The 72,089-nt window shown below is 38.7% G+C and overlaps 2 protein-coding genes and 1 long non-coding RNA gene across 7 annotated transcripts; 2 read left to right on the top strand and 1 right to left on the bottom strand.

Moving 5' to 3' along the window:
- Positions 1-16,358: 16,358 nt before the first annotated feature.
- On the bottom strand, positions 16,359-24,276 carry LOC127532583 (uncharacterized). 2 transcript variants are annotated; one of them, XR_007940089.1, is made up of 4 exons: positions 24,180-24,276; positions 21,344-21,416; positions 19,186-19,336; positions 18,704-18,896 (listed from the first exon to the last, which is right to left on the bottom strand). It is a non-coding gene; the product is annotated as an uncharacterized LOC127532583 (long non-coding RNA). The 2 variants fall into 2 exon arrangements; XR_007940090.1 differs by lacking the exons at positions 18,704-18,896; positions 19,186-19,336 and adding an exon at positions 16,359-16,586.
- Positions 16,865-52,946, top strand: lratb.1 (lecithin retinol acyltransferase b, tandem duplicate 1). Of its 4 annotated transcripts, none has more exons than XM_051944479.1 (16): positions 16,865-16,888; positions 24,326-24,425; positions 24,623-24,666; positions 25,708-25,785; positions 26,938-27,134; positions 30,837-30,901; positions 30,985-31,091; positions 31,165-31,267; positions 32,924-33,023; positions 34,002-34,041; positions 34,156-34,207; positions 35,291-35,399; positions 37,626-37,709; positions 38,483-38,600; positions 46,208-46,298; positions 47,920-52,946. In XM_051944479.1, exons 1-16 carry the CDS (start codon positions 16,872-16,874, stop codon positions 47,992-47,994), a joined length of 1,380 nt encoding a protein of 459 aa, XP_051800439.1. In that variant the 5' UTR covers positions 16,865-16,871; the 3' UTR covers positions 47,995-52,946. The 4 variants fall into 4 exon arrangements, with proteins under 4 accessions (XP_051800439.1, XP_051800438.1, XP_051800436.1 ...); XM_051944478.1 differs by lacking the exon at positions 16,865-16,888 and adding an exon at positions 18,183-18,206; XM_051944476.1 differs by lacking the exon at positions 16,865-16,888 and adding an exon at positions 22,026-22,049.
- A 10,959-nt stretch (positions 52,947-63,905) lies between these two features.
- Positions 63,906-71,244, top strand: LOC110967518 (lecithin retinol acyltransferase-like). The gene is made up of 2 exons (XM_022217163.2): positions 63,906-64,715; positions 70,891-71,244. Exons 1-2 carry the CDS (start codon positions 64,158-64,160, stop codon positions 71,041-71,043), a joined length of 711 nt encoding a protein of 236 aa, XP_022072855.2. The 5' UTR covers positions 63,906-64,157; the 3' UTR covers positions 71,044-71,244.
- Positions 71,245-72,089: the final 845 nt, after the last annotated feature.

Here is a 72,089-nt window from a genome sequence, read left to right as displayed (position 1 = left end):
GTTGCAACATTTTCTCACATTTGGGTTCCTGTTAGATCCTGAGATGTCCACAGGCCAGATGAGATACGTAAACCCTCTAGAGAGTTCTGGGTTGACTTCTAAATGAGAAAAAGATGTTGAACCACTTCAGCCGGTCCTTCCTGGGAGGTCCTGAGGACTTCCTGGGCCTGATGACCCTCTGGAGGGTCTCAGGACCCTCCAGAGAGTCCTGGTTCTTGTCACAGATGAAAACCTCCAATGAAGGCACCATGGAAGCATCCTAAATAGATATCTGAGCTTGCAACGGCTCTCCGGATGACCAAGCTCAACTCCACTCCTTTCTCATTCTTTTGGGTCATCAGCCAAAAATCATGACCATAAGTAAGGTCAATCGATTTCTGAAATAAATTCTGCAAAATCTAGATATCTGGACCCCTCACCCTTTCCCTACGATTGATTCCAACCACCCTACAGACCCTTTCTGTTAGACATTGAGGTGAGGTTTACATCGACTGATAATGCACCTTAAGTTTCCTGAGACAATTCAACCATTTGAGGATTTACTATTTCAAACTTTCCTATTGACAAGTTAATTTCAAACATACAAAAAAACCTACTTCTGTCATCATAGCTTTGTTTGTTCCACAGCAATCCCTCGACTCTTCATTGGGATTCAGTCTTCTGCCTACAACATGTTAGTTTTTCTGCTCTTTGCAAAAACAGCAGAGGCAGAACCAGACAGCTCGGAACCGTCATCCAGATCCCTAAATCCATCAATGCACATGCGACTTCCAACTCACTCGACAAAAATTTTTCTAAGCCAAAACACACCAGCAGTCCAACAGACCTCACCAGCAATGCTGCCGTTATGATGGCGATCATGTGGAAAGCCCTCTGCTTGGATTGGTCGATCCGCTCCTTGTTCCCGCCCACCTCCCCCGGACCCGGACGAGTCAGAACACGGAGAACTGACAGACAGCAGAACAACACGATAAATATGCAGACGCCCATGGAGGAGAAAAATGGGATGACTGGAAAATAAGGTAAGTAGACATATATGATTTTCACCCAGCTGAAGCTCAGCAGCCAAACAAACACAGTGCTGATGTTCCTGATTCGGACGCCGCTTGTTTTTCGCAGCTTCATGTATGTGATGGGGTGAACGACGGCCAGGTAGCGTTCCACACAGGTCAGGACGTGGAACATGCTCTGTCCGGGATTAACAATGCAGCTCATAAACATCGCCACCATCATCAGTACATCAGAATTGGTGTAGATGCTTACAGAGTACAAGAATGAGCCAAGAACACAAAAAATCTCTAAAATCATCATTTGGTAGGTGAAGAAGTCACAGTGACTCATTGTTGTTGCTGCATTTAGAGAACGCTGACGCCTCCATCGCTGGAAGATCATGTAAAGGACAAGGATGTAGAGCGGGAAGAGGAGGACGTTGGTGATGGTGTACGTGGTGCAGATGACTTTTCTGGCAATCGTGTGCCGGCATATGAAGTGGAAGGGGGTGATGGAGGAGTTGGAGGAAGAGTTGGTGGACATGGCCTGTGAAAAAAATTAAAAAGAAGAGTCAAATACTTGATACGAGAAAGAAGATCTTCCTCCTGAAGCGGAACCTTAAAGTGTCACTGAAGTTTGCCGCTGAGTTCTGTGGTCAGATGGAACAAAAACTGAGCAGGAATATGTTTGGAAGAGAAAAGATGAGTCCTTTAACCCCAAGAAAACCAGACCTACCATCAAGCATGGTGGTGACAGTATCATGCTGTGGAACCAAGCAACCTTTAACCAAATATAGACACTGCTGTATGGATATTTTTGGGTTTTCAGACAAGTTTTCAGTCATTTTGAACACATTTTAATGCATTTTAAACAGATTTTAAGTCATTTAGACATATTTTGAGGCAAGTTTTCAGTAATTTTGGAGAGTTTTTCAGCTATTTTTTAACGTATTTTGGGCATAATTTCTCCTGGGTTAAAAGCATACATACTGCAAGTTTAATTATCAGTTCTGTGGTCAGATGGCACAAAAACTGAGCAGAAATATGTTTGGAGGACAGAAAATGAGGCCTTTAATCCCAAGAACACCAATCCTACCACCAATCATGGTGGTGTCAGTATCAAACTCTGGGTGCTTTACACAAAGTGAATGGAATAATGAAGAAAGAGGATTTACAGGAAAACCTAAGCCCATCAGCAGAGGATTGATCTTGGACACAGCTGGATGTTTCAAAAAGACAATGAGCTCAAACCCACATCAGACGTGGTAAAGAAATGGTTCCATCAGGCTAGAATGAAGGTTCTAGACTGGTCTCCCCAAAGTCCTGACTTAAACCATCAAGAACCTGTGGACTGATGAAGAAACAAGTCTGAGTCAGAAAGACAACAAATTCAATGAAACGGCACCGATTCTGTCAAAGATCAACCAGAGGATTGAAACCAGAAGAATCAAACACATGATAAAATGGACAAATTTAACCAAGTGTTGGCATTTCTGTTCGTCTATTTATGACTCGGCAGATTTTGCCATATTTCCAGAAACCTTTTTATGAATCTGCGAAAGAATCAGAATGCAGGTTTGTATTATGTCACAAAGATTCATGTGTTTCAATGATTCCATCACTGAAAATTCAGAGTTCTAGGAGTCATTAGAAACTAAAGACTAAATGGGAAACATGGACTTTACAAGTGGATGCAACTGAATTTATATCGCTCTTTAATGACTTAATGTCCAACTAAAGTTTTTGCCATGTTTTACCTTATTTATGGGCTTTAACTTTAAAGTCTTATGACGGGCACTATCAAGCCATTCTTCTGTATACATGCCCAAGCCCCATAAAACACATATTGTCATCACTTTTTGTCCAAATTTTCTTGTTGTCGAGCAAATTTATCCTCTCAAACATGTGATTACTAGAGAACAACAGTAACAATCCACACAGATACAAGAGACCCTCGGCAGCACTCAGTGTTTGGACCTTAGAGATCCCGAGTTTAAACTACACTTTATCTTTGAAAACAAAATCTGCCTTTCTTGTGATTCTTGTTTGTGTTTTTACTTCCTCCCCCGTCTGTTTTTTCCTCCTTTTTTGATTGCTGTAATAAGCTTCAGCTGTTATAAATTGAACTGAAATAAGTGAGACCTTTAAAGAAGAGCTCCGTAAAACAGAAAACTAGCTGAGGACAAGAGTATAAATATGCTCTTGGATCAGGCTAATTTTAAAAATGAATTCAAACCCAGCACAAGTTTTGCTATTTCTTAAAGTACAAAGACTAAATTATTATCAAACTCCCTGAAAGTTTGGAGTGTCTAAAGTCTCCTAAATGTCTAAAGTGGGCTAAAGACTAAAAGCCTGAATCTAACCAGTAATGATCAAAGGTGAGTTACTTGAACTGGTACTAGCAGAGAAACTGTTTGTTCTGGTAGAAACAGATTGTGTGAGAAGCCCTGCAGGTTAAATAGTTCATATATCCAGTATCATACAACCACTGCATTCAGTTAAACGGTTATTGATGATTTGTGATTACTCGATGAAGCTGTGATATTAGAAATAAATGTAAATGTACCTTCAAATAGTCGAACGTAATCGTCAGTCATTTCCTTTATTTCCTCCCAGTTGGTTGAAGTTCTGTCCCTTCTTCTTCACAGACTGCTGTACATCAGTTCCCATCACATTTAATTGGAACGGGTGTGTCTGAAATATCAGAATTACACAATAAATGCAAATGGGAGCTCTTTGCATGTAACTAAATCACAGCTGAGCAGATATTTAAATCGGACCCGTGCCGTCAAGGCCAAAAATGATCCTATTTCCATTTATTATTTCTGGGAGTAAAGTGATCTGGGGATAGAATATCGTCCCGTCACGATGTAATTCAGTAATAACGAGGCAGATGCAGGGTTTCGACTGGTCAAGTGTCAAGAAAACGCCAAAACAACTTTAACATTGCAGCACATTTAGAAATATGATTCACTCTCTTATTTTTTCTTTCTTTTTTTTTTTTTTACTTTTTAACCATCCATCCACCTGTTTCTCCTTTTTACCCAGGTCTTCATTCCAGACGTCCCCTTTCCAGTTCTTTCCAGATATAGGATCCTGAGGCATTCACGGATGAGATGAGATATGTAGTCCTTTCTGGGTCTCCTCTCATGTGAAAACCCCCAATGTAGACACCAAGGAGGCATCTTAATCAGATGTTAAACCGCCTAAGCTGGTTCTTTCTGCAACGTCCTGACATGTTCCCAGGCCAGATGAGAATTATTGTTCCCTCCGGAGAGAATTCTGGGTCTCCTGCCAGGTGAAAACCTCCAGTGAAATCACCTCAGAGGCACCCCAATCAGATGTTGAACCACCTGGGCTGGTTCTTAATGGAACGTCCTGACATGTTCCCAGGCCAGATGAGAATTATTGTTCCCTCCGGAGAGAATTCTGGGTCTCCTGCCAGGTGAAAACCTCCAGTGAAATCACCTCAGAGGCACCCCAATCAGATGTTGAACCACCTGGGCTGGTTCTTAATGGAACATCCTGATATGTTCCCAGGCCAGATGAGGTATGTAGACCCTTCCGAGATAATTCTAGGTCTCCTTTCGTGTGAAAAAGTTCAGAAAAATGCACCCAAGATGCATTTTAATCAGATGTTGAAGCACCACAGCAGGTTCTTCCTGGGTGATCCTGAGATGTTCCCAGGCCAAATAAGATATGAAATCCCTTCCAAGAGAATTCTGGGTCTCCTCTGATGTGAAAAAATCTCAGAAGAAAGCACTAAGGACGCATTCTAATCAGATGTTGAAGCACCACAGCTGGTTCTTAATGGAACATCTTGGGATGTTTCCAGGTCAGATGAGATATGTAATCCCTTCAGAGAGAATTCTGGGTCTCCTCTCATGTGAAAACCCCAATGTAGGCGCTAAGGAGGCATTCTAATCAGATATCGAAGCACCTTAGCTGGTTCTTCCCGGGAGATCCTGAGACGGTCCCAGGTCAGATGAGATATGAAAAATTTAACTTGATTTTCAGATTTATATTTAATAGAGTGCATGTTGTCATAATAATATTCTAAATCCCAACAGAGGTAAGTTAAATTTTATTGAAATTTATGGAGTTCTCAGTGAATATTAAAAATACAGTGTTACCCACAGAAATTCACGGTTAATATATTTTAAACAAAGAAATTATGGTTGATGTTGATTACAGTGGCAACAATATTTATTGGGAAGTGTAATTACAATATTAAACCTCACATTCTACTTCAGATTATCTATTTTACAGTAATTAGAAAGAGTTACAATGTAAAATACAGGAAGCTATTATCGCCTGCCAGTATTTCTTTTGAGAACAGTGTTTGAGCAGGTCAGAATCGTTTTACTTGTTGATATTTTTTGGTGTCTTGTTGAATCTTTCCTAAAGTAACCGGAGGTTAACCCTTAGGTTCATCCTTCGTCCTGCCGGTTAACTTTCCCCTCCTCATCAGGAACATGAACGGCTGGACGAAGCTGCCAAACACCGAGAAGGACAGCGAGGCGGGAAGCAGGTGACACAGGTAGACGTGTCGGGGGAGTCGACCCCGCAGCGGCAACGTCAGCACCGTCGGCAGGTAGTTCAGCACCATCATCACCTGCATGGAAACCATATTTAACCACATTTTACCTTCAAAAAATTCAACTTCAAGTCCTGAAAACAAGTGAGATCCACCTGTATGACCAGGACGGTGATGAAGGCCTTCCTCTTGGCTGGATCAGGTGTTCCTCTGCTGCCGTCACCTGGACCAGGCCGACGCAGAACCTGAGGAAGAACACAGTAAGTCTGGATCCAACATGTATTACATATATGAACTATATCTCACATGTAAAACCACATAAAATATGTCCATGTTTTCTGTGCAGTGAAGCCACTTTCTACATCTATCAATGCACCCATTACATCAATAATGAGAACAATCAATACACCAATACCATCAATAATCAGGAGTTTATCAATATACTGACACCATCAATAATTAGGAATTTCTCAATACACCAATATAATGATATATATCACATGTATGTGTATTGATAATTATGATTACTGGTCGTATTAGTGTACCGATAGAGCCCTCATTATTGATGGCATTAGTGGATCAATAGTTCTGATTACTGATTGTATTGGTGTATCAATACTTCTGATTATTGATTGTATTGGTATGTTAATTCTGATTACTGATTGTGTTGGTGTATCAATGATATATGTTATCATTGTTTTAACATGCAACATAGAACTTTGCATGATCTTCTTCTACATGTAATAAAATTACATTTAAGTACACGACTTAATCAGCACCATTTAACACAAGCAAGCTTCTCCTGAACAAACCTGTTGTTTCCAGATAATTTCAAGTTAAAATGTAAAATCTGCATTTGGAAAATGTACATCATGTTTGTGATATCTTTGGTGTTTCTGTGGTGAAATGTAAGAAATCATATCTCTGTTTGTTACATTTACATTTATCAATCATGTGCTTAAATGTAATTTTGTCACAAACAATATTTTAACATGAAAAGTTACATGTGAAATTTCACATGACAGCTTGTATTTTTACACATGAAACATAAAAAATTGCAAACTTACAAGTGTAAGATTATCACAAATATGAAAGTATCTGAAAATGACAATTAATGTGAATTTTTTTTGCAGTACCTGCAGTACATATGTTAAATTAAAGTCAATATAATGTATGCTAATGTGTTTAATTGTAAACAGAACAAATGTAATTTGACATTTTTCACATGTGGGTTTCTCTCCTAATGCAGATTTGACATTTTAACTTGAAATTATCTGGGAACAGGTGACATTTATGGTGTTTAAACACATTAACATACATTAAATTCACTTGAATTACAAACTAATGATTTTTAGATGATAAAATTAAAACATACATGAATAGAAATCACATGTGAAATGCTCAACACTTCACATATTGTTTGTCTTTTACAGATAGTTCACTTCTGAAATGTTTGTGATAATCTTCTTACATTTGTAATGCGGTTTTCATGTAACATGGCATGTTAAAATATGATTCTACAAATGATAAAATTAACTTGAGAAACATGATTTGAAGTAGATTTATCAACGTCATTGTTAACGTGTAAAAACGTCCAACATGCACGTTTTCTTTGTCGTCTCCGTCTAAAACAGGAAGCAGAAACCGACCTGCAGGATGCGAACGCAGCAGAAACCCTGCAGCAGCAGCAGCAGCAGGAACAGAACCGGGAAGGCAAGCACCAGCTTACAGACGTTACAGATGCAGAAAAACAAAGTCAGAGCCCAAACCAGAGGCAGAGCACAGAGCCGAGGCCTCATGGAGTTGAACCTGAGAGGAGGACAGGTCACAGGTGAGACTCTGAGCTTCATCTGAGCAGCTAGAGTGTTGGTGTTTTAGATCAGACCTCAGGTAGGTGACAGGATGGACCACTCCCAGGTACCTCTCCACGCAAACACCAGCCTGAAACAACGGCCGACCTGAGGAGGGAGGCGAGGAGAAGTTCATTCTGTCAGGAGAAAGCTACATTTTACAGTTGGGTTGAATGCGTGTTTACCTGCACTGAGCAAACCGTAGAAGAAGAGGTTGAAGTGGAAAAGAAATGTGCTGTTGATGAAGTAATAATTGAGTGGACGAAGGAAGCTTAGAGAGCTGTACACACACTCCAGCAGAGCCAGATTCAGAGTGAACACCTGCAACCACAAACACAATAATACATACACAACAATAATAGTAATAATAATTTGCATCATTTTTATCGTTTTATAGTAATTTATGACATGCTGCCATTATATTTCAGGACAAATGGATTCAGTCAGACACTAAATTAGATCATTTTCAGAGTAAATTCATTGAAATTAATGAACTGATTCAAAGTGCACTGTTGACATAGCAACTAAACAAAAACACAAATTAAAATACAATTAATATTTCAACTTCAGTTACTGTAAAATAATGGAATTAATGCAAATACATTTTCTGGCTTTAATTTTACATGAAAATCTGAATTTTTTTTATGCTTCGACAGAGTAAGAAGTTATACAACTGTTTAGACATGTTACCAATCCTCATAGATATTATATCTCATTAAACATTTTTAAACAGTCTGCAGTTCTACAAAGTGTCTCTTATTTAACTTACAAATGTGTAAAAATATACCTATTAACTAGTAGTTCACAAACATGTCACCGTTGACAATAAATCTGGAAGAGCTGTGAGGAAATCAACAACCAACCTGCAAATACCTGAAGAACTGAGAGAACTGGTTGAGTTAAATCCTGAAAACGGTGTTTACCTCGGGGGCTTGGATGGAGCGAGAGCTGCCAATGATCAGCCAGACCGTCCAGATGTTCACCGGGATGCCAAACTAAAAGCCGGGAGACAGTTTGATAGCAGTCAGTGTCTTCAAAATCCACAATTCTGTCCAAATAGCAAAGAAAACTTCCTAAATTGTCACTCAAAGTTTAAATGTGGCAGGCTTTTCCACTATCTTGAACCTGAATTGGCTCTCCAGAAGGTTCCTCTTTGACTAAACTGGACCCTACATTGTTGAGCTTCTTTCCTGCTGCATCACATTCCTGTTCGCTGCAGTTAAAAGCTGTTACTGAACATCTGGATGGATCAAATGTCTCGTCAACGCACCACAAAGTTGACAGCCTCCACAGCGAAGAACATCTGGACTCCGTATGGAGACGACGGACACAAGATCCACTGAGAACCGTCAGGGATGGACGAGGTGTTGTTGGAGTTCATCGTCTCTGCAGAACAAATCAAGTCAGCTTTATTTATACAGCACATTTAAAAACTACCAAGGTTGACCAAAGTGTACTACAAGCTCAAGAAATAGAGACAGAACATCATCTGTGGCAAAAATATACAGAACAAAACAATGACGTGTATCAAGATGTCAAAGCTCGACGACAATTAAAGCTGCAAGCAGCGTTGAACGGGTCTTTGCATCCATGCTGCTCAACGAATTGAAGTATGTCCACCAGATGGTGCTACGACTGTGAATGTATGTGGATGTGATGAGGAGTTTAGTTTGAGGTAGATTGGAGCATGTACAGGCTAGTTAGACTGCACTTCCTGTTCCATGATAAAACATCGAAAGTCCGTGTTCCACCATTTCCACGCCCTCAGACTTTTTGTGGAGCGTTTTGATTACTTTTGATCACCTGTGCCTGCTGTACATTCTGGCCAAGTTTCAGCTCTGTCTGAGTTACCCTGTTTGGCTTATAGCTTTTAAGAATGTGCAACAATTGGTCCAAAATCATCCAAAATATCACACATAATTCAAAATGGCCAACTTCCTGTTGGGTTTTGGGTATTGGTGTCAATTCCAGTTTTGTGTGTCTTGATGAGTTACATATGTGTACCAAATTTCATAAGTCTAGATGACATGTACTGGCTTATTGAGCCATTTTGTCTCACACGTGTATAATTCCCTTAAAATATCAAATTTCCTGTAGTTTTCGATGATTTTTAGGCCTTCACAATTCAAAAGATAGTAAAAAAAAAAAAAGAGACAAAAACTTATGTGTTGGTGTTCAGACCCTAATTAAAAGCCAGAGAGTACATATGTATCTGCAGTAGGGATTTGAAGATATCAAGAGACTGAGCGGTTCTAATCTTAACAGGTAGGCGATTCCACAGACTGGGTGCAGCCACTGAAAAGACTTGGTCACCTCAGTTTCTTAGTGCAGATCTGGGAACTTTAAGGACCATGGGCCTCATTTATAAAGCTTGTGTATGCACAAAACAGGGTGCGAAAGTGCGTACGCCACTTTATACGCAAAGGTTGTGATTTATATAAAACAAACTTGGTGTGAGAATGTACGCACCGGTGCACCAACTTTGATGCTTGCACATTTTGGAGACAGAGGGAACGGCAGTGCCGGAGGGTAAAGTGGTGAATTGAAACCAGATTGATCGCAAACCTTTATTGTCATCACATATTAGACTTGTAGAGCCAGATAATCATAAACCCTCATTGTTGTAGATGTTCATATAGTGCGCCATTCAGCCTACGACTATATTTGTAGAACTATGTTCATATATCAAACTTCCATCTTCAAATGATATAGAGCGGTGAGTGGCACTGACTGATGACTAATTTGGAAAAGGCATGTGACAATCAGTCCAATTGCTGATCAAGCGGATAAATAGCGGCTGACAGCCGTGCGTAATGTGGCACAATGGATGCGCTGGCATTGCTGGAAGATCACGTTAAAAATGGAGAGAGTTTTTAGGGATCACGGGGATTTGTCCATGACGATGACTGGCTAATAAGCCTATTCAGATTCCCTAGAGCAGTGCTCTTGGATCTATGTGCTGAACTGGGCCGTCTTAGACAGACCCACCAGCCGAAACCATGCCATCCCGGTACAGACACAGGAGCTGACGACTCGGGGGTTTCTGGCAACACCGGCTCCTTCCAACATTAAGTGGCCGACAGGTATGTGTTTTATATGAAGAATATATGAGGTTACATTTGTTGTCTAAATCCTATCTGGGTCTGATATACAGTTACATGATGTCCTTTAGGTCTGGGATATCACAACCATCCCTCAGCGCAATAATGCCAGCTGTTTTGGATGACAGTATAAACATGACCAGTCAGTACATCAGGTTTCCTTACATTGTGGGTGAACAGCCCAACATTAAACGGCAATTTGCAGCAATGTCCGGTTTCCCAAATGTAATCGGCGTAACTGACCGCACTCATGTTGCTGTAAGGGCTCCGAGTGAAGATGAATTTGTCTATGTGAACCGAAAAAATGTACATTCAATCAGTGTACAAATTATTTGTACATCGGACATGATCATAACAAATTTAGTGGCAGGGTGGCCTGGGTCAACACATGATTCATTCATCCTGACGCACAGCAGGGAAAAGACTGCCGGCCGGCGCTGCGTGAAATGCCGTGGATCAGCAGCTTATTTATATACAGATACATTCATGAGTTACTTTGCATTGACCATTCATGGTAAAATGTGGGTGTGTTGTGGGCGGAATGTGAGGTGGATCCACCTGTGCAATCTTCCAGCTGGTGTCTGATTTATCAAGAAATTGCGTGCAGCTGTGCAGTTTTATAAATCAGGGGCGAAGGGCATACGCCCATTTCAGATTTTCGGCGTACGCAAACTTTTAGTATGGATCCTACGCAATGTTTTATAAATGAGGCCCCATCTGACTGGCCGACCTCAGAGCTAAAACTGGAGCATGGACTGTCAAAAGCTCAGCTAAAGAAGAAGGCACCAACCCATTTAACACCTTAAAAACAAGCAGTAAAACCTTTTTGAAGCAGACTTCTGGATTGTAATAAACTCCACAGGAACCCAGTGGAGTGAGGATAAAACTGAAGGGGTGTGCATCCATTTCTTTGTCCCTGTTAGAAGCCGGTAGCAGCGTTCTGAATTGGAATACTCTAGTCCAGATCAGGCATAAACTAACCGTGACGTCATCCGTTGGTTTCAATGCCGAGAAAATAAAGCCCAGATTTGCTACTTCCTGGTCGCCGTTTTGGATTTTTTGGAGCCAGTGACGTAAAAAGCGTCATCAAACAGACTGGACCGGAGAGCAACTAGGGGCAGGATTGGCTGAGGACTCTCTTATCCCGCCCACGTTTTACCGCAGAGGCTTCTGTTGCTGTCTATCAAGTATAGCCACGCCCCCTGGCTCCGCCAACTTTAACGATTTATTTAAAATTCAGTATTGATTTATTTTAAGATCAGCCACCGGATCTCTCATTTTGACCATGAAAACTAACGGGAAAAAATCCTGAGCTGTAGAACATCAGTTTATCAAATTTTATTTTTTCCAAAAATGAATTGGGGTCTATGGAGAAAAAGCTTTTTGGAGCCAACCCTAGCGGGCGGCGTGGTATTGCAAGTTTTTGACACTTCCGGGTTGGCTTCAATTCTGGAGCCAGATGCTACGTCCACTATATATACAGTCTATGGTCTAGATGAGATGAAGGCATGAATGACTCTCTCAAAGTCACTGTCAGAAAGATAAGGCTTAACTTTGGACAACAGCCTCAACTGAAAGAATCCAGACTCGTGTCTGTCAAGTTTTAAATCGCCATCAAAGATCACACCCAGACTTTTTGAAGACAATTGATTCTAATCATCCAGAGGACCAAGAGCACTGACGGCTAAAAGAACAACCTGTCTTGGTTTCGCTGGGACAAAGAAACAAGTCAACGATTCACTTCAACGTCAGTTTGTCCTGAATCTCTGGAGGAAAACCAAACTGTTGCTTTTTGTTTTATCTCCAACAAACCTTCATCCATGTAGGTTTTAATCTGGTAAAAGTAAAATATGGCTTCAAATCTTAACGTGTTCATTTTCGGCATTGGTCCATTTCACAGCAACTGTCAAATGTTGGTTTTTTTGGTTGTTTTCCAAAAGAAAAACGCCTCAAAGATGTCAAATATACGTCTGATTATTGAAGTCAAAGCAGTAATTTTTTTAAAAAAATACAGAGATGTTTGTAATTTTGACAAAAACAACCCACAGTCAGAATTTCTGAGCTATGAACTCATAATGACAGAACACCACTAAATAGATGCAAATAAATTAAAAAATAATATTTATTTATCCAAATGGTTAAAAGCATGACAAAAGTCCTGACCCTGATGTTTTATGTTTAACATTTTTAAAATAATTTAAAAAGTTTTGACTGACAATGAATGTTAGAACATCATAAAAAAAAATCTTGATTATGAGATAGAAAAGGAGCTCGATCTAACAGTGAACAATAAAACAAAACTAAAAATCAAAAATACAGACTTAAAACAACACAATTATAAGATACAGTTTTTAAAAAATGAATTCACAACTCGGCAGTTTTCAACATTAGACGCTATGAGCTTGTTGAATATTTTTGAATATTTACTGAAGTGTCAGATGTTAATTAAAGCTGATGAAGGTTTAAATGTTAAATATTAAAAATGCTGTGACTCACCAGAATCTTCAGTAAAAAGCAGCTTTTTATGTTTTCATGTACAAAGAATGCAAGAAGAAACACGAAACGTCTGAAACGTCTTATTCAAAACCGTCCATCAGCTCACTGCAGCGAGCGTTTGCATAAGCAGACACACACTGAAGTTTCCCTCTCTGGTCTAATCACTTTTTAATGGAAAACAGCTCAGATGTGGTTTCGTCTGACTCATCTTTCCCAGAGTATGAGCTGAAAAAAACATTTAAAAATCACTAAATGCTTCAGGTATTTTGAAGTAAATTGTATTTTACTGTTTGTACTTTTTATTCTTCTGCAGATTTTCACAGAAAATACAACAAAAATAAATAAATCTGACTTTACTGATTCGTAAATAAAGGGAATGAAATGAACCTTTACCTGCTTCTGACTCAATTTCTACAAAACTTTTAATAACCTCCGCAACAATGCAAGGGAGAAAATTGAATAAAAAGTTTTAAAATCAATTATAAAGCTGAATCAAAAATACACAACAACAATAATAAAGACAACAAAGCAGAACACAAGATAAAGATGTGCCAACTCAATTTATAAATAAACATAAAATATACATTTATTCAGTTTTAGCAAAATTTTAAATCAAATAATTTAAATGCTTCAAAGTACGACAAAAGATAAGATAACAGAAACGGTAAAAAGATATAAGAAAACGTCTAAAACTAAATTAAAACAGAATAAAAATTTAAAAAATACATAAACTGAATTTCTACAAAGAGTTAAATAAATAAAGCAAGACAGAAAGAGGACAAAAATGCATGTTAAACAAAATAAAATTAATAAAATATCCTTTAAAAAACAAGGTAGAAAATTGAATAAATTTAAAAAAATAATTATTAGTTTAAAAATTAAAAATATAATATACTAAAGATAACATCTATATATAATTTTGTTATTGTTATTTTATTTTTATTATTATTACATTAAAAAATAAGACCAAAAAAAACAGGAAGACAGAAAACGAGATAAAAACACATACAATTAATTCATAAAACAAAAACGATATAAAATACCAAAAACAAGACTTGTATTTAAGTACTTGTAACGGAGTATTGTAATATTTTTTTGCAGGTTGGATTCATCCAGTCAGACCCATCTCCAGCAGACCGGACGGAACCTTTGGATGTTTCCGGTCGGACTGTTTTTGTAGGCGGACCGGTGGACCTTGAACCTGTCAGATTTCTGCCTGTCTTCTTTTTCTTCTTCAGATTAATTCGGTTTATTTTAAAATCATGTCGCGTTTTCAGCAGTTGCTCTGCAGGCGCTTAAAGTCAAACCTGGTGCGTCAGAACCGGAGCGGCTCCCGGAGCTACTCGAGTTCCGCCGGGAAGAGTTCGGTCCGGATCGGCTGCGCCTCCGGGTTCTGGGGAGACACCGCCACCTCAGGTAAACTCCCCTGGAGGAGCTGACCGAGCAGAGGCAGCTTCACCCGGACACAGGGAGCCGCAGAGAGGCGGTCTGAGCAGGCTGGATACACAACTGTGTGTGTCTCTGCGGATGTTTTGTATGTTTTTCTGATTGTTTTGTGTCTCTTTGTGGTTGATATGTGTTTTTTTCTGGTTTTGTGTCTCTTTGTGGTTGCTATGTGTGTTTTTCTGGTTTTGTGTCTGTTTGTGGTTGTTTTGTGTGTTTTTCTGGTTGTTTTGTCTGTTTTTTTTGTGGTTATTTTATGTGTCTTTGTGGTTGTTATGTTTTTCGCATTGCATTGTTTTTCTGGTTGTTTTGTGTCTCTTTGTCATTGTTTTGTGTGTCTTTGTGGTTGTTTTGAGTTTTTGTAGTCTTTTTGCATCTCTTTGCAGTTGTTTTGTGTATTTTTCAAGTTGTTTTGTTCTCTTTGGTTGTTTTGTGTATTTTTATCATCATTTTGTATTTCTTTGTGGTAGTTTTGTGTGTCTGTGATTGTTTTGTATTTCTTTGTGGTAGTTTTGTGTATGCTTATTTGTTAGTTCATTGTCTGTTTGTCATCACTCACTGAATTTATTTTGAGTTTTTTTTGTATATTTTATGTAAAACTGAAGAAAACCTCCACAGAAACACTTCAAGTTTCAATGAAATCATCTAATTATTTATTTTTTCTCATTTATTTAAGAAATAAGCTTTATGAAACCATTCATTCTCTATACACCGCTTTATCCTCATTAGGGTCATGGGGGGTGCTGGAGTCTATCCCAGCTGACTCGGGTGAAGGCAGGGGACACCCTGGACAGGTCACCAGTCTGTCACAGGGCTACATATACAGACAAACAATCACACCACATTCACACCTACGGACAATTTAGAGTAATCAATTAACCTCATCATATTTTTGGACTGTGGGAGGAAGCCGGAGTACCCGGAGAAAACCCACGCATGTACAGGGAGAACATGCAAACTCCATGCAGAAAGATCCCAGGCCCACCCCAGGATTTGAATCGGGGATCTTCTTACTGCAAAGCAAAAGTGCTAACCACTACTCCACTGTGTAGCCCTTTATGAAACCAGATTTTCAGAAATGCAAACATCTGTTTATCTTCTCATGGAGGTTTGATGGAATAAAATATTTGTTTGAGTTTCAGACTTGATGGTCAAAAACATTTAAACATTATATTGATCTGAATCTGCAGCATTTGTCAGTCAAAGTGCTGATTGTGTGTCTGTGTGTGTGTTTGTGTCTGATTGTTTGTGTGTGTGCAGTGCCTCAGCTGATCCATGGAGGGAAGCTGGACTTCCTGGTGTTCGACTACCTCAGTGAGATCACCATGTCGCTGCTGACTGCCACCAAGACCAAGATGCCTGTAAGTAGAGGAGCCGATTATGATCAGTAATCAATCAAAAAAAAAACTGTCGATCAATACACACTGATTTCTGCCTTCAATATTCCTCCTTTATTTAGCTACTTTTAAAATTTTATTTTGTATGCATGTGTTTAACATTTTAGATTTTTCACTTAATTCCTTTTTATATTTATGATATTATTTAAGCATTTATTGCATTTTTTATGCTATATATTTAAATTGATTTTTGACAATTTGAGAAGTATGTTATTATATTATATAATTATGTTACTTAAATTGAATAATAAATACTGCCAGATATATTAAATGTCTTTAAATATTTTTTACACATTTAAGAAGGCCAGAATTAAAAAAAGAAGTCACCTTTGAACAATTATTTATAAGTTTTTTATTTCATTTTACTTGTATTTATGTGTGTATATCGATTTTTAATTTTTACTATTACATATTTGTTTGGAGATTTATATTTTACAATTTTATTTATTGCATCAGTTCCAATTTCATATATATAATATTTTATTTGTAATTATTTATTGAAATATAAATATTTTTATTACAACAGCACTACACAGCATGAACACATACCTGGAGTAGGAAGTAACGACAACAACACAACAACAACAACACAATAACAACACAACACAGCATGAACGCATACCTGGGGTAGGAAGTAACGACAACAACACAACAACAACACAATAACAACACAACAACAGCACTACACAGCATGAACGCATACCTGGGGTAGGAAGTAACGACAACAACACAACAACAACACAACAACAACACAACACAGCATGAACACATACCTGGGGTAGGAAGTAACGACAACAACACATCAACAACAACAACACAATAACAACACTACACAGCATGAACGCATACCTGGAGTAGGAAGTAACGACAACAACACAACAACAACACAATAACAACACAACAACAGCACTACACAGCATGAACGCATACCTGGGGTAGGAAGTAACGACAACAACACAACAACAACACAATAACAACACAACACAGCATGAACGCATACCTGGGGTAGGAAGTAACGACAACAACACAACAACAACACAACAACAACACTCCACAGCATGAACGCATACCTGGGGTAGGAAGTAACAACAACAACACAACAACAACACAATAACAACACAACAACAACACTACACAGCATGAACACATACCTGGGGTAGGAAGTAACAACAACAACACAACAACAACAACAACAACACAATAACAACACAACACAGCATGAACGCATACCTGGGGTAGGAAGTAACGACAACAACACAACAACAACACAATAACAACACAACAACAACACTACACAGCATGAACACATACCTGGGGTAGGAAGTAACAACAACAACACAACAACAACAACAACAACACAATAACAACACAACACAGCATGAACGCATACCTGGAGTAGGAAGTAATGACAACAACACAACAACACAATAACAACACAACACAGCATGAACGCATACCTGGAGTAGGAAGTAATGACAACAACACAACAACAACAACACAATAACAACACTACACAGCATGAATGCATACCTGGGGTAGGAAGTAACGACAACAACACAACAACAACACAATAACAACACAACAACAACACAACACAGCATGAACACATACCTGGGGTAGGAAGTAACGACAACAACACAACAACAACAACACAATAACAACACTACACAGCATGAACGCATACCTGGAGTAGGAAGTAACGACAACAACACAACAACAACACAATAACAACACAACAACAGCACTACACAGCATGAACGCATACCTGGGGTAGGAAGTAACGACAAGAACACAACAACAACACAACACAGCATGAACACATACCTGGGGTAGGAAGTAACGACAACAACACAACAAAAACAACACAATAACAACACAACACAGCATGAACACATATCTGGGGTAGGAAGTAACGACAACAACACAACAACAACAACACAATAACAACACAACAACAGCACTACACAGCATGAACACATACCTGGAGTAGGAAGTAACGACAGCAACACAACAACAACAACACAATAAAAACACAACACAGCATGAACGCATACCTGGGGTAGGAAGTAACGACAACAACACAACAACAACACAATAACAACACAACACAGCATGAACGCATACCTGGGGTAGGAAGTAACGACAACAACAACACAACAACAACACTACACAGCATGAACGCATACCTGGGGTAGGAAGTAACGACAACAACAACACAACAACAACACTACACAGCATGAACGCATACCTGGGGTAGGAAGTAACGACAACAACACAACAACAACACAATAACAACACAACACAGCATGAACGCATACCTGGGGTAGGAAGTAACGACAACAACACAACAAAAACACAACAACAACACTCCACAGCATGAACGCATACCTGGGGTAGGAAGTAACAACAACAACACAACAACAACACAATAACAACACAACAACAACACTACACAGCATGAACACATACCTGGGGTAGGAAGTAACAACAACAACACAACAACAACAACAACAACACAATAACAACACAACACAGCATGAACGCATACCTGGGGTAGGAAGTAACGACAACAACACAACAACAACACAATAACAACACAACAACAACACTACACAGCATGAACACATACCTGGGGTAGGAAGTAACAACAACAACACAACAACAACAACAACAACACAATAACAACACAACACAGCATGAACGCATACCTGGAGTAGGAAGTAATGACAACAACACAACAACACAATAACAACACAACACAGCATGAACGCATACCTGGAGTAGGAAGTAATGACAACAACACAACAACAACAACACAATAACAACACTACACAGCATGAATGCATACCTGGGGTAGGAAGTAACGACAACAACACAACAACAACACAATAACAACACAACAACAACACAACACAGCATGAACACATACCTGGGGTAGGAAGTAACGACAACAACACAACAACAACAACACAATAACAACACTACACAGCATGAACGCATACCTGGAGTAGGAAGTAACGACAACAACACAACAACAACACAATAACAACACAACAACAGCACTACACAGCATGAACGCATACCTGGGGTAGGAAGTAACGACAAGAACACAACAACAACACAACACAGCATGAACACATACCTGGGGTAGGAAGTAACGACAACAACACAACAAAAACAACACAATAACAACACAACACAGCATGAACACATATCTGGGGTAGGAAGTAACGACAACAACACAACAACAACAACACAATAACAACACAACAACAGCACTACACAGCATGAACACATACCTGGAGTAGGAAGTAACGACAGCAACACAACAACAACAACACAATAACAACACAACACAGCATGAACGCATACCTGGGGTAGGAAGTAACGACAACAACACAACAACAACACAATAACAACACAACAACAGCACTACACAGCATGAACGCATACCTGGGGTAGGAAGTAACGACAACAACACAACAACAACACAACAACAACACAACACAGCATGAACACATACCTGGGGTAGGAAGTAACGACAACAACACAACAACAACACAACAACAGCATGAACACATACCTGGGTTAGGAATTAACGACAACAACACAACAACAACAACACAATAACAACACAACACAGCATGAACGCATACCTGGGGTAGGAAGTAACGACAACAACACAACAACAACACTCCACAGCATGAACGCATACCTGGAGTAGGAAGTAACGACAACAACACAACAACAACACAATAGCAACACAACAACAGCACGACACAGCATGAACGCATACCTGGGGTAGGAAGTAACGACAACAACACAACAACAACACAACAACAACACAACACAGCATGAACACATACCTGGGGTAGGAAGTAACGACAACAACACAACAACAACACAACAACAGCATGAACACATACCTGGGGTAGGAAGTAACGACAACAACACAACAACAACAACACAATAACAACACTACACAGCATGAACGCATACCTGGGGTAGGAAGTAACGACAACAACACAACAACAACACAACAACAACACAACAACAGCACTACACAGCATGAACGCATACCTGGGGTAGGAAGTAACGACAACAACACAACAACAACAACACAATAACAACACAACAACAGCACTACACAGCATCAACACATACCTGGAGTAGGAAGTAACGACAACAACACAACAACAACAACACAATAACAACACAACACAGCATGAACGCATACCTGGGGTAGGAAGTAACGACAACAACACAACAACAACACAACAACAACACTACACAGCATGAACGCATACCTGGGGTAGGAAGTAACGACAACAACACAACAACAACACAACAACAACACTACACAGCATGAACGCATACCTGGGGTAGGAAGTAACGACAACAACAACACAACAACAACACTACACAGCATGAACGCATACCTGGGGTAGGAAGTAACGACAACAACACAACAACAACACAATAACAACACAACACAGCATGAACGCATACCTGGGGTAGGAAGTAACGACAACAACACAACAACAACACAACAACAACACAACACAGCATGAACACATACCTGGGGTAGGAAGTAACGACAACAACACAACAACAACAACAACACAACAACAGCACTACACAGCATGAACGCATACCTGGGGTAGGAAGTAACGACAACAACACAACAACAACACAACAACAACACAACACAGCATGAACACATACCTGGGGTAGGAAGTAACGACAACAACACAACAACAACACAACAACAGCATGAACACATACCTGGGGTAGGAATTAACGACAACAACACAACAACAACAACACAATAACAACACAACACAGCATGAACGCATACCTGGGGTAGGAAGTAACGACAACAACACAACAACAACACTCCACAGCATGAACGCATACCTGGAGTAGGAAGTAACGACAACAACACAACAACAACACAATAGCAACACAACAACAGCACGACACAGCATGAACGCATACCTGGGGTAGGAAGTAACGACAACAACACAACAACAACACAACAACAACACAACACAGCATGAACACATACCTGGGGTAGGAAGTAACGACAACAACACAACAACAACACAACAACAGCATGAACACATACCTGGGGTAGGAAGTAACGACAACAACACAACAACAACAACACAATAACAACACTACACAGCATGAACGCATACCTGGGGTAGGAAGTAACGACAACAACACAACAACAACACAACAACAACACAACAACAGCACTACACAGCATGAACGCATACCTGGGGTAGGAAGTAACGACAACAACACAACAACAACAACACAATAACAACACAACAACAGCACTACACAGCATGAACACATACCTGGAGTAGGAAGTAACGACAACAACACAACAACAACACAATAACAACACAACAACAGCACTACACAGCATGAACGCATACTGGGGTAGGAAGTAACGACAACAACACAACAACAACAACACAATAACAACACAACAACAGCACTACACAGCATGAACACATACCTGGAGTAGGAAGTAACGACAACAACACAACAACAACAACACAATAACAACACAACACAGCATGAACGCATACCTGGGGTAGGAAGTAACGACAACAACACAACAACAACACAACAACAACACTACACAGCATGAACGCATACCTGGAGTAGGAAGTAACGACAACAACACAACAACAACACAACAACAACACTACACAGCATGAACGCATACCTGGGGTAGGAAGTAATGACAACAACAACACAACAACAACACTACACAGCATGAACGCATACCTGGGGTAGGAAGTAACGACAACAACACAACAACAACACAATAACAACACAACACAGCATGAACGCATACCTGGGGTAGGAAGTAACGACAACAACACAACAACAACACAACACAGCATGAACACATACCTGGGGTAGGAAGTAACGACAACAACACAACAACAACAACAACACAATAACAACACTACACAGCATGAACGCATACCTGGAGTAGGAAGTAACGACAACAACACAACAACAACACAATAACAACACAACAACAGCACTACACAGCATGAACGCATACCTGGGGTAGGAAGTAACGACAACAACACAACAACAACACAATAACAACACAACACAGCATGAACGCATACCTGGGGTAGGACGTAACGACAACAACACAACAACAACACAACAACAACACTCCACAGCATGAACGCATACCTGGGGTAGGAAGTAACAACAACAACACAACAACACAATAACAACACAACACAGCATGAACGCATACCTGGGGTAGGAAGTAACGACAACAACACAACAACAACACAATAACAACACAACAACAACACTACACAGCATGAACACATACCTGGGGTAGGAAGTAACAACAACAACACAACAACAACAACACAATAACAACACAACACAGCATGAACGCATACCTGGAGTAGGAAGTAATGACAACAACACAACAACACAATAACAACACAACACAGCATGAACGCATACCTGGAGTAGGAAGTAATGACAACAACACAACAACACAATAACAACACAACACAGCATGAACGCATACCTGGGGTAGGAAGTAACGACAACAACACAACAACAACACAATAACAACACACCAACAACACAACACAGCATGAACGCATACCTGGGGTAGGAAGTAACGACAACACAACAACAACACTACACAGCATGAACGCATACCTGGGGTAGGAAGTAACGACAATAACAACACAACAACAACACTACACAGCATGAACGCATACCTGGGGTAGGAAGTAACGACAACAACACAACAACAACACAACACAACAACAACACTACACAGCATGAACACATACCTGGGGTAGGAAGTAACGACAACAACACAACAACAACACAACACAGCATGAACACATACCTGGGGTAGGAAGTAACGACAATAACAACACAACAACAACACTACACAGCATGAACGCATACCTGGGGTAGGAAGTAACGACAACAACACAACAACAACACAACACAACAACAACACTACACAGCATGAACACATACCTGGGGTAGGAAGTAACGACAACAACACAACAACAACACAACACAGCATGAACGCATACCTGGAGTAGGAAGTAACGACAACAACACAACAACAACACAATAACACAACAACAGCACTACACAGCATGAACGCATACCTGGGGTAGGAAGTAACGACAACAACACAATAACAACACAACAACAACACTCCACAGCATGAGCGCATACCTGGGGTAGGAAGTAACAACAACAACACAACACAATAACAACACAACACAGCATGACCGCATACCTGGGGTAGGAAGTAACGACAACAACACAACAACAACACAATAACAACACAACAACAACACTACACAGCATGAACACATACCTGGGGTAGGAAGTAACAACAACAACACAACAACAACAACACAATAACAACACAACACAGCATGAACGCATACCTGGAGTAGGAAGTAATGACAACAACACAACAACACAATAACAACACAACACAGCATGAACGCATACCTGGGGTAGGAAGTAACGACAACAACACAACAACAACACAATAACAACACAACAACAACACAACACAGCATGAACGGATACCTGGGGTAGGAAGTAACGACAACAACACAACAACAACAACAACAACACAATAACAACACAACACAGCATGAACGCATACCTGGAGTAGGAAGTAATGACAACAACACAACAACACAATAACAACACAACACAGCATGAACGCATACCTGGGGTAGGAAGTAACGACAACAACACAACAACAACACAATAACAACACAACAACAACACTACACAGCATGAACGCATACCTGGGGTAGGAAGTAACGACAACAACACAACAACAACACAACAACAACACTACACAGCATAAACACATATCTGGGGTAGGAAGTAATGACAACAACACAACAACAACACAACAACAACACTACACAGCATGAACACATATCTGGGGTAGGAAGTAATGACAACAACACAACAACAACACAATAACAACATAACACAGCATGAACACATATCTGGGGTAGGAAGTAACGACAACAACACAACAACAACAACACAATAACAACACAACAACAACACAACACAGCATGAACGTATACCTGGGGTAGGAAGTAACGACAACAACAACAACAACACAATAACAACACAACACAGCATGAACGCATACCTGGAGTAGGAAGTAATGACAACAACACAACAACACAATAACAACACAACACAGCATGAACGCATACCTGGGGTAGGAAGTAACGACAACAACACAACAACAACACAATAACAACACAACAACAACACTACACAGCATGAACGCATACCTGGGGTAGGAAGTAACGACAACAACACAACAACAACAACACAATAACAACACAACACAGCATGAACGCATACCTGGGGTAGGAAGTAACGACAACACAACCACTCGGTGTATCACACCTCCAGCTGACGCTCTGTTGTGTTTCAGAGCCGGTCCGATCCGTCGCTGTCTGGACCTGGGAGCCGACATCGTGGTGACGGGTCGTTGTGTGGACAGCGCCATCGCTCTGGGGCCGCTGATGCACACCGTACGGACCTACACAACGATACACAACATGTTGTGCTGCTGTCTGAGCGGGACACCATGACACTGAATTCTGTATTTTGTGTCGAGTTTTTTGTTATTTTCTGTCTAATTTTTGTCGTTTTCTGTGTCTAGATTTGATGGTTTTGTGGGTGTTTGTGGGTCCAGCAGTGGCTGAGTTGTGTTTGTTTTGTGTTGCAGTTTGGATGGCAGAGGAGCAACTACGACCTGCTGGCAGCTGGGAGGTAGAGACACACAAACCTGCTGCTGTATTAATAAGAAATGATTCACATTAAATCCTGGTTTATTATCCATCCATCCATCCATCCATTCATCCGTCCATCCATCCATCCTCTATACACCGCTTTATCCTCACTGGGGTTGCGGGGGGTGCTGGAGCCTATGGTTTATTATCCTACAATGTAAATATCATTTGTTATATGAGGATAAACTTGTTTAAAGCAGCTGAAATAAGAATTATTAAAAATGAAAATATCAGGCTGAGAACACAACAAAATACACAAAATGTAATTTTAATACAACTGAATTTAAAATAAGTTCAGCTAAAACAAATACAATGAGAATAAATGAAATTTCTATTCAATTAATTAAAATTTAAAGACTGCATAGAAATACAATAATAAAAAGTTGTTCTATTTCTTGTAGATGTTTTTTGCTGTTTTTTTTTATATCCTGACTACAGATGAAAACTAGCCTTTTGGCTAATTCTGGCTTTTTAACCATGTATAATCATGTGGTTTATGAAATTGTATTGTCCCGTTTCAAATAAACTAAACTAAAAACGATATTAAAAATATTTTAATTTCATTTAAAATGATGCAAACATGAGGAAATACAATAAAGATAAATAAAAACATTTAAATTGTACACAATCAATGAAATGCAGTAAGGAGATATAAGAAATAAATTAAAATGTAACAAAGCGCAATATTAATAAATTAAATAAATTTGAAATGTTAAAAACAAAGAGCAAATTACAGTAAAAATAAATAAAATTAAATGAATAAATGTGAATTTAATTAAATCTACCGATCGCAAAGAAAATACAATAAGAGTTAATTAGATTAAATTAAATTTATTTAACGGTTTCAAACAAACAATATAATGCTACAGAGATAAATTAAAAGTCACCAAGTACAAGATAAAAATATACAATAAAATATTAAAAAACAACTTGGTTAATATAGGACAGTTAACTCTTCTTCCATGATAAATGTGTTTATTAATAATAATAATAATAATATAGTCTGTTATCTCTGTCTCAGTCTTGCAGGTCACCTCATTGAATGTGGAGCTCAGAGCACCGGAGGAATCTTCACCGACTGGCACAAAGTCCCTGACTGGTGGGTCTCTGACATCATGAATGAATGTGTGACATCACAAAACACATGACATCATCACTTTGTGTCCTGTCTTGTTCATTGTTTGTTTCATTTTTGCTGCTTTTTGTCCAGTTTGTTATTTTTTCTTCCTTTCAGTTTCTTAATTTTTGCTTAGTTTTGTTCAGTTTGTATCTTATTTTTCTTGTTTTGTCTCCAATTTGTGTTGTTTTGTGTCTCGTTTTTGGTGTTTTGTATCTCGCTTTTGGCATTTTGGGGCTAATTTTTGTTGATTTGTGTCTAATTTTTTTCATTTTGTCTCTTAATTTTGTTGTTTTGTGTCTCTCTTTGGTCATTTAAAGTAATTTTAGTTGTTTTCTGTGTCAGTTTTGTCTTTTTGTATAATTTTTTTTTATCATTTTGTGTCTAGTCTTGGTCATTGTGTGTCTAATTTTGGACATTTTGTATATGGTTTTGTTGTGTATGAAAGTGTGCAATGACAATAAAGTTCTGTCTAGTTCCAGTCATTGTGTATCTAGTTTTGTTCATTGTGTGTCTAGTTTTGGTCATTGTGTGTCTAGTTCCGGTCATTGTGTGTCTAGTTCCGGTCATTGTGTGTCTAGTTCCAGTCATTGTGTGTCTAGTTCCGGTCATTGTGTGTCTAGTTCCGGTCATTGTGTATCTAGTTTTGGACATTTTGTATCTAGTTCCGGTCATTGTGTGTCTAGTTTTGGACATTTTGTATCTAGTTCTGATCATTTTGTGTCTAGTTTTGGTCATTTTGTGTCTAGTTTTGGTCATTTTGTGTCCAGCTTTGGTCATTTTGTGTCTAGCTTTGGTCATTTTGTGTCCAGCTTTGGTCATTTTGTGTCCAGCTTTGGTCATTTTGTGTCCAGCTTTGGTCGTTTTGTGTCTAGCTTTGGTCATTTTGTGTCCAGCTTTGGTCATTTTGTGTCCAGCTTTGGTCATTTTGTGTCCAGCTTTGGTCATTTTGTGTCCGGTTTTGGTCATTTTGTGTCCGGTTTTGGTCATTTTGTGTCTAGCTTTGGTCATTTTGTGTCTAGCTTTGGTCATTGTTCATGTTTTTTTTAACTTTGTCTCATTTGTGCCACATTTCGTCTCGTCCTTGTGCTTTTGCGTCTGGTCTCGGTCACTCTTGTCCTGTTTCCTTTCCAGGGACAACATGGGTTTCCCGGTGGTCGAGTGCTCCGCCGACGGTTCCTTCGTTCTGTCCAAACCGCCCAGAACCGGCGGCCTGGTGTCCTTCGGTACGGTGGCCGAGCAGCTCTTGTACGAGATTGGTGACCCGCGGAGATACATGCTGCCCGACGTCACCTGCGACTTCAGCCAGGTGCAGCTGCAGGAGCTGCCAGGTACGTTTCCATCTGCAACTTCATCTGCAGCTTCCTTCTGACCTCCGGCTGAACCACAAAATGTTCTGTCGACCGGAGCGACCCGGTTCTGAACCCGTCGATAAGCAGCTTCACTTCGCTTCCTTTTGGCTCATTAATTCAGGAGTTCTTTTGATTGGTGGAGGAAACTCTCCCAGAGCTGTGTGGTTCCACTCGGCCTCCTCCTGCTCTCCTAGAGTAAATAATCGCACCAGTGATACATGTTGTGTTTACATTTGGAAAATATGCAGAGGAAAGTCCTGCACGACTTCAGACTGACCCAGTTCTGCTCCCAGAACAGAAGGCAGCTCACAAAGTTCACTCCTTTAGCACAGAGCAGGTCTGTTTTGATCAGTTTTCACTTTATCCCCCCCCAAAAAATCACCTGGGTGTCAGTTTGTGTCAGTTTGTCTTGTTTTTTGTTGTTTTGTGTCTCAGTTTTTTCATTTTGTGTCTTGTTTGGGTTGTTTTATCTATTTTTTTGTCGTTTTTTTTCTCATTTTGTTTGTGGTTCTTTGTCTTGTTTTTGTTGTTTTGGGTCTCAATTTAATCATTTTTTGTAATTTTGCGTGTCATTTTTTGCTGTTTTGTGTCTCACTTTGGTCATTTTGTGTGTCATTTAGGTCGTTTTGTGTCAGTTTTTCGTGTTTTGTTGTATTGTCTCTTTATTTAATCTTTTTTGTCATTTTGTGATTGATTTTTGTTGTTTTGTCTCTTTATGTAATCTTTTTTTGACATTTTGTGATTGATTTTTGTTGTTTTGTCTCTTTATTTAATCTTTTTTTGTCATTTTGTGATTGATTTTTGTTGTTTTGTCTCTTTATTTAATCTTTTTTGTCATTTTGTGATTGATTTTTGTTGTTTTGTCTCTTTATGTAATCTTTTTTGTCATTTTGTGATTGATTTTTGTTGTTTTGTCTCTTTATTTAATCTTTTTTTGACATTTTGTGATTGATTTTTGTTGTTTTGTCTCTTTATTTAATCTTTTTTTGTCATTTTGTGATTGATTTTTGTTGTTTTGTCTCTTTATGTAATCTTTTTTTGTCATTTTGTGATTGATTTTTGTTGTTTTGTCTCTTTATGTAATCTTTTTTTGACATTTTGTGATTGATTTTTGTTGTTTTGTCTCTTTATGTAATCTTTTTTTGACATTTTGTGATTGATTTTTGTTGTTTTGTGTCTCTTTGTAGCCATTTTTTCTCCTCATGCTGTAGATCTTTAACTATCTCCATGTTTCCAGATATTTTTGTGACACAGCTGTTGGTCACAGCTGAGTCTGTCATGACTTCCTGGTTGCACCGATGAGTGCAGAATTTTTACATTTTTACGGAATCTTTTTAAGCCAAACAGTTTATTTTTGCTAAACTTTTAAACGAGGCGTGTAGAAGAAGGAGATTCTGACATAATCTCTAAATAAACTGTCGGTCTTCTTAATATACTGCCAAATTAAAAAAAACAAACAGTAATATTGCACCACAAAAATACCATAAAATAGCAAAAATAATCATCTCATTGAAATTGAATCGTTTTTCACAATTAAAATGCATTTTTCAGTCTTAATTTGACATAATTTGTAAATCCTAAGACTTGTAAATGCTTAAAGGACATTTACGTGTGTTTTAAACAATTAAATTACCTATAAAATAAATGTTAAATATGTAAAATTACATGATCCATAGATTGATAATAAGTCATGATAAAAAGCTTTTCTTCTTTTTTTACAGATTGACAATGGTTATGGATATTATACACTGAGAAAAAACACGACAATAAACAAATCTGTGTACAGTTCCAGACACTGTACTTTTTCTGTCACTAATTCCAGAAATACAAACAGTATTGAACTTACTGGAACACTTCTGTCTCCTAAACTTAAAGGAAATATGTGTGAAATTGTGATACATTTGCAAATGTATTTGAAGAATCATTGTCTTTGGTCAAAAAATTAAAATTTTCTCTATAATATTGTTAATTTTAGGATTATTTCCAGATAGTTTTTAACGTTATTTTACGTTTGAAATTAAATTCAGTCATTTGAACCTGTTTATTTCCGACTGAAATTATGTGATTTCTGGAAAAAGACCTATTGAGCTACAAAACACAGACATGTAGCAGAATAAATGACAACATTCTGCTTTTTTTTTTGGCACTTTTTTTACAGTTTGCTGCTGTTTCTGTTCAGATGTTGATATGTTGAAACCCTGATTTACACAAAGTTATTTTTTCTCATAAAACTTGCACCAGAATATCTTGATAAAATACAAAAGGTCAGAATCTGTGAACTTAAACCCGGAGAATCAGTCGAGTCTCGACCAGAACGTCCCATGTACTGAACTCTTGGCGACTGCTGCTGCTAAAAATGTAAATATTTCGTCTAATTGAGCCTCGGCTGAACTCTGTTTGACATCTTCGTGACCTGGAGCAGCGGGACACTGAACCAGAGATGAACTGTGAGTCGACAGTTCGGTTCAGTCGGAGGTGAACGAAGTGCTGCGGATGTTTCCAGAGTTCACGGGTCAGGAGGTGGAACAGAGAAAACTCAGAAACTGAACGGAAAAGACGGGCTGAAAGGATGTAAAAACGTGTGGAAAATTTAGAAAGTAGTATTTAAAATAAAATTATGTAAAATATGCAAATGCAGTAATTTAAATGACATTAAATAATAAACTTTAAAATAAATTAAATAATTTTAGAAGTAAATAATAATAATAATAGTAAGAAACGTAAATTCCAAATTGTTGTCGAAAGTTAAAAATTAAGAAAAAAATCTTTGAAAATAACATCAATTTCACTGCTAGGAAAATAATCAAAATAAAAATTGTTGCAAAAGTTGAATAATTAAAAATACTGTTGGTGAAAATATAATCACTCAACTTTAAGAGAAAAATTCATTCAAATAATTATTAATTAATAAATTAAATTTAAACAAAGTTTTAAAATAATTGTAGAAGTAAATAATAATAATGGTAAGAGACTAAAATTCCAGAATTGTTTTCAAAAGTTAAAAATTAAGAATAAAATCTTTAAAAATGACATCAATTTCACTGCTGTGGAAGAAAAATAATAATAAAAAGTTGTTGGCAAAAGTTAAATAATAAAAAATACTGTTGTTGGAAATATAATAACTCAACTTTAGTAGAAAAACTAATTTTAAAATTATTATCATAAACAAAGCTTTCGGACCTGGAATTTTTTGTTATTTTAAAGTATTAAGTAAACCATTAAGTTAGAAAAATATTTTTTAAAAATTTAATTTAGTGAAATCAAAAATAACTATTAAAAATACACTTAAAATAAATCATGAATCTGAAAAAAATTATGAAAGCAAAATCTGAATAAAGAATAAAAATGTAAACTTTTACATAATTGTAGTAATAATGGTATGATGTTAATAATTCATTCTAATATTATTAGTAACAGTATTTTTAGTATTGTTAATAATATCATTAATACAAATTTTGTTAATGATAAATTTTAAAAAATCTAAATAAAAGGCATTAACTTCTAAAGGAAATGGATGAATCCAAAATACGTTGTAAATTATCTTCCAAAATAAGATGTAAGCATTCAGGAAACAGTCTAATGGTTTATGTTTATGTTAGGATGCACCAGACTTGATTTTGTGACTTATGTTGTCAGGTTATTGATCCATAAAGTTACCAAGGTGAGTTTGTGTGTTTTCAGGTGTAGACGGAGGTGCTGTCAGAGTGACCGGAGCTAAAGGCTTCGCTCCGTCTCGTGACTACAAGGTAAAATCGGGATCTTTATGTTTAATTTGTGATCTTTATTTTGAAGTTTCATCTCCATAATAATGAGTTCCTCCTTCCTCCAGGTATGTGCGACCTACATGGACGGTTTCAGAGCGACGGCGGTTTGTCCCATCGGAGGGCCGAGAGCGGCAGAAAAGGGCCGGCGAACTGCAGACAGCATCATCAAACGGTGACTGCGACAGGAAGTGATCCTCTGAACTTCACAGATTAGCAGGAATAACTCTGTCGTATGTGGTTTGTAGGACGAAGCGAATGTTCAAGCAGTTGGGGATGGAAGATTACACCTCCGTCAACGTCCAGGCCCTCGGAGCTGAAGACACGTACGGCGCCAATGCTCGCAACAAGGTAAGACACAGCTTAACAAACACTGGGTGTAATGGTACGGTCCAAACTGGGTCACCTGGTTGTGTCAGTCTTTGTTAGTTGGTCTTTTTCAGTCTGATCAGTTGTTTTTTTTTCCAGTCTGGTAAGTTGGTTTGTTCCAGTTGGTTTGTTCGGTCAGTTAATTGGTTGTTAGTTTATTCCAGTCTGGTTAGTTGGTTTCCAGTCTGGTTAAGTTGGCTTGTTCCAGTGTGGTTAGTTGGTTTCCAGTCTGGTTAAGTTGGTTTGTTCCAGTCTGGTTAGTTGGTTTGTTCCAGTCTGGTTAGTTGGTCTGTTCCAGTCTTGTCAGCTTGTTCATTCCAGCTGCTTCATTTGGTCACTTTGTTGGTTGTTTGGTTCCAATCTGGATCAGTTGGTTTGTTCCAGCTTTGGTTGGTTGGTTTGTTCTAGTCTGGTTTAAATGGTTTGTTCCAGTCCACATCAGTTGGTTCCTTCCAGTCAGGATCAGTTGGTTTGTCTAATCCGGTTCAATTGGTTTGTTCCAGTCTGGTTAGTTGGTCTGTTTCAGTCTGTTTACGTTGGTTGGTTCCAGTTTGGTTAGTTGGTCTGTTCCACTCTGGTTAGTTGGTCTGTTCCACTCTGGTTAGTTGGTTTGTTCCAGTCTTGTCAGCTGGTTCATTTGATCACTTCGTTGGTTGTTTGGTTCCACTCTGGATCAGTTGGTTTGTTTCAGTCTTGGTTGGTTGGTTTGTTCTAGTCTGGTTTAAATGGCTTGTTCCAGTGTGGTCAGTTGATTCATTCGATTAGTTGGTTTGTTCCAGTCTGGGTTAGTTGATTTGCTCCGACCTGGTCAGCTGGTTCATTTTGATCCTGGTCAGCTGGTTTGTTCAGTCTGGGCAGCCGGTTTTTTTCCAGTCTGAGCCACTTTTTCCTTCCAGTCTTGGTTAGTTGGTTGAATCCACTCTGTGTGTTGGTTCCTTTCATTGTTGTTAGCTGGTTCATTTCTCTCGGGGTTAGTTGGTTTGTTCCAGTCTTGGTCGGTTGGTTCCTTCCAGTCTGAATCAGCTGGTTTGTCTATATGGGTCAGTTTGTTTCTTCCAGCTGAGTCAGTTGGTTCACTCGTGTCTTGATTAGTCGGTTCCTTCCACTTTCATCATCTGATTCCTTCCACTTTGGGTCAGTTGGTTTGTTCCAGCCTGGGTCAATATGTTCCCCTAAAACGATTCCCTTACACTAGATTAAAGGAACCTCATCCTCTTAGCCGATTAGCTCCGCCCAGAACGATTGTGATTAGTTTTAGTAAATATAAAACAAAAAATTTTTTTTCCCCTCGAAGCACAGTGATAATGAGGTTCTACTCTACTGTAGTTTTTGTGTGGTTCGTCCAGTTTCCATTTAGAGGATCTCTGCTGGTTCTTCTGTCTTTTCTTTCCTCATTCTTTCTCTTCAGTGTTTTAACCTTGTCCAGACTCGTCATCACTCCTAGTTTTAAAGCAGCAGTTAATCCTGTTTCACGCCTCTGAACGGTCGCTCTGTTCAGCCTTCCACCCTCAACCTCAACCAGGGTCGCGGCTAAGCCTGTTTCAGGCCTCTTTTGCCGCCTTTGCTACTCTTCTTTTGCTCTTGAACGATACATTTGCTCGACAGCTTCCAGCTGACGTTGCCTTTTTGTGCCTGCAGGGCTCCAGGGAGGCGGTGATCTGGATCGCCGTCCACCACAAACAGAAGAAAGCTCTGGAAGTCTTCTCCAGGGAAGTGGCTCCTGCGGGTACCGGCATGGGTACGACAAACTCTCTTTAACCCTGTTTGGTATAAAAGTGCCTTTATGATCCACTTAACATCCAGATGAGCTGAAAACACCCGAGGTGGTTAAACTCCGATAGTTGTATAAGTGGATAAGAGAATCATGTGCACAGTTAAAACCATGAACAGATCAGCCGTGGAAGACTTGCATAATCCATAAGAGCACCACTGTGTGCAGTGAAATCGATTGATTATTAATAAAGAAAAACTAGGACAAATCCTCAAGGGCTCCATCATTTCATCATCAACTTAAATCGACTGCTTCATTTGGTAACACACAATTAATAAAGTTTGTCCACATTAGTGAAGCCAATTTAAAGTTTTCGAGTATTCCAACTTTCTTTACCCAAATTTTTTAAGTCATTCTTTACTTTTCTGTAGTCAATAACCCTAAACTGTCAGCGCCCGTCACTAAAGGAGCAGTAAACCTCACTTACAACTCTATTTTAGCAAGAGAAAGCATGATTTCAAGTCCACAAAAGTCAACTACTATCACGAAAACAGAAAGATAAACGAGATTCATTTCAAACACTGGTGCTTGAAGGTGGTCTAAGGTGTTTCCAGGGTCCTTGAGGATGTTCCAGGGTTCTGGAGGGCAAGTTATTAATCATCCTCTGGAGATTGTGGATGTGACACTGGGTCATCTCCAGATTCTTCTCCTAACACTTGTACATTTATCAGTGTAATCTCAAGTATTTATTATGTAATTAAGTGGATTATAAAGCTCACGAAGCTGAACTCTGTGGTTTGAGTTCCTCCCTAAACCAAGCGTTGGTCCTGCTGCAGATAAGGAGGCTTCTGACCTGCTGAACCTCCTGTTGTTTACGGTGACACTCGGTTTGAACTCTGCGGCTGCTGGGAGGTTCGACGCTGTCAGAGTTTCTGAACTGAAACTAGGACACCAAGCTGATCTTGGGCCAACACTGGAAAACTCACACTTTGTCTCTTTCCACAGCTCCTGGACTCACCGGTATCGCGGGCGGGCGACCCAGAGTGTGAGTTCAAGCACAGATGCATGGCTGGTTTTTATTCGTGCAACTCGCTCATTGCTCTGCAAACCTCACAGTAACCAGAGAATGTTTAATCATCTCTGTCCTCTTGGTTTCCAGGTCTCCCGTCCTGAAGCCGTTTTTCTTCTTACATCCCAAATCTGAGCTGACGGTGAGTCAGAAACAGACAACACTGTCAGCAATTTATTTTCTTTCATTTTTTGTGATGAAGTAATTTTAAGAAGAAACCTGATGAATCAGGACGTTTGTCAGGAATTGCTGTCATTCTGGGTTTCACTGTAAACTACCGTCTGACTTCTTTTCATCTATAGTTTCAGTCACATATTACATATAAAGAGGATTTTCTTTATGAATTTGTTTAAATATAGTTAATGTTTCTGAAGATAGAGAGCTTTAAAGTATCTTCACAAAAACACCCTTCTATAAAATGGCTGTTTATCAGAATAAATGTCTTAAAAAATGAGGAAAACTATGATATAAACCACAGACTCTATATATGAAGGTAAACATCTAGTGGTGTATTTATGAAACTAAATATCTTAAACACATCTTTGTAAATAACGTTCTGTGCAAAGTCAATTTACATGAAGATATATATTCATAATGTTTTTATAAACATCTTTACAGACAAGAATTGAACATAAATATAAATGTTTTCAGTATATTTTGATAACACATTTCCTAAAATATCTTTATCTAAATAAGAAAGACCAAAATATGTTTTAAAAGGTGTATATTAATATCTTTTGATAAGATCTTAAAAATACCTTTTCATAAATTTTCTAATGTAAAAAGCTTATATAAATACGTATGTGAAAATTATATTTATGTAAGTAAATATGTTTCTATATAAAGCGGATAAATTGATATACGTATCTCATTAACATGACGTAATGTAAGAGGATCAATTTAAGTGTTTCTGATTCTGAATATCATAAAATATCTTTCTATAAATATCTTATGTGATAAATAACCATATGTAGCCTTAATGTACGTAGCGCTACAGATCTGAAATGTTTGCAGTAATATTTTTGAAAGAAGTTACTCATGAAGCAAAATAGAACAATGGATTTATCCACAGACTTGTTGTAAATGTAGAAAAATAAATTAAAAATATCTAAATATTGAGTCTTATGAGTCTGTCTATATAAATATTCTTATGTAAAGTGAGTTGATATAGAGCTAAGTATTTTTAAATGCAGTCTAACAGCAGTAGGTGTAAATGTGATGGCAGGTGGACATTCATGCCAATGGAGAACTGGTGGAGTCACTTTCAGAGGCGGGGCCAGACACACCTGAGCAGGACGAAGCCCCGTCCACCTCGGAGGATGTACCTGACACAGGTAAAGAAGCACTACAATACCTGAGTGTCTACAGACGTGCTTAAAACCACTGTTTGGTTATAGAGAATGTTCAGGAGGTCATTGTGTAGTCTTTGAAGAGGTCATGGAAATACATCAGAAGGTTCCATGGGACCTTGAATAGGTTCCATTAATCTTTGAAGAAACACCATCTGTTCTTCAGAAAGTTCCAGGGGTCTTTGGAAAGACTGCAGTGGTCTTCAAGGAGTTCCTTAAGGGTATGCAAATAGTTCTTGGTGGTGTTTTGGGGGTTCTTGGAGCAATTTCCAGTCATTGATGGGGGTGTTTTGTTCAAATGGGAACTGATATAGTTACATGGGCCTTTAATGAGGTTCCAGAAATTTTTGATTGCCTGTACAGATCTTTTCAAGCCATCTTGGTTTTCAAGGGAACCTAAATAGTCTTTGAGGAGGTTCGATAAGTTCTGAAGGTGGCTCAAGTGGTCTTTGAGGAGGTTCCAGGGGTTCTTCAGGAAGCCTACATGGTAGCTGAGGAAATTCTAGAGGTCTGCGTGGGGTTTTGTCCTTGAGAGAGTTCCAGGGTCCTTGAAGAGACATGAATGATTTTGGGCTGTAATGGTTGCTGGTGTCCTTGAGAGAGTTCCTGGAGATCTTTGAAAGGCTCCATCAGGTCCTAAAGAAATCTGATGGTTCCTGAGAACGTTACAGGTTTCATTGATGGTGCCCTTAAGAAACCATTCTCGGTCTTCGTGGACGTTCAGATGATCTTTGACAGCCTTCCAAGGTTCCACAAAGGGATTCAAATGGTCTTCGAGTCCTTCAGGAAACCTTTGAGGCATTCAAAGAGGATTAGATGTTCTTTGAGAACTTTTTAGGAATCCTTTAGGAAGCTTACATGGTAGCTGAATCAGTTCCAGGCTTTTTTAAGGGTTCTGGGGTTGTCCTCAGGGATGTCCAGAGTTCTTGAGGAAGTTTGATTGATTTTAGAAAGTTCCTGGCATGCTTGACAAGATTTCTATAAATTTTAATGGGTTGTAGAACTTCTCATGGGGCAGAAATTGTGATTTAACTACTAACAAAGACTGACCATAACTGTGACTCCAGCTGATTTCCAGCCAATCAGAAACCAGTCCCTTTTCCCTCCATACAACAAACCACAACCTGAGACATAACAAATAAAGTAAAATTATAGAAAAAATGTCTTTAAAGTTAATTAACTGCCTGAAAAACGTCATTAGACAGACGTTCAGATCAGTCAGAGGTTGTGAGAAACAGTTTGGACTCCACAGCTACACAGCATTACCACAGTGTGGGTGTGTTTGTGTGTCTTTTGTGTATGTGGTATTCCTGAGAATAACAAGCTGTGCCAGTTTTCATCCTTTCACCCTTTAAACCAGCACTTTACTCACATGGCTCTGCACAACACTCAGCAGAGTTCAGACAAGCTTCTAAGAGTCTCTCAACCCAGCTTTAAGAAACCAAATTTATTGACAACATCAGAGAGAAAAACACTTGCATACCAAGTCCTGGCCGCTTCCCCTACCTTCACATTCCTGGCTGAACACAACAAGGTCTCTCCAATCACAAAGGCCAAAACCAGAGAGTACAAAACACTCAAATTAAACAAGAAAGGACAGAACTGCTGTTTTTAATATGTGTTCACCTGGTTTTGTTCATGAATCGAAGTTATTGACCGACTGGAGCTGTGATTTATTCCAGTATTATTCATTTCTGATGGCAGGAGCTAAATACAAACAGACTTTTTAATCAATTTTACAAACTGAGAGATTAAATGATCTTCGAGGGCTTGAAGATCCTTAACAAGTGCTTAACTCATGCTTAAGGTCTTCCAGGCTTCATTGATGGTATCCTTAATGAGCATTATCTGAAGATCTACTCGAATTGAGAGGGGTTAAAATATCCTGGACCCTTGCTTGAGAGTGCTTGAATAGTGCTTGAGGGGGCTCATGTTGGTCATGAGGAGGTGGAAGTGTACCAGGTTTTGAAAGAAATTCAGAAGACCTTAAGGGGTCAGCAGTGTCTTTGACAGGGCTCAGATGGTTCTTGATAAGGTTTATGTCAAGGGTTACCTGGTTTTTGAAGAGGTTCTTTGGGTACTTGACATAGTTCTGTTTGAATGCTGGTGGTTTTGGACTCAATGACAGCTCAAATGATCCCTAAGAATGTGTTTTGTCACTGTTAGCTGAGCAAAGCCAACACATTTATTTGGTTTTCCGGTGTCTTCCAGACTTGCCTAGTGGACCACTCAGCTACAGACTGGAGGAACTGGCCTACACAAGGAGCGGCGACAAAGGCGACTCGGCTAACATCGGTAAGAACTAAGAAGTAAACCTCAGACACAACATTTAACAAACTGGTCAAACACGATAGATTAAAATCTACCTTCACTTCCATCCACACCAGAAGGAGCAAAATTTGAGTATTTTAAAACATATGCCTGCTAGCCAGTCTGAGAGCAGGATTCTCTTGGCAGTGGTTAGCTTAGATGTTTCATTCCAACATTTCGAGTAATATCCTCCTTTTAGCTCATCTTGCAGAGTTAGATCTTCACATTGATACCACTTTCATGCTTGTATTGTAAAAAACCTACAAACAACCATAAGCCTGTTAGCTTAGCTTAGCATAAAGACTTAAAACAGCTGGATTGGCTTCATCTGAGGTCAATAAAATCGTTATGTGCTGTTTGTTTTTTTGTCCAAGAAAAAGTCCAGCATGTAAAACAGTTACAGATCGGTGCAGGTAGGTAGATTTTGGTCACTTTACACAGTCTTTATGCTAAGCTAAGCTATGTGGCTACTGGCTGTTGATGGATCAATCCTGTCATGCAGCTCTTAGGGAGACTGCAAATAGGAATATTTTCATAACATGCCGAAGAAAGCCTTTAAATGTGTTTAGTTTATAGTTTGTGACAAAATGAGCTTGCTATTGTTGCTAGCGTCTAGTGCTACAATGTTGTACTGATTCTTGTACTTTTTCATCTGAAAAAAATTCAACCAACCTTTCGTTTATAATAAATGGAAGGTGTTTCGTATTTTTGAACATCCAACGCCAACATGCACTCAAGTCGTCTCTGTCTGTGTTCAGGTGTGATCGCTCGCCATCCCCTCTTCTTCCCTTACCTGAAAAAACACCTGACTTCTTCTGTGGTGCAGGAATACTTGTGCCACCTCTTCGCACCAGAAGAGAAGAACCCTGTCACAAGGTGAGTGCTGACAGAAACACACCAAGACTCTACAACACTTTGTTGCACAGAAAAACCATCGATATCACCAGAAAGAAGTAGTTCTGCTGTTTATCTTGACGTGTCGTACTTTATGAAACGATAGAGCATCCATGAGTTGTTCGACCAGGAATCAGGAGTAGAAATAGAAACAAAATAGAAATTCGTAAAGATGTTCTATGCAGAAGCTTGTCTTCATAACTTTATTACTTGGGCTTTTTTCTGTTGTTGTTTTATGATGTTAACGTATGCAATGGATCCACATTACTTTCAATTTGACATAAATTTAAGATGATATTTTTCACCAACAATCAGACTAACTATAAGAAAATTTTACAAAAAGATGCATGTTTTAGGACAGAGTTTGACTTTTTCTAATGAAACTATATTTTAAAATCTGCTGCACGGGTTCAAGAATTAGCTCTAAACACGCTGAAAATGAAACAGAAGTTGTCATGAAAGACACAATCTTCTAGTTGATAGCATGACAGTAGTGATCAGTGCAATACATGATGCAAAATGACCACAAAGAGGCACAAAAGTATTAGAAAGGGATGCAAAATGACTGCAAAAAGGGCACAAACCTACTACAAAAGAGTACAAAAAATCACTACAAATGATACTGAATGACAAGGCATGATGCAAAATGAAATCAAGAAGGCACAAACCTACTGGAAAAGGATGCAGTTTAATCACAGATGACTGAAAATGAGTCAAAATGGTCAAGAAAATTACAACAGACAACAAACATGACCTTGTATGATGCAAAGGGACTTCAAAGATACACAGAAATACTAAAAAGAGATTCAGAATGACCACCATTGACACTAAATAAACACATATTGCAAAAATTACCACAAGGAGACACAAAAAACTTACAAATGAATGCAGAATGCCCACAAATGGCACCCAGTGATCACAAATGGCATTACAAAATGTTAACAATCACCACAAACAACACAAAATGCCCACAGAGAGTCACAAAAGCTGTACGAAGTGATGCAAAATGAAATCAGGAAGGCACAAATCTACCAGAACTTACTTAATTTCCCTCCAGAGATTAATAGTCATGTAAGTCTCAGTCTAGATGATCAACAGTGACATAAACTGACCACAATGATACACGAAAAACCACAGCAAAAAGATAAAAATGACCATAAATGGCAACAAAGGTCAGGTTGTGTGGTTTCATTTGATATGTGCTAAACTTGACAGCAATAAACACCTTGAAAGCAGCTTAAGTGAGGTGAAGAACCCTAACCCCATTTGTTTGAAACTAGATCTACAACAGTAAAGTCTATTCAGGTAAAGGGATCTGAATAATTTCTGAAGCAACTCTAAAAAATACAACTGTAGTAAATAAACTTGGCCTCTAAAGGTTCAGACTGATCTCAGCAGATAATATCTGCTGAGATCAGTCTTTCCAGTCTTTCCAGTATCTTTCCATCTCGGTCATGATTAATATCTGCAGTCGGGGACTCAAAAGTGTTCACCAGACAAGTGATGACTGCTTCGCTTCCTCCCCCCAGCTGTCAGAGGTTTCAACACACGCAGCGGCAGCGATCCGTGGTCACCATAATCGCTGTCAGACATTCGGCAGGGGAAAAAAATGCGGAAAACAAAGTGAAACCAATGGCGGGCGAGTGGATAATAGTCAGATACTGCACTTAGAGGAACCACGATGTTCAAACTGCAGAAAAAACACAGTAACCTCCTCGAGTGTTTATCTGCTGATCACAAATCCTCACTGAACTTTACAAGCCCACAATCTCTGTTATTTGACATGTTTTGGGGAATTCTTGCCACTCTGTGAGTCTGTTTTTATACCTTTCCCCCAATATATCAACACCTTCTTTGTGCATTGTGCTTTAAACCCCCAACGTCGTCTGTATTTAATCTGCTAAATCCATTTTAAAGGTCAGGTTTGTCAGATAAGAACAAAAATCTGAGGAAGTCACACACACTCTGACACCCCAGGACAAGACTTGGCCAAATCTGAAGTCTTTGAGTCTTTGAAGGACCGTACAAGTCAAGGCTTACGTCTTTAAAGGAAAAGTCTAACTCAAGGCTCAACTCTGTAACATCGAGTCCAAGCCAAGTCGGAAGTCTTTAGTCTTTGAAGGTATTAGGCCTCAGTCAAGTGTTACATCTTAAATCAGATCTTAAGTCAAGACTTAAACCGGTAGATGGTAAGTCCAAGTCAAATCTGAGGTCTTTAGTCTTTAAGGTATATGACCTTTGTTGGGTGTCACATCTTTAAGGAGTCCAAGTCAGATTTTTAGAAGAAAAATTCAAGTCAAGACTCAAACCGGTAGATCGAAGTCAAGTCTGAGGTCTGAGGTCTTTGAGTCTTTAAAGGCAAGTCCAAGTCTAGGTATGCATCTTTAGAGTTGAAAACCAAGTCATACCTTAAGCTTTCAAGAGCATCCAAAGTCCGAATCAATTCCTAACTCTGTTGAGTGCAGAGTTCAACTCCTGCACTTTTCAGTGTTTTAAGTCCTGGTCACGTCTGAAGTCTCTGAAGGCCTGTCCAAGTGAGGACTTTCACTTGGTGAGGTATTTAGCCTTATTTGAGTCTCACATTTCTGAGGCCATGTCTGAGGACAAGTCCAAGTCCGGAGTCAGTTCTTTAGGTCTGAAAACCAATTCATTCTCAAGTCTTTGAAGGCCTGTCCTAGTCAAGGTTCAAGTCTTTAGAGGTAGAAGTAAAGTCAAGGCTTGACTTTATAACTCCTCCAAGCCAAGTCCTTGAGTCTTTGAATGTACTAGGCCTTAGTCAAGTCTCACAACTTAGAGGATTCCAAGTCTACATTCACATCTTTCACCTAAACTAGACCAAGCTGGGCCTCACATCTTTAGGTGGAAATTCCAAATAAATGTTGAATATTTGGATAAAGCCCAAAAAACAAACAAAAACCATAGTGAATATGCTTTTAATATACTAGAGGCCAAGTCCAAGTCATATCTTACAGTGTGGAAGTTCTACTATTTCAGTTTCTGAAGTAAAGTCTTTAGAAAGTAAGTCCTAGTCACTGAAGATCAAGTCTATCAAGGCCAGTCCAAGTCTCAAATGTGTTCAAGTCTCTCATCTTTAAATCTTGTCTGAAGTCTAAAGAAAGGACAGATCTAATTCAATTTTCAGGTCTGAGACATGTCTTAAGTCTTGAACAGCTGGTTGAAAAACAACACTAAGAAGAATTCTAATGAACCATTATATTGGTATTTTATGGACAAAACATAATTAAAAACTATTTTTACTGGATCCTGATGAGTCAAAGACAAGTTACAAGTGTCAAATCTTTCAGTCTTTGAAGGCATGTCCAAGTGTTGAGTTAAGCCTTTCGAACACAAGTCCAAGTCAACTCTCAAGTCTTTACAAGGAAAGACAAAAACAATCCAAAATGTATTTGAAGAAGGTATTGATTTGTCAGTAAAGAAACTGTTAGTTACATATCCTAAAGGGCGGTTCTCCTTTAATGCATAACATTTTACAGCATTTGTTATCGTACATCCTCCAGATAATTAGAGGAAATCTAAAATTCTATTTAAAACACCAAAACCAAACAGCTGGCTCCATTTTTAAAGCCCACAAATACCAGACAGACAAAGATGTAACAGAGCGCTGAAGACACTGAAGGATGGCTGTGGGTTAGAAATGGACTTATGAAGAAAACCACAATAGACTGAGGAAAACCAGGAACTTCCACTGAAACCGAGACACAACATTACTGACTGCCATCCCCTCCTCCAAGGTAATCAGCCCGTATGAAGACATAATAGAAAACAGGGGTTTGCAATTGGACCACCGGAGGCCATGGATGCTCAGGTTGTCTCCAAACCAACCCCAAAAAAGTGATTTTATTTACTCGGCACAGAAACGGTTTTCTGCAAGATAACAAAGGTGTTAAGGTGGCTGATACAGACTAAGATATTAAATTAAAAGGAGCACTTGTCTAGGGTTGTTGTTTACATTTTTCTTTTTATAATAGAAGCAAATATTACTTTTTATTGATTTCTATCTTGGAAAATATGGACAGAAAACCAGTAAAGCATGTTAAAGCTTTCAGAAAGTCTAATTTCTTGCTGTATTTGATTGTCTGTCTTTACATACAGTATGTACATAACAGAAGTGGGCACACCCCTGTGCAGCATTGCTTAAAACTCAGATGTTTCCAAATTGCTTCACTTCTCTAGCCTAGCCGCGCTAGACAACCCATGGCAACGAATTTAATTCTCTGCCAGGGTGGGTCTAGTTACCCTCCATAAGGCTCGAGGCTGGATTCTCCTGAAACTGGCCGGACCAATCACCATGAAGTGTAGAGTCAGAAGGCGGGTGTAACGAAGTGACGACAGAGGCGCGACGATTCTGACAGAAACAACCGGCGCACAATAAACAGTTATCTTTCGACTCGGCTTTGGCCACAGCCCTTAAAGATTTGAAGCTAAAATTCTACTTGAAACATAAACAAAGGACGGCACTTAAGTGTTTCATTGAGAAGAAAGACGTATTTGGACTTATGCCGACGGGATATGGCAAATCCTTAATATACCAGTTGACTCCGCTGGTTGGGAAGCTAATGGGACTTAGCCACAATCCGCCGGTGCTCTCGGAACTACGCCAGCCTATTCGTTGTGTTGATTGGTTGTATACTTACCCAGTTGCTGCAGAGGGATTTGATAGACAACCTTTTAGCCCGCCTCCCTCCCTGTCGAGCTTCCCTAGACCCTTGTGCCGTCAGAAACATGGAATGTAGCATGGCTAGGCTATCACTTCTCAATAATTACAGCACTTTTAAGTTGAACAGCAGGGTGTTTTCTCTCTTGCAAAATTAAAAGATAGCAGATTAGATGTTCTATATTAAAATTAAAGGACCCACAGTTATTTTGAAATACACAAAAAGTATCCATGAAATTGCAGAGATAGTTACTTTTGCTTTTCAAATGTAAAATAATATAATTTCATCGATATCGTCCTTTCATATCATAGATGAAACTGCTGAATTCGAGTTTCATACTTTACACCCATTAGATGCAACTAGTGATAATTACCTAAAAAAGAAATAATACTTCTTGCACATATTTCATAAAACTGGATGATAACATATGGCAGCTTCTTCCAATCATCTGAAATAATATGGATTTCCATGTCATGAACACCAGGGGGAGTAGTCAGAATATTATACAGATTTACAGAAATAAAGGAAACCTATATGAAAATGAGGCGTAATGTGGTAAAGCTGCACCACCCATCAGAAAGGACCAAATGAAATTGACCAGAATTTAATGTTGAAAAGCAATAAAAGTGGGGGGAAAAGATTCTAAAGCAGGGGAACATATTTTATAGGAACAGTGTTATTACACTCCCACAACTGTGCTTCACTGTCAGGAATATGCATCAGAAAACCAGAACACGTCGTAAACAAAATAATGTGGTCAGTGTTATTTCAACATAATTACCACTTTTAGCCAGAGTAGCCACTGTTTAGTAGAAATTACTATAATGCCTTGTTTCCTTGATTTAAACCACTCGGGGGCGTCTTCTGTATATTAATGATATACAGATTTATGGACATGAAGCAAAACTATGTGACAATGAGATGTAACATACTTAAGCTGCAGGGCCAACCAGACAGAACCAAAGAAAATGGACTATGTCTCAGTGTTGAAAGCAAAAATAAAAGAAACCTTCTAATGGAGGTGAATAAATTTTATAGACAGCGTCCTTCACTGTCAGGTCTATGCATCACAAAAACAGAACAAGAAATTATTTCAATGTAATTACCACTTTTGGCCAGAGTGGCCGCTGTTTAGCAGAGGTTAAATTAAAATCTTGTTTCCTTGAGTTGAACGCCAGGGGGTATAGTTTGTATATTAATTATGTAAGGATTTATGGGCAAGAAACAAAACTATGGGATAGCGAGATGTAACATACTTAAGCTGCAGGACCTGCTCAACAAACTAACTAAAGTTGACTGTAATTTAGTGTCGAAAAGCAATAAAACAGGGAACTTCCAAAGGGGATGATGACATTTTATAAACAGCATGCTTTACTGTCATCTCTATGTATCAGAAAAACACAACAGGAAGCAGATAATTGAATTTATTCAGTATTGTTACCACTTTTGGCCAGAGTTGCCACTGTTTAGCTGAGGTTACGTTAATACCTTGTTTCCTTGAGTTGAACACCAGGGGGCGTCATCTGTACATAAATCATTTACAAATTTATGGACATGAAACAAAACTATGAGACAGCGAGACGTAAGATGCTTACGCTTCAGGACCTGCTGGACAGAACCAAATAAAGCTGAACTTTATTTAGTGTTTAAAAGCAATAAAATTGTAAAACTTCTCAGAGGAGTGACTACATTTTATAGGCAGTGTGCTTCACTGTCAGGACTACGCAGCAGAAAAAGACAACAAGAAGCAAACAATTGAATTCAGTTAGTGGTTTTTCAGCATTGTTACCACTTTTGACCAGAGTAGTCACTGTTCAGCAGAAATTTCCACAACACTTCTTTGTTTGCATTGAACACCAGGGGGCGCAGTTCATATACAGAAACTACAGACATGAAACAAAACTATATGGAAGTAAGGTGTAAGATGCTAAAGCTGGATGACCTGGTGGATAAAAACAAATTAAACTGACCAAGATTTAGTGCTGAAAGGCAGAAAACTTCTAAGGAGAGTGGGTTCACTTTTATAAGCAGTGTTTTGTCACACTCCCACCTCCGTGCTTCACTGTCAGGACTATGCGTCAGAAACACAAAACAAGTAGTAGTAGTTAAGCTGCAGAACCTGCTGGACGAAACCAGATTAAATTTACCATGTTTTAGTGTAGAAAAGCAATAAAAACAGAAAACTTTTAAGCAGGGTGAATACATTTTATGGCCAGCGTGCTTCACTGTCAGGACTATCCATCACAAAACAGAATAAGTAGTGAACAATATAAGGCGTTGTACGGATTTAAGGACCAAAACAATACGTGAGCGAGACGTGAGATGCTAAAGGTGCTAATGTGGCAGGTACGTTGGAGGGTGCTGCACATGTGCTGACATGTTTGAGCAGTGACTCAGCGCGCGGCATGTTAGCGATTAGCGTAATGAAACAGTGGAGGTCGTAAAGCTCGCTGACCTGCGTCTCCTCTCGCACCCCAAAACGCCTCGCCGCCGCCACAGACGCTTCATTAGTGCACCTCCACCGCTTGTTAACCCGGTGGGAGGCCAGCACACACAGCAACACACACATTTAACTGCTTAAACACACACACATGCTCACCAGTTTAGCATATGATCACATCTACAAACATGCTGCACACACACACATACTGATCAAGCGTGTTTAACTGTGACACACACACACTAACACATCAAAAACCCACACTGCCAACACACACATTTACGTCTGCAATAAACCTCCATGCCGACACATGTTGCCAGGCTGTGCTGGCAGGACTCTGTGTGTGTGTTTAACACATTTGCTGGACTTTGTGGGCTTTTTTTTCTTTGCCCTTTAAAAGGTGTGTGGAGGGTTTTGCGTTGCCACGGTAATGGGTGTGGTTTCATTTTTACCATCGCTGTGTGTTTCTGCAGATACACTCTGCCAGGGATCCACGGCCTCAACTTCGTCCTGCAGAGCTCGCTGGGAGGGGGTGGCGTGGCGTCTCTTCGCAGTGACCCCCAGGTAACACCCGGACCTCCACTCTAACCTGAACCAGATCCTCCACTGAACCCTCCTCAGTCTGTCAGCAGCCAAATACATTCTTCTTCACCCTGTTTACAACAATCTACATAAATTTCACCAATAGTTTGTTTTTAACCCATTTTCTGCACCTCTATGGAAACAAAACAACCACTGCTAGAAGAAAAGTTCTTTCATGTCCAACTTATGACCATTTACTACAGAAATAAATCTATGTGAGATGCAGCCTGTTTCTCAAAGTTTAGGGGTTCAAAAGTAGATTAAATTTATTTTTCAAATGCCAAAAAATTTCCAAAGTTTCAGCTTTCTGTCTGCTCTTGAAAGTCTCATGCGTGACTCACAGTTCAGTCAGGAAAAATAACCAAATCTGAGCTGAAAATAGGGTTTTAGAATAGATATTCTACGTTATTTTGAAAAATTCACAAAAAATAAACTGTTGGTACCACATTTTGTAAAATAAAAACTGCTAGAAATTCTCCTGAGCTCCTCATGAAATCAAGACTGACTCAGAAAATGTGCTATTTGGTTCAACATTTTTCCATGTTTGTTATTTTGTGTTATTTTCTGCTTTTGTTTTATTTTGTGTCTCGTTATAATAATTTTCTTTATTGTTTCTGTCACTTGTGTGTCTTGGTTTGCTTGTTTCGTGTCATTTCCTATCACATTTTTGTCATTTTGCAACTCTTTTGTTGTTTTCCTGTCTCATTTATGTCGTTTTGTGTCTCTTTGTGGTCCTTTTGTCTTAACTATTTCCATGTTTCCCGCCTCTACTAGCTGTAGAAAGATGTTTCACCATGCTGAATTGATCTCCAACAACTAGGTTCTCTGTTCACTGTTTTTGAGCCATGCTGTTTTTATTTTATTCATCCAGCAGGCTTTATTTTCTTGTCTCCTCTCTATGTGGAAACACTGCCTGCAGTTCACCTGAAAACCTAAAATTTTTATTTTTTTCCCACCATCTGTCCTAAACTGTTTCTGTTTGGTGAATTTTTGAGTGAGGCACATAGAATAAAGTAATGAAATTGGATGCAAGCACCAATTTTAAGCCTAGGTTTGCTCAATTTTCCTGACAGAGCGAGTAGTTCAACGACCCTCAGAAAGTTGAAAATATTACTTTTTTTCCCCCCATTTTTACCATTTCTGTGTCATGTTGACATATTTTTACAAGACAAAAAGACAAAGGACTATGTGTGACTGTATGTGCACAGGTCCACTTCCTTTACACCCCTAAATTAAGAGCAACATGTGTTCACAGTTCTTTACATATTGACGTGAACCCACTCAAAATAAAGCTGAGAGTTGTCAGTTTCATGCATTTTATTTTAAACTAAATGTTTTGAAGCTCAGAGGTCGAAGGAGAAAACTACACGTACAACTTTGCATATTTATGGATGTTGTAAAGTACAGATCTTGCAGAAGTTTGCCAAAGTGCAGTTTAAACTTTGGAAAGCTAATTCCCCAACACTCCTGTGAGGTTTTCCTCCCTCCTCACTGAATTCACATCAAAGCAGCCCAACGTGCTAATATGCTCACTTCACGTGGCCGTAAAGCTCGAACACACATAGTGTCGGTCTGGTAATGGAGTTTTCCTCTGTGTTCTCAGGGCAAAGCCTTCGGTCAGATGCTGCTGGACCTGAAGCTGAAAGGACTCCCCGACCTCAAGTCGCTGGTGGACTGAGAGATGTGGTGAGAGCTGGAGGCAAATGGAGACATGAAAGGCACTTCACAAGAAGGACAGAGAGCCAGACTTGAAAGACAGTTTACCTCAACAGAAACACAAAGATCCCAACACCCTAAACAAGAAAGAAAACAACACTTAAAAAGCACAAGATTCTAATCAACATATAATTTGGCACAGATTTAGAGGATTTTGCCCACAATGCGATCCAAACAGAAACATCCAAAGAAAACAGAAACACTAAGTAGAACTTGGAGGAACATATTCACTACATGTGTTTGGCTAAATACATTTTTCCCATCCTCCAAGAGGTTTTAGTCAGCTCCAAGGGAAAACACCACACAAAATACCTAGATTTGTTCATTTTGGTTTCATTTACTTAAGCATAAGACATATTTTTGCTCCTCATGGTCAGAAATAACAGAAAAATGCAGATTCCTGTCAAATACGGAAACCAAGACTCATTGTCTTTACTGTACTTGAACTCTTCTCATTATCGCGATCTTTAAAAAAAACCTTGATTTCCACCTAAACCATGGACTTATTTAGAATTTCCATCACTTAAAGCATGCTCAAAATCAGTCACTAGCAGTTCCATAACTATTAAACCCAAACCAAACAACCTTTCAGCTGTACGGATCAAAAATGCTCAGAAGAATTTGGAAATAACAACAAGACTTGATGTGTTTCTGTTACCAGGTCTGAAAAGTTCCGCAAAACTGCACTGTAAATTTTTACGGATCAAAACTGCACCTAAAATACAGCACACATTGAAATATTTCGTTCTAGACCAAAGTGTTGCTATTTGTATGGCAAAAAAGCAAATGTCCAAGTATTGAACCTTGTGGAACACCAGAGAACATTCGCCTTTTAAGCACCGGATTCGACTTAGATGCACGTTTTAGAGGTGAACTTAATCTGCTGTAAAATAAGAATTAATTCAGCTTTACTGTGAAAAGCTGCAATTTAGAAGGTTAAATTAAACCAGAGGATATAAATAAGGTCCATAAAATGACTAAAGTGATGTCGTTTATGCAGCTTTTTGTCTGGAATGCGACGCTGACCATGGTTGTAGATTTATTCCTTGTTCTTCTTAAATTGTTTTTTTCTTGGCTGCTGCTTTCATGGTTAAGGATGAATTATAAATCTCAACAAGTGCTTAGAATGAAGTCTAGAAGACAGCTGCAGGTAAAATTACTTGAAAAGCTACAAGTTTCCAAGTTGTGTTACTCTTAGTTTTGGGGTTAAAATGTGCACTAAACCATGACTGTATTGACTGTGTGTCGGAGCTTCGCTGGAAGCTGGCGACAGACTGTCTGAGAGGTTTTTCCTGCTCAAAGCACACATGTTGGTGATGTAGGAAGCACTTTAGATCCAGACTGGAGCTGCCCTGACCTCCGACCCCTCAGGAACCAGGACGGTGGTTTGGGTTTCCCTCCGAGGGTAAACGGAGTCTCTGCCGTCAGATATCGGAGGACACTCGGACTCTAGGTCCGACACCCGGTTCTCCCGTCGGGTTCACCTCGGTGTGACCCGACTCCGATGTCGGCTGGCCCGCAGGAATGCTGGTCTGCATCCACCAAACCAACTCTGTGGCTTCCAGCCTGTTTAGTCATAATTGCAAACAGACTGAAGCTGCAGTCCCTCGGCAGCTTCCGTCGGGGCTCAAATCTCATCAGGTCCACCTCGTCTGAATCACATCCCTCCCCCCCCGTTTCACCAAACCTTCCTCCTGACGCCGCTTTTCCAACTCCCAGTGTCCAGGAAAATTCCTCTCCGACCCTTGACCTCTTTTCAAGAACTAGATTTAAGTCTTGTCGAATAAATAGAGACAAATCCTCAAATGGAGAGAAAAAGAGCCACGTTAGAGTCTGCCTGCAACAATAAATAAACAGCCGTCCTCTAAACAGACATTCAGAGACGTTGGCAGGACAGATCCTTCCAGGCAACGATTGAAAGCAGAGTTTGATTCAGTCACACGGGAAAAGTTCGAATCTCTCAGCCCGTCTTTGGGATTTAGAGGCAGATTTTTACAAAGCGAGGTGTCAAAATCAAAGCTCTAAATCCCGGTTTCTGTCAAGAAGCCGCAGCTGTCAGCACTTTGCATGTAAACCCTCAGATATGTTCACATCTCAATGATGAACTACAACAGTTTGGATCCACATCTGTCTGGCATATTGCTCCACAAAAACCGTTTGTTTTAATTACTCGGAGAAACCCTTCATCACTGTTAAACAACACTTCACCCGACACACATTCAATGTTTTCCCAAAACAAGTCGTGTGTGAGGATTTCCCAGCAATCACTACTCATTTTCTGGCATCTTTTAGTCATTTTGCACTCTGCTCTTTGCCATTATTGGCTTTCCTGCAACCAATATTTTGTTCAGAACATAAGAATAGGCAGCAATTGTTGGGAATATAGTTTCATTTTAGGGGTGAGAGGAGCAAATGTGCCACTTGAACCAACGTCAAGATGGAAATTGATGGTTTTTACAGACAGTTTCCCCAAAAATCCAATTAAGATTTCACTTTATTCATTCAAGGTTTATTTCTTTGTATAGTTGGGAAACAGTCAGCAATCTTCTGAACTTATTACAAAAAGCATTTAGTAGACAAAAAGTAGATCATAAAATATGAGACTCCTTTATTAATGTTGAAAATGTAGGTATCCCACAGATTCCTGTAAATGTGGAAAATAGTGATTTTGCACAGAATTTTCGCCAGATTTTGAAATATCGCTGAGTAAATATATTCGATCTCAGTCTACCGTTAGACCACAGGAAAATAAATGAGAGTAAAATTTACCAACTCATCCACCAAATGTTGAAATATTTCACTTTGGACCACAAAGTTGCTTATTCGTTTGGCAAAAAAGCAAATGCTCAAGTATTGAACCTTGTGGAACACCAGAGAACATTTTCTCAATTTCAGTTGCCTAATTCGAATTAGATGCACTTTTCTGAGATTTGTCTGCTCAAAGAATAGGAAAAAACAACATATTGGGATGAATTTCATGTTAAATGTAGCTGGTAGCTTGTGAGATTCGCTTTTCTGGACCAATTTTTGAGGAACACCACAGTATGTTATGTTATTTAGGTAGTTTCTAAACTACCAATGCAAAGTGCCTTCTTGAAGTATGGTGAAGTTTGTCTTTGATCAATGCAAAGTGCCTTCTTGAAGTATGGTGAAGTTTGTCTTTGATCAAACATGAAAATATCTCCAGACAAACTTGTGTAATTTTCCAGTTGGACTTCTTTTTGATACTTGAAGGTGTTTTACCTGCAATGCAAGAATTTAACTCTGCTGCCAGGTTCCTCAGTCAAAGTATGTTTTAATTGTTTTGAAGACAGCAAATGTCTGTGCCACATCTCATTGAAATTAGGGCTGTAACTAACGACGCCTCGAGTAATCGTCTGAGCACAATACGTCATCAAAAGCGGAAGTGAGCGTACAATGCAACAGAAATCACCATCCAACCGAAGCACGAAACACGGACGAACGTCGATGCTGCATCGTGCATATATTATGTATGCACGATGCAGCGTGGATGTCCACGCTTAGATACAGCTGTATAGTAAATGCTGACATCCGTGTTTACGATAGATCGCTGATGTCCGTGCTGTATCATGCATACATAATACATGCACGATGCAACGGCGATGTCCGTCAGTGTTCTGCGCTCAGGTCGGATGGGGATTTCTGTTGCATTGCACGCTCACTTCCGCTTTTGATGACTTATCGTGCTCAGACGATTACTCGAGGTGTCGTTAGCTGCAGCCCTAATTGAAATCCATCCAGTAGTTTTAGTCTGAATCAAAGTGCTGAAAGCGATAAAAGCAAGGGTCCAAGTATTGAACCTTGTGGAACACTGGACAACATTTGGTCAGTTTCAATTGCCAAATTCAAATTAGACTCACTTTTCCGATATTGACCTGCTAAAAAAATGGGGAAAAAAACAACATATTGGGATGAATTTCAGCCTAAATGTAGCTGGTAGGTCTTGAGATCAGCTTTTCTGGACTAAATTTTACAAAAAAAGCAAAGTCCACACATTGAGCCTTGAGGAACACCGCAGTATGTTATGTTATTTAAGTAGCTTCAAAACTTCCAATACAAACTGACTTCTTGAAGTTGATCTTTGAATAAACTCTGGTCAAACTCTAGAATATCTACAGAAAAACCTGTATAATTTTCCAGCTGGACTTCTTTTTGGTATGTGAAGGTGTTTCACTTGCTATCCAAGAAGCTAGCTCGGCTGCCAGATTCCTCAGTCAAAGTGTATTGTTTTGAAGAGAGGGAATGTCTATGCTAAATTTCATGGAAATCTATCCAATACTTTCTGTTCAAATCAAAGTGCTGAAAGCGACAAAAGCAAGGGTCCAAGTATTGAACCTTATGGAACACCAGAAGTGTTTTCCTTCATTTCAACAGGATTAATTAAGCCAAAAGGAACAGAAAAATGACGTGACCCTCTCTATGTTTGAGGAAAACTTGTTATAGAAGTTGTGTAGACTCTGGTTGATCTGTGTGATTTGGTGTTTTTTGCCTTGTAGCTTAAACTCACATAGATGAATGACGCAAAAACAGTGTAGCATCTGTTGTTGGATTTTTACACTGATCCAAACAAAAACATTTTTTGATTTGCAAAAACTCAACCGTTTGCATTTAAACTTCACACACGGCCTTATTGTGGTACCATATGTGCTTTTTGTATGACTTCATTTTGAGGCTAAATTCAGTATTTTTACATTCGAAATGATTAAACTCTTGTAATTAAAGATCTTAAGTGACTAAAAATGTAAATTCTAAAGAGGGGAGAAAAAATCAACTTCTGCCTTCTTTTTCATTGCTGAAGTCTGATTCTTCACTTGCTTTCTAAATGTTTTTCTGTATAAAACTGATTTTGTAGATACTAAACCTAAGAGATTAAAGATATTTTTATTACCAAAACTTCCGTTTCAAGCTGGCTTTATTGCTCGTGTGTGTCTCATTAACCGGCTCGTCTTTGTCACAGGAAGCTGAGCAGCAAAAGGTGTCGACGGCAACAGAACAGAAGCCAAACACATTTGTTTTCAGGAACAGCAGCTTAGTCAGAAATGTGGATTGGAGGAGAGTTGGTTTGAAGACATTGAGTTGAGTCATGCTCAGGTTGTTGACACGTTATTGCACAAAAGAAACGGACAATTTTAGACGTTTAACTTTAAACATGACTCATGAAGGAAGTTTCCAACGTCAGCTTTGCAGCAACTAGTTGCTCAGTAAGTTTAAAGTCTTTAATGATCACTTTCACAGCTTAAAATTCACTTCAGTTGATGAGAATTTTAGCTCATTTGTGTAATTATTTGCATTATAAGTTGTACTAAACCAGGAGTATGATCCTTAAATTTGAAAAAAGGATATTTTTGTTAATTCATGTCAAAAGTTCTAGTTAACTTTGGTTAATCCTCCTGTTAGGTTTGTGTCTCAGGAACAGCAATGATGTTTAATTATCCAAAAATATCAGAAACGGAAAAAAAATTCCAATAAACATTATTTATATCTCATTATTAACACCATTACAAAACATTTCTATCAATATTTAATGCAATGATGTTCTTTACATCTCACAGATCATTGTTCAATGACGATAATGCACTTTTCTCATTAAGAAAAGCACTTTTTTTAATGTACATTGGAATGACCTACATTTAAAATATTGTAGTTTTGCATGACAGATTTTTTAAAATTCTTCTACATTTAGAATTTTTTTTCGTTCATGGAGTGATGTTAATAAATTAACATGAGACATGTCTTCTGTTCAATGAAATATTTTCATTCCAAGCAAAAGAAGTTTCATAGCGAAAAAATACTTTTACAATTTTTTTTTTTATAGATTTCTTCACTTTAAAATGGATCAATTTGACCTGCAAAATAACGGGAGGGTTAGATAATAAAGAACTTGAAGCCTGAAATTGCCTTAGTACAATATTTTAGTGAGTTTGATGCCTTTAAATGTGTTTTTTTTCCTCAGCTGTTTGTGTTTTGCAGAGCATCAGACTGACAGTGGAGGATGAAGGATGGTGATTAACATGCAGCACATGCAGACGTCATGGGAACCAGTGTGTGTCTTAGTGCATCAATCAGCGTCAGAGCTGCAGGTTTTCTGTTGTTCAGTCGTCCGTCGAGGCCTTTGTGCTGCTCAGACTGAAGGAGGTAAAGCAGCACATTCAGCCTCTGAGTCTCTGGGAGGATGGGAGGCTTTTCTGGGGCCCAAACACTCTGAGGACAAAGAGTTTAGTTTCATTTTTTGTTGTTTGGTCACATTGAGTCACCAGGCCGAACAGAATAAATACTGTTTCTGTAAACTAACTGCATGTTTCAGGGCAGGTGGTGTGTAGACAGAGGTAGAAAACTAGTTATTTGCATGTGATAACTTTAAATGTTATCATTTAATGGAGTTATATACAGGGACATGCTAATCATGCAGTTAAAGTGGTACAAAGGTGATGAACTATGCAGCTAAAGTTGCAGACAAAGGCTAACTACACAGGTAAAGTCACAGAAAGAAGCTTAAGTCATAAAAATAATCTAACAAAACAGCCAAAGTCATAGAGAGAGTGAGGTACACAACATAAATTACAGGAAAAACAACAAAACACAGCTATTTACACAACTAATGTTTCAGAAAGACCGCTAACTACACAGCTAAAGTCATAAAAAGGCAGCTAAAGTCATACAAAGAAAGCTAAATACAAGCTTAAGTCATTGAGAAGGGGCTAGCTATACAGATAAATTCATGGAAAGAAGTGAACTAAACAGCGAAAGTCAAAGGAAAACATCTTACTAAAGAGCTAAAACCTCAGAAAAACAGCTTACTTCAATGCTCATGCTAAAACTAAATTCATGGTAAAAAAAAATGATGCTGCACAGGCCAAAAAGAAGTTCAGTTTATTTATAGATTTGTCTGTAAATGGAAATACCCAGGTTGTTTTTCAACATAAGAAAAGAAACACGAACAGCTAAATTCCTGCTGAAAGTCGCTAGCCTTTAGTTAAAAAAAAAAAAAAAAAACTTTTATATGCTGGTACTGAATTGGTAGTTTAGTTATCAGTTTCTAAAAGAAAGGTGCACTGTTAAACATCTTAAAGTTGCAAAATGTTAACTGAATTTAAGTTGATAGTTTACATCATTTTGATAATTAGAAACAGGAGCGACTGAATTTACTATGAATTAACGCTGAATTTATGCCACTTATACACTTCTGTTATGGATGAATTGCTGTTTTATTCACCAGTTTGTGTTGTACAGTGCTGGAGCTAGTGGTGGAGACTCATTTCGGGAGGTTGACGTCTCTCTGTTATGCTGTCATGGCAGATAAAAGGAGATAAATCACATTCCGCTGGTCATTTTTCTTTCCTCTTTGTGCCTCCATTTGACGCCCCGTGAGGCTTTTTGTTTGGCGCTGTCACTCCCAAAGTTCTGCTCCACAAAAGGATGGCAGCGTAACTGAATTAGTATGCACAAGTTTTGGGGAAATGGAAGTAAACAGAACCCCAGCAGCGTGCAGACATTTTGCAAATTTCAAATCAAGAAACAAAACTGGCAATGAAGGTGTCTGCAAAGGTTTTTAAATAATCTCTGACATTAATTCCATATAATCTTCTGTGAGCACCAGTATTTGTGCTGTATATTGTTTTGTGTAGCTGTTTTCGAGCAAGAATGCCATTGTTGTTGACATTTTTACGTAGTAAACAGTATGAAACACACTGGAATTAGTGGATTGTCAATATATTTTCGCTCATTTTTTATGGCTTACTAGATTCTCTGCAATAGATCACAATCCTTGAAAACATAGTAACAGTAACCTATGTGATATTCAACTTTACATCAACATCTTTATGGCAAACGATACATCAGTCATTATCTAATGTTCTTACTTTTCTTCTAGTGTCTTCACAATTAATATTTAAAGATCCCTAAAAGTCACGTTGTGGTTGTAGTTGGATGAAAAACTAGTTTCTGTTTAACAGTTGTTGGGACTTTAACTACTTGTAAAGACGCAGAACTTCATAAGCAGCAAACGTAAGGTCTTTGAAGTGATGTGAAGTCTAAAAACAGGCAACTTACACAACATTTCTGTACCTTTAGATGTTTTTCAATAGCTTTAGCTTTGTAGTTAGCTGTCTTTCTTTAACTTTGACTGTGTAATTAGGTCTTTCTATAACTTTAACAGTGAAGTTAGGTGTCTTTGCACATTAGATGTGTAGTTAGCTTGTTTCCTTTACTCTAACCTTGTAGTTAGCTATCCTTCTATAACTTTAGCTCTGTAGTTAACTGTTTTTCTATAAATTTAGCTGTGTAGTTAGCTCTTTCAGTGTTCTTTGTTGTGTAATTAACTAGTTCTGTCACTTTAGCTGTGTAATAAGCTGCTGTCTGTGACTTCAGATGTGTATTTAACATCTTTGTTTAACTTTAGCTCTCTAGGTAATTGTCTTTGATTTTTTTAAGTGTTGTTAGCTTCTTTCTTGAGCTTTGTAGTTAGCTGTCTATCTGTAACTCAAGCTTCATAGTTAGCTGTCTTTCTATGAATTTAGCTCTACACTTACCTATTTCTATGAAAGTTACTATGTAGTTAGCTATTTTTGAGAGTTTAGCTGTGTATTTGGCTGTGTTTCTTTAACTTTCTTCATTCAGGATCCCTGACAGTCACTTGAAAACAGTTCAATCTGTGGTTATAGTTGGATGAAAAACTAGTTTCTGTTAAAGGGTTTTTGGGACTGAAACTACTTGTACAGACTCAGCATTTCATAAGTAACGACCATAAGGTTGTCGAAGCACTGTGAAGCCTTAAAAACAGGAAACGAGTTTAAATTTAATTTAGAAATGTTTCTAAGAAATGTCAGAAGTCAAGATGAGATCTGGAAGATAAAACCACACTGTGGGGCTCAAATGAAAAACTAAATCCCCATATTTTAACTGTGATGCTCAAACGGTGTCATCAGAAGGAAACCTGACTTGCAGCCTCATCACAAAAGTCAACGTCCGCAGAGTAACATCTGGATCAGCCACGTCTGACTTGGCGGTCGCCACCAAAGGTATGTTTTTTTTGCATAATTTATGTGTATGAAAATGCTAAATGACTGTTGGATTTTATATAAATTGTTCTTTCTGCAGATGTGGGGGCTGTGATGGGTCATTTAAATATTCAGGCTTCTTAGTTTTTTGTTTGTTTTGAGGATTTAAGCCTAATGTGAGGACTCTGTTTAGCTCCACAAACAGCTGGAGGCCATTAGCGCCATGCTGACTGACACACTCACGTTTGTTTATCTCCTTTGTGAGGACCCATGTTGACTTGGACTGATGGTCAAAGTGAAGGAGGCTTTGATTTATAGTTGAGCTTCTGATTTTACACTTTTATTATCAGCCTATGTGGTTCTAGCTGCATTTACATTGTCTCATTTACTGTACTAAACTGTACTTACTTTACAGGTATTCAATTTGATGGTGTCTTAAGGACACATATACGGTGGCCGACAAGGGCATACGCGCTGCAAACAAAAAAACGCAATACAAACGATCAAAACATACAAACCCTGAAACAACTGCAAGAGAGAGACGCTGCAAATTCACGGAAGGTCGCCAGGCCACTAGGGGGAGCTGTTCTGATCAGCGTCCCTAGCAACGGTCTGCTAGACAGAGGCACGCTAATATTTGCTACGTAAATTTGCTGCTGTTGGATAATACTGTAAGAGACTAGGGCCGAGTGTTATAAAAAGACGTAAGGGAAAACATACCTTTTTATTCTCCTCTCCAAATGTTGGCAAACTTTCTTATCCCGCTGTCGTCTTTGCAACTTCCTCCTGGGTATTTCCTGTCGGTATAAAAGATCAGTCCCTTCCGTATGGTCAGCTCCCCCGAGTGGCCTGGCGACCTTCCGTGAATTTGCAGCGTCTCTCTCTTGCAGTTGTTTCAGGGTTTGTATGCAGCATTTCCCTTTTGCATTTGTTTTGTCGGTTTGTGTGTCTTTGCTTTTGCAGCGTTTCTGTGAATGCATCGTTTTTTTGTTGCAGCATTTCTCTGTTGCATTTGTTTTATGTGTTTTTGGGTTTGCATCATTCCTGTGTTTGCAGCGTTTTGGCCGTTTGTATTGCGTTTTTTTGTTTGCGCCGCGTATGCCCTTGTCGGCCACCGTACACATAGTAGAACACGTCTGAATAATTCCTAGCTCTCGTTCTACAACTTTTGTTGTGTAATTAGCTCTTTCCATAACTTCAGCTTCGTAGTTAACTGTTTTTGTGTAGCATTAGACGTATAATTAGCTTCTTTCTTTTACAAATGTATCCGTGTAGCAAACTTCAGTGTTTGTTACTGTGCGGTTACACACGTGGACAAAATTGTTGGTACCCCTCAGTTAAAGAAGGAAAAACCCACAATTCTCACTGAAATCACTTGAAACTCACAAAAGTAACAATAAATAAAAATTTATTGAAAATTAAATAATCAAAATCAGCCATCACTTTTGAATTGTTGATTGACATAATTATTTAAAAAAACAAACTAATGAAATAGGGCTGGACAAAAATGATGGTACCCATAACTTAATATTTTGTTGCACAACCTTTTGAGGCAATCACTGCAATTAAACGATTTCTGTATTTGTCAATGAGCGTTCTGCAGCTGTCAACAGGTATTTTGGCCCACTCCTCATGAGCAAACAGCTCCAGTTGTCTCAGGTTTGATGGGTGTCTTCTCCAAATGGCATGTTTCAGCTCCTTCCACATATGTTCAATGGGATTCAGATCTGGGCTCATAGAAGGCCACTTTAGAATAATCCAACGCTTTTCTCTCAGCCATTCTTGGGTGTTTTTGGCTGTGTGTTTTGGATCGTTGTCCTGTTGGAAGACCCATGACCTGCGACTGAGACCAAGCTTTCTGACACTCGGCAGCACATTTCTCTCCAGAATGCCTTGATAGTCTTCAGATTTCATCGTACCTTGCACACTTTCAAGACACCCTGTGCTAGATGCAGCAAAGCAGCCCCAAAACATTACTGAGCCTCCTCCATGTTTCACCGTAGGGACAGTGTTCTTTTCTTCGTATGCTTGGTTTTTGAGTCTATGAACATAGAGTTGATGTGCCTTACCAAAAAGCTCCAGTTTGGTCTCATCTGTCCAAAGGACATTCTCCCAGAAGCTTTGTGGCTTGTCAACATGCATTTTTTCAAATTCCAGTCTGGCTTTTTTATGAGTTTTTTTCAGCAGTGGTGTCCTCCTTGGTCGTCTCCCATGAAGTCCACTTTGGCTCAAACGACGACGAATGGTGCGATCTGACACTGATGTACCTTGGCCTTGGAGTTCACCTTTAATTTCTTTGGAGGTTGCTCTGGGCTCTTTGGATACAATTCCAACGATCCGTCTCTTCAATTTGTCATCAGTTTTCCTCTTGCGGCCACGTCCAGGGAGGTTGGCTACTGTCCCGTGGGTCTTGAACTTCTGAATAATATGAGCCACTGTTGTCACAGGAACTTCAAGCTGTTTAGAGATGGTCTTATAGCCTTTACCTTTAAGATGTTTGTCTATAAATTTTTTTCGGATGTCCTGGGACAATTCTCTCCTTCGCTTTCTGTTGTCCATGTTCAGTGTGGTACACACCTTTTCACCAAACAGCAGGGTGACTACTTGTCTCCCTTTAAATAGGCAGACTGACTGATTATGAGTTTGGAAACACCTGTGATGTCAATTAAATGACACACCTGAGTTAATCATGTCACTCTGGTCAAATAGTTTTCAATCTTTTATAGAGGTACCATCATTTTTGTCCAGGCCTGTTTCATTAGTTTGTTTTTTTAAATAATTATGTTAATCAACAATTCAAAAGTAATGGCTGTTTTTGATTATTTAATTTTCAATAAATTTTTATTTATTGTTACTTTTGTGAGTTTCAAGTGATTTCAGTGAGAATTGTGGGTTTTTCCTTCTTTAACTGAGGGGTACCAACAATTTTGTCCACGTGTGTAGCTATTTCTGAGGGTTTAGCTGTGTAGTTAGTTGTGTTTCTTTAGCTTTGTAGTTAAGTCTTTCTTGTATTTTTCATATTTAGTTAGCTTCCTTTTATAAATTTAGCTGTGTAAATACCTCTTTTTGTGACTTTAGCTTTGTAGCTAGCTGTGTTTTTTTTCAATATTGGTGTGTAGTTAGCTTCTTTCTACCACTTTAGCTTTGTACTTAGGGGTGTTTGTATAACATTAAATATGAAGTTAGCTTCTGCCTTTTATTTAGTTAGCTGTGTTTCTATAACTTTAGCTTATGGTCACTACCATGCAGTTAGAAATTTCTGTGACTTTAGCTGTGTTCTTAGCTGTCTTTCAATAACTTTAGTTTTTCAATTAGCTGTCTTTCTTTAGCATGTTCTCCCTGAACATGCGTGGGTTTTCTCCGGGTACTCCGGCTTCCTCCCACAGTCCAAAAATATGCTGAGGTTAATTGGTTACTCTAAATTGTCTGTAGGTGTGAATGTGAGTGTGATTGTGTGTCTGTATATGTAGCCCTGTGACAGACTGGTGACCTGTCCAGGGTGTCGCCTGCCTTCGCCCGAGTCAGCTCGGATAGACTCCAGCACCCCCCACGACCCGAGTGAGGATAAAGCGGTGTATAGAGAATGGATGGATGGATGGATGGATGTCTTTCTTTAAGTTTGGCTGTGTAATTAGGTCGTTCTAAAACTTTAGCAGTGAACTTAGATGTCTTTGTACAATATTAAATGTGTAGTTACATTCTTTCCTTTAGCCCTGTAGTTAGCTGTCTTTCTAAATCTTTAGCTTTGCAGTTAACTGATTTTCTATACTTTTAGCTGTGCAGTTAGCTCTTTCAGTGGTTGTTACTATGTAGCTACCTATTTCTGTAACTTTAGCTGTGTAATGAGCTGCTGTCTATGACTAAAGAAATGTAGTTAGCATCTTTCTTCAACTTTACCTCTGTTGTTAGTTGTCTTTCTATGATTTTGTAATAATAGTTAGCTTCTTTCTTTAGCTCTGTAGTTAATTGTCTATGATTTTTGAAGTGTAGTTGGCTTCTTTCTTTGGTTTTGTAGTTAACTGTCTTTCTATAATTTTAGCTTCATGGTTGGTTGTTTTTCTATAAACTAAACTGTAAAGTTAGCTATTTCTATGGAAGTTACTGTGTCGTTAGCTATTTCTATAACTGGACATGTAATAAGCGGTCTTTTTTTATATAGATTTTGCGTTATAGTAAACTTTTTCTATTACTTTTAATGTGTCGTTAGCTTTTTCTATAACCTAAGCTGTGCAGTTAGCTGTTTTTATACATCTTAAGCTTTATTGCTGGCGTCATCTTTCTGTAGTTATATATAATATAATGACTAAAAGATGCTAAATGCATCAAAGCAACTACAAGGAGACACAAAATCACTCTTAAGAAACAAAAGGAGTAAAGAAGACACTAATAACAACAACAGAAGACTACAAAAACAGATAAAATGGTTCAAAACAACTAATCGACATAAAAAGATATTTTGAAAATATAGAAGTAGCATAATAAAACCACAATGAGACTAAACTGAATGAAAGACAATCACACAAACACAAAAATAGCTTTTATTGAACTATCAAGCGAACAAATGAAAAAGGCGCTGACAAAAATGAGACACAGTGACTTAAAACAAGACTACGAAGACACGTGAACAATTTCAAAAATTTGCAATTTAACTCCAAACAACAAAATTGTCCTCACTTGACACAAACGTCCTCACAGGGTCCATGCTGGCCGACGGTCCCCATAAAGACATGTGAACCAGAACACACACACTCAGACTAGGTCCTCTCAGGCTGTCACTCAGCTTCATTCACCTTTTCACGGCCACTCGGTCGGGGTTGTATCAACACATCCATTCAGCAGCCAAATCTCATCATTCTACGCTCATTCAGGACGCCTCTGTGGGGGGTGGTGGCCCAGTGAGGGTCTCCATAATCCACCCCTAATCCCCCAAAATCCTCCTCTTCTTCTTCCATTTCGAGGAAAGCCAGGTTGAGAATGAAGAAGGTTTTAAAGTAGCTTCATTTCTCTGAGTTACTAATCTCCCCATCATGTGTTCAGGTAAATCTAGGACTTTCTGGTTTTTAATCAGGACTTGAATTGTCTCTAAATGATAAATAACGGATGTGTTCATAAAACGCAGCGTTTCTCTTCATTTTGTTCCGAAACTAAACATTTCTTCCTCAGAAATGTCCCTTTTTCAAAACTCTGACTTGATGTTCGGTATGTTTCTGTCAAGTTTATCACTTTTTTGTGTGTTTTTGTCTATTTTTTGTAGTTTTTTTTGTTAATTTTTTTATATTTTTTGTCAAGTTTTTGTAGTTTTTTTGGTCAGATTTTTGCCGATTTTTGTCAATTTTTCTTGTTTTGTGCCATTTTGTTAGCCTAGACAACCCACGACAACGAATTTAATTCTCTGCCAGGGTGGGTCTAGTTACCCTCCATAAGGCTCGAGGTTGGATGCTCCAAAAACTGGCCGGACCAATCACCATGAAGTGTAGAGTCAGAAGGCGGGCGTAACGAAGTGACGACAGAGGCGCGACGATTCTGACAGAAACAACCGGCGAACAATAAACAGTTCTCTTTCAACTCGGCTTTGGCCACAGCCCTTAAAGATTTGAAGCTAAAATTCAACTTGAAAGATAAACAAAGGACGGCACTGAAGTGTTTCATTGAGAAGAAAGACGTATTTGGACTTAAGTCGACGGGATATGGCAAATCCTTAATATACCAGTTGGCTCCGCTGGTTGGGAAGCTAATGGGACTTAGCCACAATCCGCCGGCGCTCTAGGAACTACGCCAGCCTATTCGTTGCGCTGATTGGTTGTATACCTACCCAATTGCTGCAGAGGGATTTGATAGACAACCTTTTAGCCCACCTCCCTCCCTGTCGAGCGTGCCTCGACCCTTGTGCCTTCAGAACATGGGTCTAGCGCGGCTAGGCTAGCATTTTGTAGCAGATTTTGTGATCTGTGTCATTTTGTTTCTCGGTTTCATCATTGCCCTCCCTGTTTCTGCCATTTGTGTGTCTTGTTTATCTTGTTTTGTACAATTTTTTTGTCTTTTTGTAGCTCAAATTATCATTTTGTATCACAATTTGTTTGCTTTGTGTCTCATTTCTGTCCTTTTTTATCATTTTTTTTGTCTAATTTTTGTTGTTTTTTGTCTAATTTTCTTGATTTGTCTCATTGTGTGTCCCATTTTCATCATTTTCCTTCTTGCTTCTGTCATTTGTGTGTCCTGGTTTACAGGTTTTGTTTTTGTCATTTTTTTTCTCATTCTTGGAGTATTTTCTTATAATTTGTTTGATTTGTAGCTCATTTTTTCTCCTTTTGTGTCTCGTTTTTGTAGTCACGTTTTCTTGTTTTGTGTCATTTTCATCATTTTCTCATTTGTCTCTGTCGTTTGTGCGTCTTTTTTATTAGTTTTGTAGGTCGCTTTTCTCGTTTTGTGTCTCTTTTCTGTATTTTTGCTTCACAGTCTGGTTAATTTGTCTGTGATTATGAGTCTAATCTGAAGAGAAATCTTTGACTGCAGCAGGAATAAAATCCTGACTAATTACAGCGACAAAGAAACACCACAGTAGTCTCTTGTTTTGTGGTTTTACATCCAGAAGGAGGAAGGAAATCCGTTTATTTGCAGAAATGAGCTAAACTTGTCATAACGCAGCATTTTATGACTTTATTTTGACGTTTTGCATTAGGAAAGTTAACGTCAGCAACAAACTTCAAGTTTTAACTTTTGCTTGAGGTGTTTTATTTCTATAATGTCAGTTTAAAGACACTTTTTTAATCGGTTTTGTTGTGTTTATTGCACTAGCAGCTTACAGCGCCACCTACTGGTTGTTCTCCACAGCAGCTGGTGGAAACAGGCTGATGTTCTTATTCTGGAGCTGAACACAGAGCTGAGGCTGCAGTTCTCACATCTCTGAACCTTTTGCAGGACTTTTGCTGCTGGAGTGGAGCTCTGATGTTCACCTCTGGGTTCACTAAAGGTCACTGAGGTTTGGTTCTTCTGCTCTGGTTTCTCCTCTGACTCCCCCCTCTGCCGTCATGTGACCTCCTCCTCCCTAAACCTCCAGCAGGAGTTAAACTCCGCTCCCTCTCCGGGGAGCATCAGTCCCGGAGCAGCCATGCTGGACACTCTCACCTTCCTGCTGGAGAAGCTCTTCCTCCACATCAAGCTCTCCAGCCTGCTGCCGCCGCTGCGCCGGGAGCAGCCGCTCAGCAGGCGCTGTGAGCGGGATGAGTCCGCCCCGCAGCCCGCCGGAGCCCCGCAGCGGTTCCAGCGGGGAGACCTGCTGGAGGTGCCCCGCACCCTCTTCACCCACTTCGGCATCTACCTGGGCGACAACCGGGTGGCGCACCTCATCCCGGACATCCTGCCGGCGCTGACGGCCGACAGCCGCCAGATCCAGGAGATGGTGACCAACACGCGGCTGCTGCTCGGCGTCCTCTCCAAGCGCGCCAGCATCCGCGTGGACTCTGTGGAGGACTTCGCGTACGGAGCCGGGATCCTGCTGAACGCCATGGACCGGGCGGTGCCCCGCGGCCCGCTGCCCGCAGAGGAGGTGGCCCGGCGGGCGGAGCGGCTGGTGGGCTCCGTGTCCTACAGCCTGCTGTGGAACAACTGCGAGCACTTCGTCACCTACTGCCGCTACGGAGCCGCGCAGAGCCGCCAGACCGACAAGGTGAGAACCGGAACCGGCCGCTGCGCCTTTTACGCGCCCTGTGCGTCTTTACGCACCGAGGAGGAGACGAGGTTCTGATCCGGTCCCTGATCCACTTTTAGCTTCTTTAGAAACATAAACAGACCAGAAAAACTTTAGTATTACACTAATATCTAAAACAAAGACAAAACACATGTTTTTAACAGCTGCAGGATACGAAAAAAAACGCGCCAGATCTCCGAAAAATAACCTTCATTTCTAATAAAATCTGAATAATTCCTAATTAAAATCAGAGCTGCTACATTAAATCATTAGTTCTCAGCTATTTAATTAATCCTAAACTGTTCTGAGTCATTTTTAAAGACAAACTGTCTAAACTCTGTGACTGAAGCTACTTAAATGTGAATATTTTTGCTGGTTTCTTTCCAGTAAACTGAATATTTTTGGACATTTTATTAAACTCTGGTCAACTTTTTTCAACCTTTTCTGGGGTTTTGGAAACAAGCAGTGAATCTAGAAACTAATGGTAGATTAAAATAATGTTTATGAATCTCAACATGTTGAGTTTTGAAGGTTCTGATGTGAAGGTTAAATATGAACTAAAGTCATGTAAAGTGAAGAAAACATCATTTTCTGTCTCCTCTCTCATTCTGTGCTTTGTTTTCTTCATTTTCCTTCATTTTTGGAGTTTTTTTGTCTCATTTTTTGTTTGAGTCATTTTGTCGGTCAGTTGTGCGATTTTTTTTCCCCCCCTCATTTTTGTCGTTTTATATCACAATTTAATTGATTTGTGTTTCATTTTTGTTGATTTTTTGTCTAATTTTTGTAGTTTTGTGTCTGTCGTTTGTAGTTTTTTGCATCATTTTTGTGTTTTTTGTCTCATTCTTGTAGTTCCGTGCTGCAAAATTAGTTGATTTGTGTCTAATTTACTTGTTTTGTACAATTTTTCTTTCTTGTTCCTGCTTTTTTTTTTTTTTGCCATTTTATGTTGTTTTGTGTCTTATTTTGTGCTTTATTTTTATCTTGTCATTTGTGTGTCTTGTTTTTTTTCCTTTTTTGTGCCATTTTGTGACTTTTTTTTGGAGTTTCACATGGCAGTGTGCGTACTTTGTGTCTCATTTTCTTGTTTTGTGTCATACTGTGTTGAGTTTTCATAACTTTTTTCTCTTTTCTATGAATTTAGATAGTTGTCTTTTTCCTTTCTGCCTTTTTGTGTCTCATCTTTGTCGTTTTGTGCAAGATTTTCTTGTTTTGTGTTTGATTTTCATCATTTTCTTTCTTGTTTTTGCCCTTTCTGTGTCTCGTTTTTCTTCTTTTCTGTTATTTTGTAGCTTATTTTTAACATTTTTTGTCTCATTCTGTCTTTTTGTCTTAATTCGGTTGATTTGTGTGTAATCTTTTCTATTTGTTGTCAGATTTTCTTGTTTTGTCCATTGTTTCTTGGTTTTTCCTGTTTTTTTTGTGCTAATTTTTGTTGTTTTTGACTAATTCTGATCGTTTTGTGTGTCATTTGTCTGGTTTTGTGCCATTTAGTGTCTCAGTTGTGTCATCTAGATCACAGTTTGGTTCATTTGTGTCTCATTTCCTTGTTTTGCTTCTTTTTTTGTCTTGTTTTGTGTGTCATATTGTTTGTTTTGTTTCTTGTTTTCATTGTTTTCTATCTTGTTTTTCTTATTGTGTGTCACTTTGTGTCTCATTTTTGTCGTTCGTGCCTGGTTTTAGTTGTTTTTTGTCTCATTTTCTTGTCATTTGTGTGTGTTGTGTTTTTGTGTAGTCTCATTTTGTAGTTAATTTTGGCAGTTTTGTCTCACTTTTTGTTATTTTATATCTTGATTTGAAAGATTTCTGTTTCTTTTTTGTCTTTTTACGTCTCAATTTTGTTGTTTTGTGTCCTTTATGTTCTTGTTTCGATGATTTTTTTGTCGTTTTCATTTTATGTCTCATTTTTGGTGTTTTTTTGTTACATTTTCTTATTCTGTGCCTCATTTTTGTGGGTTTGTTGCTGGTTTTAGTTGTTTTTGTCTTTTCTTGTCTCGTTTTCTTTTGTTTCTGTCGTTTGTGGGTCTCGGTTTGCTCGTGTCTTTTGTTTGCTGCACACAGTTTAAAGTCCTGCTATGATTATTAAACTTTCACACGACAGTTTGTGTCGCTGAAGTGCGGCTGAAGACTCAAACCACAGCTGAAGGAGGCGTCAGAACACAAAACAAATGTTCTTTCTCTGCGTCACTGCAGAGGTCCTCGTTAATTTTGGGTTCTGCAGCCACGAAACGAACTCCCACACTGAATCTTCAGTCAGAAAATCTCTCCGGAGCGTTGAGAGGGACGACTTCTGCAGGAGGAAAATCTGGGTCGCTGCTCGGAAAAGTGCTGAGAACAAGAGGTGCATTGAGAGCTGCCAGAGCAGCAGAGCCTCCGTTTAAGAGCAGAAAACCAACAAACATCTGCAGAGTAGAGATGTAGAGCAGCACAGGAGCACAAAGTCACGTTTAACCCTCAGAACAGCTCATTTTTCACTCTATTATGAAGTTTTCTGTCATCTCTCTCTTGTTTCTGTCATTTTTCTTCCTCAGTTTGGTTTATTTGTGTCTCATTTTCTTGCTTTGTGTCATTTTGTGTCTCGTTTTGGTCTTTTTTGTTTTAGTTTTTGTCATTTGCGTGTCTCTTTTTTTGGAGTTTTGCATTGCAGTGTTATTTATTTGTGTCTCATTTCCTTGTTTTAGTCATTTTCTGTCCATTTTTTGTCATTTTGTAGCACAGTGAGGTTTTTAATGTCATCTTGTACCTCGTTTCAGTCTTTTTGTGTCTCGGTTTTGTCATTTTTTATCGCAGTTTTTGTTTCATTTTTGTAGTTTTTTGTCTCTGTCTCAATTTGGAAATTTTCAGTCCATTTTTGGGCATTTTGTACCACAATAGGTTGTTTTTTGGTCTGATTTTCTTGTTTTGTTTAATTTCATGCCTTATTTTCATCACATTGTACCACAATTTGGGCTTTTTTGTGTCTCATTTTCTTGTTTTGTCTCATTTTGTGTCCCTTTGTGTCTCAGTTTTGTCATTTGTGCATCTCTTTTTGGAGTTTTGTATCGCAGTTTGGTTTATTTGTGTCTCATTTTCTTGTTTTGTGGCATTTTGTGTGTCTTTTTGGTTGCTTTTGGTCTTGTGTTGGTTTGTTTTGGTCATTTTGTGTCTTGTTTTGGATGTTTTCTTTTCAGTTTTTGTCTGTTGTGTGTCTCTTTTTGGTATTTAGCATCGCAATGTAGTTTATTTCTGCCTCATTTTCTTGTTTTGTGGCATTTTGTGTGTCTTTTTGGTTGCTTTTGGTCTTGTGTTGGTTTGTTTTGGTCATTTTGTATCTTGTTTTGGATGTTTTCTTTTAAGTTTTGTCTGTTGTGTGTCTCTTTTTGGTATTTAGCATCGCAATGTAGTTTATTTATGCCCCATTTTCTTGTTTTGTGTCACTTTGTGCTTTGTTTTGATTATTTTGTGTCTCATTTTAGTTATTTTCAGACGTTTTAGTCATTTTGTATCACACTATTTAAAAATGTGACAGTCCAAAACCTGCCAGAAACCAGCAAAAAAACAAGTCCAAAACCATTTTTAAACCAGTCCGAAATTGGTCTAAATTCAGTAAAAAATCAGTTTAAAACCAGTTTAAAATCTAAAGCAATCAAAAGTCAAAAACCTTCCTGAAGCCAGTCCAAAACTGGCCTAAAACCTGTCCTTATTAAGTTCAAAACCATTTCAAAACCAGTTTAAAACCAGTCTAAAATCAAGCTCAAAATCAATCTAAAAACCATTAAAAAACAAAAATCAAATCCAAAACCTGCCTGAAGCCAGTCTAAAACCAGCCCAAAATAAGTTTAACAGCAGTTTAGAATTGCAAAAAAAAAAACAATCTAAAGCCAAATCCAAACCCAGTATAAAACATCGTAGAACACCAGTCTAAACAGCAATTCCAAAAACAGGCTAAAACCTGCCTGAAACCAGCATAAAACCAAGCCCAAACCAGTTATAGGCCAGTCAGAAATTGGCCTAAAACCAGTACAAAATAAGTTTAAAACCAGTTTCAAATCAAATCCAAAACCTGCCTAAAACCAATTTAAGTCCATCATTGTCTAAAACCATCCAAACTTGGCCTAAAACCAGTCCTAAGTAAGTTTAGTACCAGTTTAATCACTAAAAACCAGTCGTAAACCAAATCGATTAACAGTCCTAAAACATTCCAAAACTAGGTCAAACACATCAAACAAGTCAAAATCCAAATCCAGTATGAAACATACTCTAAAACCAGTCTGAAACCAGTCTGAAACCAGTCTGAAACTTGGCCCTCGGTCATTTTACAAAGTTCCACATGTTGTAATGTTCAGTCTTTCTGGTAAAAACACAAACCAGCACTAATTATTTGTATATTTATGTTAAATTCTCCCGTTCCAGGATCTAAACTGGGCGGTTCAGGTGAAGACCAGACGTAGTTTTTTCCTCCTGCAGCTCTCAGACTTTCCCTGATCCAGTTTCACTTCCTGTCATTTGGACCTAAATGTCTGAGTTCATTAGAGGAGCTTTTAAAGGCCTCAGAGGCTCCAGTTAAACAAACAGCAGCTCAGAGATCCTCCTGCTTCTGGACGCAGCGCAGCAGAAAAGTTCTTTAGGCTTCTTTTATTTGGAGTTTTTCTGGTTCGGTTTCAGGCTGCAGCTGGTTTCTTTGTTCTAGGAGTCTTTTCAGTGAAGAAAATGTCACAAATGTCCAGAACCAAGTCCAACACCTGGGCAGTCTAGAACTCGTCCAAACCCATGTCCTAACTCTGTCCAAAATCACATCTAAAACAATCTGAAACTGGCCCACAACCAGGTCCAAAGCGGTCTTAAATCAAAGTCTAATATAAAACTCAAAACTGATTAAAAACCTGGTCCCAGATCAGTCCAACACTAGTAGAAAACCTGAACCAAAACATTCTAAGATCAAGTCCAAAAAAACCCCAATAAAAACTCAAAGCCAGGTTCATAATCTAAAACTGATCCAAAACCAGGTCCATAACGATCTAAAACTGATCCAAAACCAGGTCCATAACGATCTAAAACTGATCCAAGACCAGGTCCATAACGATCTAAAACTGATCCAAGACCAGGTCCATAACAGTCTAAAACTGATCCAAGACCAGGTCCATAACGATCTAAAACTGATCCAAGACCAGGTCCATAACAGTCTAAAACTGGTCCAAAACCAGGTCCATAATGATCTAAAACTGATCCAAGACCAGGTCCATAACAGTCTAAAACTGGTCCAAAACCAGGTCAGAGACAAACGAAAGTTAAATTTAAAATAAGTCCAATATAAAGTGCAAAACCAGGTCTGAATTCATTTTAAAACCAGTGCAATAACAGTCTAAAAGCAGTCTAAAACTGACCATGAACCCAGCCTAAAATCTAGAACGCAAGTCCATCACCAGATTAAAATGATCCAATATCAAGTCCAGAACCATGTGAAGTCTCAAGCTATCAGCCTGAAACCAAGTCTCTAATTAAGTCCAGCTTCAGTCTAGAATCAGTCTTAAACCAAGTCAGCTAACGTTAAAACCCAGTGCCCAAAATCACATCCAACTTCAGTCTGAAACTAGCCCTAAACTAGTCCAAGACCAGGTCCAATACCAGTCTAAAGCAGTCCAAAACAAATGCAAAATCACACTAAAACTATTTCCAAGTTCAGTCTGAAATAAGATCCAGAACCAGTCTGAAACCAGGTCCGATTCCAGTCTCGAACCGTCTAAAGCCAGGCCTGGTACCAGTCTAAAATAGTCCTAAACATTGTTCAAAACCATTCTAAAGGTGGTTTAAGTCCAAAATCTTTTCCAGTTTCAGTCAAACCAGTAAAAAAAATCATGTCCAAAATCATATCTAAAACCAGGTCCGAAACCAGTCTACCACTAGGTCTGGTACCAGTCTTAAGTAGTCCAGAACAATGTTAAACACCAGTCTAAGACAAATCCAAAACTAAACTGAAAACCAGACTAGACTAGAACCGATCTCGGATGTTTGGAGGTTTTACAGTCAAAGTCCAAAGCTGGTCCTGGTCCTGACACAGGTTCTGGTTCTGGTTCTGGTCTTGGTTCAGTCTTGACTTCACACTGCTTGGAGTTCTCTGATAATCTGGACTTAATCCTGCAGCTGTGCTAACAAAACCTTCTCTTTTTGGTCTCTGCAGTTCTGCGAGTGGCTCAAGTCTCTGATCCGGGACCAGAGGAACGTGGTCCTGGCAGTGCTGCTCGGCCTGCTGTCCGTCATGTGTTTGGGGTTCTCGTCCGGCACCGTCCTCCCCGCCATCCTGGTCCCGTTCACCCTGTGGATGGCCAGCTAAGGAATGCTAACGCTAGCTCTGGGTGGTTAGCATTAGCAGCGTTAGCATCCAGGAAACACACCGAGGCTCCGGTTGTCCTGTAAATATGTGTAGATAAACGGTTTCCTAACAGTCCAGACTTTTGTACAGAATCTATTTTTACAGCCTCTAACTCTTTCTGCTGTTTTTGTCGTGTGAATAAAGAAAACGGAAGCAGATCAACTCGACTTCTGGTCTTTAATCAATGATTTTTTAAATTTAGTTTGATCCTCTGAAGCTGTTCTTTGCCAAATCAAGCTGAAAAATAATTTAAAAATCTCTGAAAATTACAGTTTTGTTTAAATTTATCAACAAATCTGTATTTAAGAAAAGACAAATGAGAAAATTAAATGTGAAAAATATCATTCAACCAATGAATAAATAAAACGCATTATAATGATATAAAAATACATTTTACTGTAATTTTACTATTTTTTTCACGGTTTTGTTAAATTTCAGACGAAATAAAATCTTAATTTCCATATTTACCCTAAAATGAAACGGCTCAAAACTGTAAATGAAACAAACTGTTGTTACAAATGTTGATTGGTTCTTTTACGACATTCTAAAACTGCACAGTTTTACTGTATTTAAATCATCAAAAACAATGTGACTATTTACAGATTTTCTCTGTTATTTGAAAGAAAAATCATTATTGAAAAATGTTTAATTTTTAAAGTGTTATTTTTCACAGTTTTGTTAAATTACAGGTAATATATCTGTTAAAATCATTCAAAAATATTCATTTACATTTTTTTATAATAATGATTTAGTTTTTTGTTTTTTAAGCAATGTGTGACCTTAAAATGATTGTTTACTTTATATCTATCTCATAAAATATCATTACTTTCCAGATATTTGTTGTTATTTTCACAGTTTTTGAACGTTATTATTCCACAGACCTTTAAATGTTTTTCACAAATTTATTTTTTGCAACTTAAGCTTTTTTTTATTTTAACCACAAATAATCCAATATATCTAGATTTTTTCTAATTAAAAATGTTTATATTATATTTTTGAGAAAACAT

This window comes from Acanthochromis polyacanthus, chromosome 24 (assembly GCF_021347895.1).
Source record: "Acanthochromis polyacanthus isolate Apoly-LR-REF ecotype Palm Island chromosome 24, KAUST_Apoly_ChrSc, whole genome shotgun sequence".
Taxonomy (NCBI): domain Eukaryota; kingdom Metazoa; phylum Chordata; class Actinopteri; family Pomacentridae; genus Acanthochromis; species Acanthochromis polyacanthus.
This window is presented reverse-complemented; position numbering and strand designations above follow the sequence as displayed.

Coding starts and splice junctions, on each gene's coding strand:
- LOC110967518 (XM_022217163.2), top strand. CDS start 64,158: ATGCTGGACACTCTCACCTTCCTGCTGGAGAAGCTCTTCCTCCACATC. Junction 64,716..70,890: donor AGAGCCGCCAGACCGACAAG/GTGAGAACCGGA, acceptor TGGTCTCTGCAG/TTCTGCGAGTGGCTCAAGTC.
- lratb.1 (XM_051944479.1), top strand. Junction 25,786..26,937: donor TGGCACAAAGTCCCTGACTG/GTGGGTCTCTGA, acceptor TTTCCTTTCCAG/GGACAACATGGGTTTCCCGG. Junction 33,024..34,001: donor TCCTGCGGGTACCGGCATGG/GTACGACAAACT, acceptor CTCTTTCCACAG/CTCCTGGACTCACCGGTATC.